The sequence below is a fragment of the Quercus lobata genome, chromosome 6 (assembly GCF_001633185.2).
Source record: "Quercus lobata isolate SW786 chromosome 6, ValleyOak3.0 Primary Assembly, whole genome shotgun sequence".
NCBI lineage: Eukaryota > Viridiplantae > Streptophyta > Magnoliopsida > Fagales > Fagaceae > Quercus > Quercus lobata.
This window is the reverse complement of record NC_044909.1, coordinates 48,818,135-48,890,223: the sequence shown is the minus strand read 5'-3', so window position 1 is coordinate 48,890,223 and position 72,089 is coordinate 48,818,135. Positions and strand designations below refer to the sequence as shown.

Sequence of the window (72,089 nt, the reverse complement as noted above, 5' to 3'; positions counted from 1 at the left end):
TCCATCATGATTGCTTTTATACCACTACTCAGCATGAGCACAAAAATGTACAGAAAAAAGTTTGTTTTATTATATATACTTTTCATATAAAATATTTCAAAAGAATTTCACAGAAAGACGTTGGTAAAAGAATTTTAAAAATAAATTTTAAAGAAGCTTTGCAAGAAAATATTTGTTCGAGACATAATCCTCTTCCCAAAACCCAATTGCAGCCTACTATGAATAAAAGATCCTCTAAAAAAGACAAGGGCAAGGCACCAGCGGTGCAACCCAAAGGTATCCGAAAGCCTTCAGTAAAAATTTCGGATATGCATGAAGGCGTCTCGATAGAGACAATATCCCTTCAGGATACGTTGCTAGCAGAGGCAATGTATTCATGTGGTGAAAATAGTGTAATTCTGCAAAAAGTGCTCCGCACTAATCTCATGTTTTAGGATGGAGAATTTACAAACCTTCCTCTTCATATTAAATTACTTCTTGATAATTTACAGGCAGCCTTCACCCTCAAATAGAAACCCTTATTCCAAATTACCCTTCAGGCTTTGGAATTACATCTTGTTAGCACCGGGGCATTTATTGAAGCACTTAGTTGTCAACTCCCTGGCAAGGAGGATGGAGATTCAAGCTCCACAAAGACAGAACTACAGTATCTAAAAAGCTATCTTATGGGAACAAGCTTTTCAAAACTCCACCCTAAGATTCAACAAAAAACGAGACTTGCTATTAGAACCTTACCCCCTGAAATCCAACATAATATATTAACTCATAAAGCTATAACAAGTTCTTATGATAGATGGATGTATCTTTTTAAAGTATTAGTCTCTACAGCATTTATCAGAATTGAAAGTTCAAAAACGTGTAAAAACACCTTTGAACGTTTAGACCCCCAAATTACAAATTAACCAATTCAAGCAATATGTCAAACAACTAGTGTGCGGAAACTTAACATATGCTATAATATGAAATTGATTAAATACTATCTAAGCCATAACAAATTAAAATCCACAGCAGATAATAAAAAGGCAAAGATAGAGAGGAAGGAAGATGCAAACACAAAGACAACACGCGATGTGTTATCGAAGAGGAAACCGAAGCCCTCGGCGTAAAACCTCTCCGCCGCCCTCCAAGCGGTAAACAATCCACTAGAAAATACAGTTGGGATACAAGGACAGCAATAGACCCTCCAAGCCTAATCTACCCAGTGCACCTAAGCCCTCCAAGCTTCTTGCTCCAACGAGGTTGCGCCGAACCTTTTTCTTTTCTAACTTCCCGGATTCCGCTACTAGACCATAGCATCAACCAATGAAGATTGGTTCCTTCCTAACTGCTTCCCAGAAATCCAAACAACTGTCTCACAGTGATGATGATGGTGAGAACCAGGTTTGGTATAATGCCTCTCAAGGATTTGACAATGGAGAGGAAGAGAGTTGAGGAATTTAAAGAGACTCTAAGGTATAGATTGTGGGTGAATCAATCTTGTTTTTCTTTAGGGTTTCTCTCTCAAAATTCTCTCTGGAAGCTCATTTTCAATCGTGGGTAAAAGGGGTATTTATACTGGAGTGGGAGAGGAATGTGAAACGTCAAGTTTTACAAAACAGGGGTGGCTCGCGGCTTGACCAAGTCGTGAGATCCAGTCGCGAGATAACCGTATGGCCAGTTGTCCTGTTTTGTCCTGTAGTGCTCCAGCTAGCATGACTGTTCATCTTCCAGCATGCTTGGCACGTGTGCTGCTTCTGGCGGCTTGCAGCCGCGAGTCACCCGCGAGTCCCAGCCGCGAGTCTCTGTTTTCTTGCACACTCTTGAGCAATCTTCACTCTATCTCACTCACTACCCTTACATCAAACCCACCTAAATACAGGGTTACTAAATGCTGAATTACAAGCAAATTTGGCACGGAATAAAGCCAATCAGATGGTTGAATAAATTCAACCTTACAATCTCCCCCTTTGGCTATTCCGTGACAAAACCCTAAAACAGACTCTAGACTTAACATGTGAGTTGGGAACAGTTGAACAAAACTCACTCACACCTAACTCTAGAAGCTGTGAAGCACTTGAATCATATGAACATAATACTCCTGAAACACAACAATACACCATGATCATTGTATGCAGAAAACCATAAAATGCATATGAAACAGGCAATATGTGATCAAGCATAGATGGGGTTTAAGAAACAAACCATGGCTTGATCAACCAAGTGAACACCACAAGGTAGTGATCACAGTGCTCATTCACACTTGGAATGAACACAAGGACATACAAGTTAACAAGCACAAGGCAAGACACTTGTATGTTCAACACTCAACCAATGCATAACACACAAGGTATATGCATCTAGGAACAATCCTACAAGGACACAAGAGTGACAGTACATAAACCAAAATGCAGAACATTTAGATTAAAGTACTGATTTCAACATAGCATAAAGGCTGCATTAAGCAAGATACATACCATAAAGCCTACAAACTATGCATAAAACATAAACCCTAAAAGCTTACAAAAGCACATGGGTACAAACACATAACATCCTGAATAACAGTTTACAAAACATAATATAACAGCTTAAAGTGAAAACTTAAACTGAAGAAGAATGTAAAGACACTCCCCCTTAGGTAATATTCTCCCCCTCTGATCATGCCTATCACTCCCCCTTTTTGTCATGGAATAGGCTAGTCATCCTCTTCCAGCTTTCTCTGAATTTGATCCAATTGAGTTTGAAGAGAAGTAAACTTCATATCCCATCGAGTGCTTTGATGGTGTAGAGAAGCTGTGAGTCCAGACATCTTTGTATTCAACTCGTGGACAGAGGATACAATGCGATCAAGTTTCTCATCTAAGGAGAGAGTGCTGAAATGAGAGCCACTGTGAGATGCAGAAGTTTCTGGTTTGGCTCTCTTCCGACTATATCCAATGCTTGCATTGAATGTACGCATGTTGATTGGACTTGGTTTTGGGATAGGAGATTCATCTGCCGTTGGATAAATACCTTTGAGCTTCAAGATCCGTGAAATGAGACTGCAAAAAGGAATGCATATCCGTGACTCAGTTTGAAGAACCATTTTGCGCAGAACATGAAAGATATGAGCACAGATGTCTATTTCCACATCAGAGATTAGATCATGAAGAAACAAAGCACGTCCGAGGTTCATATACCCAGTGCTTGATAAAGGGTACAAATTGTGAAACATCACAATTGTAAGCACTCTCAGTTTTGGAGAAAGAGAGGAAACACTGATGGATATGCCATTGGGTGAGAACTCCAAGTCTTGACCAAGACTTTCTTTGACCTCATCAAGACAGAGATCATCATAAACCGGTGAATGTCGGAAAATGGGTCTGTTGATGTGAAGAATTTCTGCTAGATATGTAGGAGAGACAGAAAAGCACTTTTTCCGAACCCAGCACTTAAGTTCATCTCCTTCCACAATTGCGTTAGCATAAAATTCTTTTACCAGCTCTTCATACGCGTCATCCGGATCAGAGTGAAGGTAATTCCAATCCTTGTGAGCAAACCATTTCGGAATGTCAGTGTCATGAAGTGAGGACTGATCCAAAGCCCTTTCTAGTAATGGTTTGGCATGTAGAAAGAAATTCTCATAAGACTGATAGGCTGTATATGATCTGAACTTGTTGGGATTGAAACTCTTTGATGAAGAGCGAGTCCCTTTTGTTTGAGGCGGGTAATCATCAACATCAATTACTGGTTCCTTCCCTTTGGAACTACCTCCTTTCACAGCAGCTTTCTTGAATGGTGACATGACTAGTCTGTATTATGAACAAGAGAAATGGCAGAACACAATCCAACAAACTTTATTAGCAGTGGGTTAGTGGAAAATTAGGGACAATGAAGAAACCCTAATAGCTGGATGAAAATGGCCCGAGAATAGCAAAGAGGGACACAAATGGCCCAAATTAAACTACACAGTAGAGGGAGACAAAATAAACCACACAAGCAACTGAAAAAGAACCCACATTCAACAACACATCAACTGGATACCACACAGGAAGATTTTGAAACACCACAACAACAGCAGATCAGACAAAAATAGCTAACCTTAGCTAAGCTCATGATGAAGAACAAAACCAACAATATAAAATAGCTCAAAACAAAGACAGAAACTATCATAAGCTAAGCATGGATAAAGAGTAATAGTTGAGTTAAAAACCCATCTCAAAAATCACAATCAAATGCGAATAATTCAGAGGGAAAACCATAACAACAAGTAGAAAAGAGTTCAAGACAGAAAAACCATACCTGTTACTTGATGATTTTGAGCTGAAAAGAGGCAAACAATGGAGATCGAAAATGGAGGCACGGTGGGAATGGGTAAGAACAAATGAGAAAGACAATGAACAGTCACAAAAAGATCGAGGGAAAAACAAAAAGTTTAAAAACTGCCCCTGTATTTCTAAAACACGCGATTTTCGCGACTGAAACGAGTCGCCAAAGAGTCGCCAGATCAAGCCGCCAAACACTCAAGGACAAAAATTTGAAAATTTTTCTATGTGTTTTTCGCGACTGGAAGGTCTACCCGCGAGTGAGTCGCGAGCTGAGCCGCGAAAATCTCTGAGTGAACCTCGCGACTGGACCTTCCACTCGCGAACAAGTCGCCAAAAATTACCTGCGAAGACGCGACTGAGGCTCGCGACTTGACATACCCGCGACTAAGCCGCCAAAACAGGGCAAAACTGGAGTTTTGAAATTGACAGATTTTTCAAACAAAATACTTTCCAAAAACACCTAAAACACTCAAAAATCTTTTTGTGCTTGATTTAACAAAGATTGAGCATGTGGAAAACACATTTTATCAAGTACAATCACACAAATGAATATGGCATTTATTGAACATAAACTTGTGTGTTGTGTGTGGATATCAACAATGAGATAGTCCTTAGTCTAATGTGAAGATTCAATGATCAATTCAACCAAGACATACACAATTAGCACTAGATCACGTGACCCATCTCAATTATAGAAGAATGTATATATGACCTCCCACAAAACTTGATAACATAATTTGGAACTTTACATTTAACTCCATTTTCAATCATAACATTTGATCTTTTTGATCTTTTGAGTCAATCACCTCTCATTGTGAGAGTGATATTTGATATTTCACTTTAATGAATAAGCCTTTGGCTTTTTGAATAAACTTTCACTTTAATATAAGGTCGCTTACCCTTTTTCCTAGTCAAATACTAGAATGTGCGACAGGCTTTTGCAGCTCAATATCTCTTTTCATTTGGAGATTTACATTTGGTGAGCTCTTTTTAGCAAAACAAAAATAAATAGTGGGAAGATATATAGACACAAGTCTATGCATGACTCAAGATCAACATAACCATTCACTAATCATTCATGACAAGTTTGAAGATCTATTTACAACAATCACAACGATTTCAAGATTTCTCCCACATAGATATGAGTGCATGAAAACAAGCAATACTCGAAAATGCACAAAGCCATTAGCACAAAGGTACAAGGCAAAACAAGTTTTGAGACAAAAACTCAACAATGTCAATCAAGCTTTTTGATTTTCTAATTTTTATGTGATTTTTGGATTTTTGACATAAAAGAAGAAAATGATTGAACAAACAAAGAAAGAACCAACAGAATTCACAGATGGACAAACAAACAATAAACATGTTACACAAAGAGCTAACAAAGAAGTGTGTGCCTCATCACAAACAAACTTATCATATTATAAGTATGTGAAGCACACAACACACAAGAGAGTCAAGGAATTGTACCAACACCAATGGTCTTACGGAGTGATTCAAACCGTGGACCATCGAGAGGCTTGGTGAAGATGTCCGCCTTTTGATTGTCGGTGTGTATGAACTCAAGACACACAACTCTTTCCTCTACCAAATCCCGAATGAAATGGTAACGTATCTCTATGTGTTTAGATTTTGAATGCTGGACAGGATTCTTGGAAAGATTGATGGCACTGGTGTTGTCACAGAAGACACACATCGTTTCTTGAGGAATTCCATAGTCATGAAGTAATTTCTTCATCCAAAGAAGCTGAGTGCAGCAACTTCCAGCAGCGATGTAGTCTGCTTCTGCAGTAGATAGAGACACTGAATTCTGCTTCTTGCTCATCCACGAGACAAAATTGTTACCAAGATAGAAACAGCCGCCTGAAGTGCTTTTCCGATCGTCTACACTGCCAGCCCAGTCAGCATCTGAATACCCAGCAAGACAAGCATTTGAGTCTTTTGAATACCACAGACCATAGTTTGCAGTACCATTCACATATCGAATGATTCGCTTAGCAGCAGTCAGATGAGATTCCTTCGGATTAGCTTGGTACCTGGCACAAACACCCACACTAAAAGCAATGTCCGGTCTACTGGCTGTAAGGTAGAGCAAACTCCCTATGATGCTCCTATACAATGTAGGACTTACTTCGACTCCAGATGAATCAACATTCAGTTTAGTGGATGAGCTCATGGGAGTGGAGGCATGTTTTTTGGAGTCTAGTCCAAACTTCTTGACAATGTTTCTGGCATACTTCTCTTGAGATACAAATATGCCCTCCTTTTGTTGTTTGACTTGAAGACCCAAGAAAAATGTGAGTTCCCCCACCATACTCATCTCAAACTCCTTCTTCATCTCCTCAGAAAATTCAGTAGCACGATCTTCGATGGTTGCCCCAAACACTATATCATCAACATAGACTTGTGCCACAAGGAGATAATCTTCATCATTTTTGACAAACAGAGTTCGATCGGCATACCCTCTCTTGAAACCTCTATCTAGAAGATAATGTGTAAGACGATAGTACCAGGCTCTAGGCGCTTGTTTTAAGCCATAAAGGGCTTTCTGCAATCTTAATACATGATCTGGAAAATGAGGATCCTCAAATCCTTTTGGTTGCTCAACAAATACTTCTTCATTTAGATATCCATTCAGAAATGCACACTTTACATCCATTTGATAAAGTTTGAAATTCAAAGTGCACGCAATGGACATAAGGATTCGAATGGATTCGAGTCTTGCCACCGGAGCAAAAGATTCATCAAAATCCACTCCTTCTACTTGAGTGTATCCTTGAGCTACTAACCGAGATTTGTTTCGAATTATCTCTCCATCTTCATCAGTTTTGTTTTTAAAAATCCATTTTGTGCCTATAACATGAACGTTCTCAGGCCGTGGAGCAAGTTCCCACACATCATTCCTCACAAACTGATTCAGCTCTTCATGCATTGACTCAACCCAATTCTCATCTTGAAGAGCCTCTTCAACCCTTTTTGGTTCAAACTGTGCAAGGTAGTAGTGATATGTTACATGATTAGCTAGCAGAATGTTTCCTTTCCTGAGGCGAAGACCGTCATCAAGAGATCCTATGATGTTACTTTCCGGATGATTCTTGATAACTCTTGAAGATGGCCTTTTTGAAGTGGAAACTTCATCACTACAAGAGATAGGAGGATGAACTTCCGGAGGAGTAAGAGGGCTTGATGTTCTAGACATCGACCTCGTTTCCATTCTTGGGTTGATGGGAGTCGATTCTACTTCTGGTATAGGTTCTTCACCTTCTATATTCAAAGCTTCTACCTCAACATCAGGCTCTTTGGTGCTCGGCCCTTCTACATCATCAATCATTTCCACCTTAGGTAAGGCATCATCAATCTTAACATTTATGGACTCCATCACAGTCTTTGTTCTCTTGTTAAACACTCTATACGCTCGACTTGTAGTAGAGTAGCCAAGAAAAATACCCTCATCACTTCTCGCATCAAACTTCCCAAGATTCTCTCGATCATTTAGGATATAGCATTTACTTCCAAACACCCGGAAATACTTCACTTTTGGCTTCTTCCTATTCCATATCTCATATGCAGTCTTTTTTGTACCAACTCGAAAGAAAATCCTATTGCCAATATGACACAAGGTGTTGACAGCTTCTCCCCAAAATTTTTGAGGTATTTGCTTGTTAAGCAACATGACTCTTGCCATCTCCTGAATCACACGATTTTTTCTCTCTACCACTCCATTTTGTTGTGGAGTTTTGGGAGCTGAAAATTCTCTTTTAATTCCATTCTTCTCACAGAAGGACTCGAATCTTGCATTCTCAAATTCTCTCCCATGATCACTTCTAACTTTGGCTATTGGAATCCCTTTTTCGTTTTGTAGTTTCTTGCACAGAATCTCCAACCTCTCACAAGCTTCTGATTTTTCTCTAAGGAATTCAACCCAAGTGTATCTTAAGTATTCGTCCACAATGACCATAATGTATCTCTTCCCCCCTAGGCTTTCAGTTCTGGTAGGCCCCATTAGATCAACATGAAGTAACTCCAAGCACCGAGAGGTGGCTATCACATTCACCTTGTGATGACTTGCCTTAGTTTGCTTCCCCATTTGACACGCACCACAAACGGTCTTCTTCACTTTTCCAAATTTAGGAAGTCCCTCGACTGCTTCAAGTTTGGAAACTTTTGCTACTTATTTGAAGTTGGCATGCCCAAATCTGTGATGCCACAGCTCCAACATATCCACACGAGCACTTCTACATGATATGGGTGCCGTGGGAACTATTCCATAACAATTATCTGTAGTCCGATTTCCTTCCAAAACCTGAATCCCCTCTTCATTGATGATCAAACATCCCTTCTTAGAGAATTGTACCAGGAAATCATCATCACAAATTTGAGTGATGCTCAGCAAATTCGCCTTCAGCCCTTTTATGTACAGTACATCTTTCAACAGCGGCAAACCAGGTATCTCAATGGTTCCTTTGCCTAGGACTTGAGCATGACTTCCATCACCAAAGGTCACATAGTCACCAACCTTTTCTTTGAGTGTCTTAAACAGTGACTTATCCCCTGTCATATGGCGAGAACACCCACTATCAAAATATCACAAACACGCATTAAACACCTTCAATGAGGTATGCACAAATAGGTTCACATGTGATAGACATTCTTGACCTTCAAACACAAACTCATCATCAGTTTTCATGCTTCTTTCAGATTGATTTTTCATTTTCAGATTCTCAATCATCTCACACAACATTCTATTCTTTCTTTTATATTTCTTAATCAATGATTTAGATTCAGATATGCTACTGTGTAAGACATGATTCTGATTTTCAAGATATTCCAGCATGTGAACAAATACTCTAGCATGTTTCTTAGTTTTTAACAACTCTACAAGATCATCAGTAAGACACCTTTCAGACATATGCATAGAGTCATTTTCACAAACACTTAAGCTACAATTCAGCATGGTATATTCCAAAACAATCAACCACAACACAGGGGTCTAGGATCACACTTAGGTAATATAACCACAACAAGTGTACCCGCTCTGATACCAAATGAAAGTTCAAAAAACGTGTACAAAACACCTTTGAACGTTTAGACCCCCAAATTACAACTTAACCAATTCAAGCAATATGTCAAACAACTAGTGTGCGGAAACTTAACATATGCTATAATATGGAATTGGTAAAAACTATCTAAGCCAAAACAAAATATAATCCACAGCAGAAAATAAAAAGGCAAAGATAGAGAGGAAGGAAGATGCAAACACAAAGACAACACGCGATGTGTTATCGAAGAGGAAACCGAAGCCCTCGGCGTAAAACCTCTCCGCCGCCCTCCAAGCGGTAAACAATCCACTAGAAAATACAGTTGGGATACAAGGACAGCAATAGACCCTCCAAGCCTAATCTACCCAGTGCACCTAAGCCCTCCAAGCTTCTTGCTCCAACGAGGTTGCGCCAAACCTTTTTCTTTTCTAGCTTCCCGGATTCCGCTACTAGACCGTAGCATCAACCAATGAAGATTGGTTCCTTCCTAACTGCTTCCCAGAAATCCAAACAGCTGTCTCACAGTGATGATGATGGTGAGAACCAGGTTTGGTATAATGCCTCTCAAGGATTTGACAATGGAGAGGAAGAGAGTTGAGGAATTTGAAGAGTCTCTAAGGTATAGATTGTGTGTGAATCAATCTTGTTTTTTTTTAGGGTTTCTCTCTCAAAATTCTCTCTGGAAGCTCTCTTACAATCGTGGGTAAAAGGGGTATTTATACTGGAGTGGGAGAGGAATGTGAAACGTCAGGTTTTACAAAACAGGGGTGGCTCGCGGCTTGACCTCGCGGCTTGACTAAGTCGCGAGATCCAGTCGCGAGTTAACCGTATGGCCAGTTGTCCTGTTTTGTCCTGTAGTGCTCCAGGTAGCATGATTGTTCATCTTCCAGCATGCTTGGCACGTGTGCTGCGTCTGGCGGCTTGCAGCCGCGAGTCACCCGCGAGTCCCAGCCGCGAGTCTCTGTTTTCTTGCACACTCTTGAGCAATCTTCACTCTATCTCACTCACTACCCTTACATCAAACCCACCTAAATACAGGGTTACTAAATGCTGAATTATAAGCAAATTTGGCACGGAATAAAGCCAATTAGATGGTTGAATAAATTCAACCTTACAATACACATCCTATCACGCCCGAAAATTGAGTGTAAACTCCCACCAGGTCCTCGACCTTTACCAATTATCAGTAACTTTCACATGTTGGGTAGCCTCCTATGCCGTGCCTGATGCCCTCCAAAGCTTAGCCCAAAAATACGGACCTATAATGCCATTGTGGCTTGGCCATGTCCCAACTACTGTGGCCTCATCTTCCCAAGCTGCTGAGCTATTTTTAAAGACCCATGACACTGTTTTTGCTAGCCAACCTATATTCAAAGCCTCCAAGGTCATTGGAATGTCCAAAGGTATTGCTTTCACCGAGTATGGTCCATATTGGGGCAACCTTGGGGAACTAATTACGTTGCAACTTGAGTGCTTCAAAAATAGAGTCATTTGCACCTATGAGGTATGAGTGTTGTAAAATAGCGGAAGCTCAAATTACCAAGATTGATTGTGAAAATATTTTAGGCTTGTGAAAGATCTCCAAATTAACAATAGGAACGAAGAAAATAAATCCAAAAGAAAATAAACACAAAACACTAAGAATTACGTGGTTCGGCAATAGCCTACATCCACGGGCGACGACAAACAAATTTCACAATAACAAATTTGGGATAATACAAATTGGTGTAGACCCGTCAAAGGTTTACTAACCCCATCAGCTTCCTTCCGTTAGCTTCTTATCATGTCTATGCATTCTAGTTGTCTTATTCAAGTGTAGTTGATCTCAAGGCACAGCCATCGGCTTTGAGGTGGAACTGTCATTTATGCCCTTATTAGCTGCCCCCTACTCTATAGCCCCGTCAGCTCTAACTGACGGATTATGGAGTTTAATTTGCAACTTTTTTATTATTTTTTATTTACTCAGGGAAAAAGAAAGGGGTATTTATTGATGGTTCCTCGAGCAGCCATTATTAAATGCTAGTACATGTGGCACAAGCTAGTTGGCCTCGTTTTTGAACAAGAGTGTCGCTTCGTCTCCCGTGCATTTTTCGTCCTATATATATCCCACCTCCTCCCCTCATTTCTCCTATTTCATCATTGCTGATCTTAACAGAGAGAGCTCGTCATTTTGTCAACTTCACTTCTGTCAACTTGCTGATATTGTCGCCTTTGTTGCCATCATCTTACTGATCCCGTCACTTTTCAAGGATCTATCTACTAATCCCGTAAGTCCTTTCCTCTTTTCATTCTATCTTTTATTTCCGTTTTCCTAGTTGGTCGTTACTTCTTTAGAGAGACCGCCAACTTAGGTTCTTAGAATACCTCTATCGCTTGTAGGTGAATAGATGTCTAGAGAAGTGACGAGTGAATAGTCGTCAGTCCATGAGGGTGCAGGCTTCGACGAAGTCTTCTAATTAGGTCATAAGCCCGAGGAGGGCTTTTCCTAGTCGTCGGAGAGGGAAACGTTCGCCCATTCTCCTGACGGTGAAGTGGAAAGTTATGATGAGGGGAAGGTGAGGAAGAAGAGAGAGACGAGGGTAATGAGGGAGGGAGAAGGGAGAGGATGACGGGGACGAGGGTGAAGTTGACGGGGGAACCTCTGAAGGAGGAAGTTCAGAAAGCCCCGGGGATGGCCACACTCATCCATTTACTTTCCCCAAAATGTGGACTGTTAATGACTTCAAGCCGAAGATGATGGCCAACATCTTTAAGAATTTAAGGGACCGTTATCAAATTCCTGACCATATCCCAATTCGTCTCCTTGGGAAGTTTGAGAAGTGCTACTCGAGGAAGACCGTGGACGTCGGCATGTACGATGCAATGTTCGCGGCAGGACTGAGATTGCCACTGACGGCATTGCACCGTCAGTTGGCCGATTTTCTTGGATTATTTGTCAGCCAGGTTGCTCCCAATGCTTGGAGGATATTAATTGGAGCTGAGATCTTATAGGGTCGTCTTAGTGGTGGGAACCATTAGCTTTTGCTGGACGAGTTTTTTTGGTGCTATAGACATCAGCACATCATCTCGTCCCAAGGGATATACCACTTTGCCGCATGAAAGAAAGAGCTTAGGCTTGTGTCGAATATGCCTGATTCCAATAGGAATTGGAAGGGCAGATATTTCTTTGTTCAGGGGATGGATTGGGTATGTCATCTAAAGGAGTGGGTTACAATGCCCCATGGCTTCGATAACACTTGAGGGCGTCAACTACTGTGCGTAAGAAGGAGGAGAAGAAGGAGAAGAGGAAGGAAGGAGTGTCCTCGTCAGCCCCTAAGGTCGTCGAGAATGGGGCACCTAAAAGGAAAATTGATGGGAAGGATGACTGTCCTTTTAAGAAAGCATCAGTCAACCCTGGGGAGAAGCACCCCAAGAAGCTGTCGCCTCCCGAGCCGAGCCAAGGAGCTAGCAAAGGCTTAATGACATCGTCGGGCCCCGTCACCCAAGGACCCCGTCATTTTCTTATGCATAAAGGATATGCCGTCGAGATGGTTGAATCAATCATCAGGGGGACGGACTTGGATCCTTGTGCCATGTAGGAGACAGATGACCTGGGAGCGTCAGGTATTTTTGACCTCTCCAGGGTATGTTCTTCTCCTGGAAAATTATACTTTAATGTTTATTCATCAACTTACGGTTTGTAATTCATTTTTAGGCATTAGTGTGCATGAAGGATCTTTAAGATAGGTGAGTCACTGAGGAGGGGGTAATCAGCCGTCTTAAGAAGCGAAATGAAACCTTGACCAACGAACGGGATCAATACAAGGACACCCTCTGTACTCTCAACAAGGAGGTGACGGAGTTGAATGAGAAGTTGAAGGAAGAGACCCGTCAGTGGGAAAAGGAGCAAGAGGCCAAGGCGACCTTGGAGAAGGAGCTGACGGCTCTTTGTGGGCAGGCAGGGACGGCCAGGGCTAACACCGTACAATATTCAAGGCTTCACAGCCTTTCATTGACGCCTGTGCCGTCTATTGTGGTGACGAGTTTGAGGATTGCCTAAAGTAGGTCAAGTCCATCTACCCACACTTGGATCTATCCAAGGTCACCATAGATGACTCCCTACCGTCAACTCTTGCTGGCAACACCATCTTTGAGGAGATCGATGACTCCACCCAGTCAAAGCGGGATCCAAAAAATGATGGTGTTGTTGTTGCTCAACCTATTGTGGAGAAGCCTGTCACTCCATTGATCCCATCCACTGAAGCTCCTCAAGATGCTGAAAACCCTTTTTCTTAGGACGCCCAGGATCCTCCTTCCAAAGACGACGAAAACCCTTCAGTTTAGGACGCCCAAGACCCCTTAGTTTAGCTTTTTTTATTTTTAAGGATAATTTGTTATGTATTTCATCCAATTTCCAGACAATATTAAGTGTCATTTAGCATGTGTATATTTTTGTAAAGATTTTACTTTATTTATGGTATATTTTTATTACTTTATATCCGTCGCTTTTAGCATGTGTGTTGATATTTATTTGTTGATATGCATATGTCCATCCATTCTTGTGCCTATATGTTAGGATGTACTTGTCCCTTAAAGGACTTGGTAAATAACTAGGATGAACCCATCTGCTTTGGTGGACTCGTCCTCCTTTAGGCATGACAATGAACTATTTCTATTTGAGGACCTAATAATAAATCTGTCCACTTGTGGACTTAATAATAAACTTGTCCACTTGTGGATTTGATCATTTTAAGACATCCTCATGGGATGAACTCTTCCACTTGTGGACTCAATAATGAACTCGTCCACTTGTGGACTTAAGTAATTTCAAAGCATCCTTATGGGATGAATCTGTTCACTTGTAGACTTTATAATAAACCTGTCCACTTGTGGACTTAATAGTTTTAAGGCATCCCAATGGGATGAACTCGTCCACTTGTGGACTTTAATAATTTTAAGGTATTCCAATGGGATGGACCCATCCACTTTTGGACTTAATAATTTTAAGGCATCCCAATGGGATGAACTCGTCCACTTGTGTACTTTGTATTGAACCCGTCCACTTGTGGACTTAATAATTTTAAGGCATCCCAATGGGATGAACTCGTCCACTTACAGACTTAATAATGAACCCATCCACTTGTGGACTTGGTTACAAAAGTAGTTTTGTAGTGACAAATATATACACAGGTCATATCTAAATAACTCCTCTTATTATGGTGGAGATGTCAATTCGCGCCATCTTTGGTACAAAGCCCATCAGCTGGACATTCTAAACCATTCTAATGTAAGTCTTACGAGCCTTTTTCGACGAGCCAAAGGCCGCTGTGCCTCCCACAATCATTCTTATGTCTCCTACGGGCAGCTTAGGATGCTCGTTCTCTTGTCAGGCAAACTACTCTTGTGGTGGGTCCATTCTTTCCTTGCTGACGAATCTATGCAACTTTCCTTGTTCGATAAGAGCTTCTATTTGTTGCTTCAAGTCGTAGCAATCAGATGTGTCATGGATGTGATCACGGTGAAAGCGGCAATACTTGTCTCTGGACCTCTTATTAGGGTTTCCCTTTAGCTTACCTGGAAATGTCAAGACTCTTTCGTCCTTGATCTGCATCAAGACTTGGTCAATCAGGGTAGTCAGCGGGGTGAAGCTTGTGAACCTCCCTATGAGGGGTTTGGAGCACCTATCCTCCCACCGGTCTCCAGTACTTATTGTCTTTCATCCCCTGTCCTATCGTGCCTCCTCCTATCTTTCTCTCTTTTTAGGCTTCTCTTCTCGGGCCAGCAGTGCTTCTTCCATGGTCATTTACTTAGTAGCCCTGTAAAGTACATCCGACATGGTTTTTGGGTCGTTCTTGTATAAAGAAAATAGAAACTTACCCTTTTGTAACCTATTCGTGAATGCAACCATGAGTATCTTGTCGTCAGCTTCATCGATCGAGAGGGCCTCTTTGTTAAAATGGGTTATGTAAGACCTCTGCGTCTCATCCTCCAGCTGCTTAATGTTCATTAGGCACACAGTGGACTTCTTATACATGTGCCCTTCGATAAAGTGTGAGGCAAACTGGGCACTTTGTTAGTCAGGGACCATGCGAGGCAACTGGACCTCTTCACTATGGTGGCATGGTTAGTTTGGTGTCGAAGGAATAAATTGAGGTGCAATAAACCAAGTTTGCCACTTGGAAAAATTCTGGAATCAACTGGCTCACTCCTGACTGAGTTTCAGAAACACAATAGGTCTAGTGCTCGAGGTACAAAGCAGAGAAGTATAAAATGGAAACCTCCAGCAGCTGCGGTGTTAAAGACTAACTTTTATGGGGCAATGTTTGTAGACTCTGATCAATCTGGAATTGGAGTTGTAATCCAAAATGAGTCGGGACAGGTCATGGCAGCGTTGTCCAAGCAAGGCAAGCGAGGAAGATCATGTGGAGCATCGGCAGCAAGACTAGCCTAGCATAAGAGTTTTATTTGAATATCAAACAATGCAAGAATGAATGAAAGAAAATGAAGAAAGAATGAACACATTCCTCGACAGCAAGGGAGGGCATGAGGCGAGTATCGTTGAACTCCTTGTAGTCCAATTCCTATGACATCCGCTCAGTGAAAGGAATGCAATGCGTCCACAAATCGTACTCAGCATTCGTCATGGAACGTAGGGCAAGCATGAACTCTGGTGGATCCATAGGGACTTGCGGATCATCTGTACCCATCAACTAACACCATACCCTCTCCGCCAGCCTCAGTCCAGCAACCTCAAGAGGCTGGGTAGTCTTAGAAGCAATCAAGGCAGACGTCTCCAAATCTGGGCCCACAACAGGAGGACGGCCAGCCCATGGACTCCATACGACCTATGACAACATAGGGTTAGAAGAAAAGCACTAAGAAACATGCAAAGAAGAGAGGTAACAATGACCATGGATTTTCAACTTACATCTTCGAAAGAGAGCCCATTAAGATGAGCCCTAATCGAAGGAAAGCTCTCTAAGTCCACATTCGCTCCCTGAGTAATAAGACTGTATTACACGGCCCAACACTGAAAATGCAGGCACTAGTACAATTTACAAGGTATAAGTATAAACAGTTTGCAAGATGCAAGCACAGGTATAGTTCACAAGAGCATGAAATACAGTTTTGGCCTAAATGACATGTGAATGGACATGATTGCAATACATAAGCTACAAAGTAGAAGAGGTAGAGGAACCAACCACGAGGAGCTTCTAAGGCCCCATAAGCTTATACAAGGTCCCTCGATTGAGCGTGTCCAAGGAAGAGTATAGATAGACAAGACACGCCTACCCTAGTTCACCTCTCGAGCTCCCCTGAAATCACGGAAGGGAGCCAACCACCTCAGAGATAAAGTCTGCCCACCATTGGCAAATAGATAAGCCCCTAAAAGGTACAGAAGGAAGGCCCTAGCCATCTTGGCGCAATCCTTAGCCATCACCTAAGGGAGAGATATGTAGTCCTTCTCGATGTCGAAATAGCGAATGGTCTCAAAAGGGGACCTCCTCCCGAGCAAATCCCTTGTCAAGCAAGTGCTTGACTCTCGCTCCAAGTTGATAATTGCCCCATCAAATCTGAGGCTAGTTATATGGTGGAAGTCGTGGGGAGTCACTATTAGCTCCCTGTCAGCTATGTGGAAGGTGTAGGTAGTGTCCCACTACCTCTTGGACAAAGTTTGCACTAGTATAGCACTAGCAGACCTCTCATGCAATAGATTGATAACGGGCTCGAAACCTGCATCACAGACATGGGCCTTGGTCTCTTCGGTCAGGAGCCAGAACCACGCCACCACACAGCTAAGGCTCATCCTACAAGAAAAAGGGTCTGGAATCTACAAAAAAAATAAAAATAAAAATAAAAATAAAATGATGTTAGATTCATAATGAGATGAAAAATGATGTTGCGATCACATTTAGATGCAAAAATGATAAAGAAAGGCATTAAATTTTCAATTGGATGAGAAACAGATGAAAAAAGGAGTTTAAATAGTCAAGTTGGGGTTTTTGCCTAGCGATGTGTGCACGCAAGCTCAAACTTGTGTACACAAGTACTATGCACACATACACAGGTTGGAACATGTGTATGCATGAACTCAAGAACAGACACGTGCTCACATGAACAAGCCCGCATACGTATGAAGCCTGGCCATGTATGCATGAACCAAGCCATGCATACAAGCCTGAGTTCACGTATGCATGAACCTAGATAGAGAGTCGTTCTTCAACATTTTCAAGCACATCTTGATCAAAACTCATCCAAAGCATGTTCCTACCCCTCCTAAGGTGTGAGGTTTTCATCTAAACCTATCCCACATCAAAACCCAAGCATTTACAAGCCTAAATATAGATTAAAACAAAAGATCAAAGGAAAAGACTTAAATGTGAAAAGAGTTTGAAAAACTTACCAATCTAGTCCAAGCACCCTCCAAGGTGTGATCCCGTGGCATGTAGGTTAGTGGAGGCGAGTCATTCAGCCTCACCGCTTGACTCCAACGTGTGAGAGTGAATGCCTCACTAGAGAGAACGTAAGAACTCTTTTTGGACTTGGGTGCCATTGATGAAGATGAGAGAGTTTGGAAGAAGAAGAAATTGCAAATTAGAAAATTTGAGAGAGGAAGATCATTTTGTGAGAAGGAGTGAGAGAGAGAAGGTTTTTGTAGAGAGAAAATGGAAGTTAGAAAGCTAGAGAGAATATGAAGATATGAGAGTGATGAAGAGAATGAAAAAGAAAAAGAAACAGTTGGTAATTGTTGAAGAAAATTTGAAGAGGTGGGAAGGCACTTGTTGGCAAAACTACATGTAGTTCCAACCTTCCCACTAAACTACGTGTAGTTTAGTAAAAAAAAAAATCAAAATATCCTCAGTGGTATCCTACATTAAGAACTTTTTTGATGGAGAGGTAGTTTTTTCTTGTTGCTTTTGCAAATACGATTAGATCTTTGGCAAAGAATAGGTGTGAGAAGGAAGGGCCTTCCCTGGAGGTTTTCACACCAGACAAGTTACCGAGAGTGACTTTTGACTGGATGAGCCAGGCTAAATACTCCATGCAAAGGATGAAAATGTACTGTGAGAAGGGGTCCCTCTGCCATATGCCTCTTGAAGGAAGGAATGGATTGAGCTTTTCTCCATTAAATAGGACAGAAAGGTTGGATGAGGAGATACAAGACATGGTAAGATCGATCTAGCCTTTTGGGAATTTAAACCAGTTGAGCATGTGGTAAATAAAACCCCATTCGTGTCTATCAAAAGCTTTTTCGAGGTTGATCTTGAGTGCCATGAAGCCTTGCTTGCTTTTGGAGATGGTCATAGTATGTATGATCTCCTGGGTTAGAATAACATTATCGTTAGCTTTCCTTCCAAGTGTGAAGCTGGCTTGGTATGGATGGATGAGGCCGGGAAGGAATGGTTTGAGTCTTTGGAAGAGAAGTTTTGTTATCATTTTGTATAGGGTGTTACACAGTCCAATCAGGCGGAGTTGGTGCATTGTTTATAATTTGTCCATTTTGGGGATGAGGCAGATGAGGGTTAAGTTGAGATTCTCAGGATTTTTCATAGACCAAAAGATGTCTTTAACATAGGAGATGATAGAGGGGCCCATGATGTTCTAGAACCTTTGGAAGAAGATTGGACGAAAGCCTTCATGGCTTGGCGCTTTGTATGGTTTAAAGGAGAAGATCGTGTTTTTAATATCGAGGTTAGTCACCGTAGCATTGAGGACGTTATGAGTATCGACCTCAAGGGATGTGAAGTTGTCAAAGGAATGTGGGAGTATAGGGATGCTAACCATGTTGAAGGTGTACAAGGTAGTGAAGTGAATGGAGATTATGGACTTGATCTCAGGTAGGGAGTGTGTCCAATTTTCGACCAAGTCCTTGAGGCACTAGATTTTATTGTGTTGTCTTCGGTAGATGGTTGTGAGGTGGAAGAAGTTTGTGTTTCTGTTGCCGAGAAGCATCCACTCGATGTGAGATTTTAAAGCCCAAAACTCTTCCTTAAGCCAAAGTATATGCTGGTATTTGGTTTCGAGGTCCTTTTCGAGGCATTCGAGGAAGGTGTTCTGGTTGTGGCAGAGAGATTTTGAATATCGTTAAACTGTGCAAGTAATCTTTTTTTCCTGTGAAAGATATTCCTGAAGTTGTTGGCATTCCAGGATTTAACACAGTGAGTGAAGTCCTCCATGGTCGAGGTTATGCTATGAGGGTGGTTGTTCCATAAAGTGTGGATGATGGTTGGGAAGGAAGAGTCGTTGAACTAGGAGGATAGGGTGGTGGTCGGAAGAGGTTATAGGGAGGTGTCGGACATTGGATTCATTGAAAAGGAGTTTCCATTGTGGATTGGAGAGAACTCTATCTAGATGCTTCATCACTAAGCTGTTATCTCTTTTGTTGGTCCATGTGAATCTAGGACCATTGAAGCCCAAGTCAAGCAAATTACAGTTATTTAGAAAATCGTTGAAAATGTACATTTATCTGCAGTTAGGCAGTGAGCTACTAAGACCTTCGTGATGGGTGAGGATCTCGTTAGAATCGCTAGCAAGCGCCCAAGGAAGTGAATGGGTGTTGGTAAAAGAGGTATGATCATCCCAGAGATTGATACGAGAGTTTAGATTGGGGCTAGCTTATATAGTAGTAAACAACTAATTAGAGGAGGGGTTTGAAGCACTTACCTGCACAAAAGCATGGATTGCTTTGTTTCGTCACCGACAAGATTTCTAAGTTAGTGTCTCTTTCTTTCTATAGGACCCATATGCCTCCCCTGAGTCCTACGACATCAAATCGACAAACATTGTCAAAGCCGAGAGAGGAGCTAATGTCCTTAGCTCTTTGATTAGAGATACAAGTTTCCATGATAACAGTAATGGCGGGGCGGTGGGAGCGAACAAGGTCAACGAAGCTTCTACAAAAGTAAGGGTTTCTCGCTTCCCTATAGTTCCAAATGAGAATCTTCATTAGGATTGAGTTGAAGGGGTTGGTCACGTGGGCTATTCCGGACCTCCAGATTAGCAGAGGTGGGATCAACAAGGTCTGAGACTGTGGGATTAGGATGGTTCTGTAGGATGCTTGTGGGGTTTGGATGAGGTCTAGAGATAACTTGAAGCAGGTGACTTGATGTTGAATCATGTAAAGAGTTCTCAATTCTTGTTCCCCCATGCATGTAAGGTGCAATGTGGTATTCACTAGAGAGATGAAAGTTGGTGGGCTTCCTAGGACTCTGGCAACGCTCTGCTTGGAAATCCTCTGCATGTTTCTCCGAAGATTGGCTCTTATGGGGGCAGTATGAGGTTCTATCCAACGAGTTGGGTTGTTGTGGGGAAGGGAATCGCTGGTGAGATGAATGCCATGTCTCTGGATATCAGAATTATCTCACGACCAAATGGAGTATCTGGAGGGAGAGTGTGAGCTTGGGCTCTTAGGGTACGTTCCATCTCTTCCTCTATGTGGCTCTAAAAGTTGTTCGGGCAGGCCTATATCCATTGGAGCAAGTGGTTCCCAAGAGGCCTTAGATGGTTTTGGGATAGGAGCGCCCAGTTGTTTAGGGTGTTTGGGTTGAAAAACGTGGATTCCTGGGGCACAGACAAGTGTGGGGGGGTTCAAGCTGACCTGTTGGTTTCTCAACGGTTCTCCTTGGTGGGATATTTGTGATTATGATGATTGCCAAGAAGAAGAAGCTTTTGAAGAAAATCATTCAAGAAGAAAGAAAAAGTTTTCCCATCAAATACTTAAAGAAAGATATGAAGTAGGAGATCCAGAAGTTGATCTTCTTGGGGAACCCTCTGGAAAATTTGATTATTATGTTCTTTATCCTAGAACTAGAAAGCAAAAATCCCCTCCTTCCCCACCATGTGCAGAAAATCATAATCAAAATCTGAAACCTCCATTGATTCCATACTACCAGAAAGTCCTTCCCCAAATATCAAAATACCAATCTTTTTCTACCAGCCAAACTCAAACACAGAACCCTTTACCTTGTTATATGTTTGACCATACTTCAACTTCCTACTCAGAGAATTTTCCTCCTCTTGAAAGTTTTGATCATCCCCAAACCAACACAAAACATGTTTAAAAAATCAAAATTCCTGTTGGAAACAATCCAAATGGAACCAAAAGACAAGTTTCTTTGGCAGAAGCAGCTTTAAACCGGCAAGCAGAGAATGTTGTGGCACAAAACCAAGTCCTTTCGAAGATTCTTGATAATCAACAAAAGATGGCTGAGGTAGTTACTCATACCTTCTCATCCTCAAATTCTCGTATTGAAGATTTGAAGATGAAAATCAGGACGATTGAACAAGAATTAGCAACAGTAGCTTCTACAGTCAAAGACTTGTCTGTCTCTTTTCCTCTTATTGGGCAAAAAGAACAAGAAAGGAAACAATTGTTGCTACAACTTCAATCCATGGAAGGATCACAGAAAGAAGTCATTTAGACTCCTTCGATACATGTTCATATGCCTTTTCAACCTCGACAATCATTATATAAAGACTTGTCTATACCTTCGACCTTTCCATTTTCACCAACTTCTCCCTATCAAAACCTCCAACCATTAGCCATAACACATCCTGACCATAACTCTTTTAAACCAAGTGGAATTTTTCCAACCATAACATATTCAATTCCACCTCAACCAGAGCCCCAAGCTAGCCCACAAAATGAACCTTCTCCTATAAAGAAAGATAAAGAACCATTATACCAACCCCCAGATCCAACTATTGGTGCTTCTTCAAGACCTCCTGATATGAATATGTTGACTGTGGATCCCGACCCTCCAAATCCAATTTCATCATTTCTTAAAACCCTCACTCTTGAAGACCCAAGAGAACCTTTTGTGCTCCCAATAATTGTTGACACAAACCTAGACTTGTCTGATCTTGGTCTAGAAGAAGTGTTTATGGCGAATAATGAACCAAAGGTAGAAGAATAAGATGATGTTTTTCGCCCTAAAAAGCCTCCACCTCCACCACCACCAATCTTTCCTCCACCACCCTTTATTCCAAAATATCAAACAAGGTTGACCTATTCACCAACCACAGACTCAAGACATTTGTTCACTCTCGATAATGTTCCTCCTTCCAGATGGCATGGTGAGTTCTTTAACATGTATTCTTGGTGCATAGTTGAACTCCAAGCTCCAAATGCCACTGTTTCCTAGATTATTGCCAAATTTGTTGCAAGGATCATGGGAAGATTACGAGAATGGTGGATCAATCTAGGAGAATATAGGCAAAGATAGGCAGCTTAATGCAACACATTAGAAGACTTCTTCACGATTGTCCATAATGAATTTCTTGGCTCGGTGACCCATCATACGGAAGTAGCACGAGAAGAATTCTTGTTGATGAAATGTTGTTCATTTGAAAGGAAAGATTTGGAGAAACATTTTGACAGAATGTCAAGGAGATACTACTCTTTTAATGGTATGGATGATGTTAATGCCAAGCATACCTTTCTTAACTCCCTCCTAGAACCATTGGGAGATGAAACACTCCGCATGATGAATCTCCAAAAAATAACTCTGCAGCAAGCTTCCTTGGGAGAAATTTATCAGCATGTGCTTATTGCCCTAGAAAAACTTTGCAACCAGAGAAAATTTCTTTCAGAGATTGACAAGATTCATAGCAAACTCAAGGACAATTGTAAAAGGAAAGATTTGCAGATAAAGTGTTATGAGAAAAATTGTGCCTGTCCAACAAAAAGAAGAGATCATTTCAAGAAATATTCCTCGAAGAAAAGACATTATGCAGGTCACAAGAAAAGATCCTTAAGGAAGAAAAAATGGAAGTTTCTTTGAAGAAAGCAGTTTAAAGGAAAAACTTCAAAAGTCTGTTTTATATGCAAAAGACCAGGACATTTTGCAAAAAATTGCCCAAAAAAGGAGAAAGCGGCAAAACTTCTTAAGCAAGCCCAAATCCATGTAGATAATATTCCTTTTTCGGATGTAGAATCACTCTTTTCACTAGACGATGATTACTCTCCTCAAGCTTTGGTAGTTATGGCCTATTCCACTTCAGAGGAAGATTCAGATCCAGACAATGATGATGATTCAGAACTAGAAATCTAAACCATCTATACATCCCAGCCTACTACAACCCCTTTAACCAACCCCACTCCTATAGCCCAAGTACATATCCTCCTTGACACCTACTCCAGACCCATCCCAATGATAGCCTTGTTTGATACAGGAGCAACAGCAATAATCCTCCATCCAAAAAATTTACCTGCAGAATTTTGTTTACCCCATAATCAGATGTTCCGAGCGGCAAATGGAGAAACATTTCTTATCACCCTGAAAAGTAAGCCTCTTTTCATTAGAATCTTTCCAACCCTTACCATTAAACACTAAGTCCTTAGATCCCCTCTTACAGGCAGAGACCTTCTCATAGGATTTGATCTCCTTCATCAAATACCTAGTCTCAAATGGTCTTCAAAAGGATTTTTGCACAAACAACACCTTCTCACCTAGACCCAAGTACCCCATTTATTTACAGTTGACCCTTTTGACTCTTTGAGACTCTAGATTATCAATGACTGTTGTGCAAATATCCATTCTGAATTGCTCCTTAAAAATCCAAATCCTTTGTGGAAAAACTCAAAAAATTTCATATACCTTCCCTTTAAGAAGAAAGAAGATGTCAATCCCACAAAAGCCAGTCACAGAGGAACGAATCCAGACCATTTAGCCTTGGCCAAGTAGGAGCTATCTACCTTCCTATCAGAAGGCCTCATTGAACCTATAACCTCTCCATGGGCATGTGAAGCTTTTTATGTCAATAAACATGCTAAGTAAGTTCAAGGAAAACTCAGATTGGTAATCAATTACTAGGACCTTAACCATTTCCTTGCAAATGATAAATTTCCCTTGCCAAACAAGAGTGCTCTCTTTCAGCATCTTTCAAATGCAAAAGTATTCTCAAAGTTTGATATCAAAGCAGGATTTTGGCAATTAGGAATCCATCTAGAAGAAAGATACAGGACAACATTTTGCATCCCAAACCACCATTACCAATGGACTGTTATGCCATTTGGTCTAAAAAATGCTCCATCTCAATTTCAAAAAGCAATAGTAATGTTGTTCCAGCCATTCTGGACCAATGCATTAATTTATGTAGATGATATCCTCTTGTTCTCAAAAGATGAAGAATCCCATGAAAAGTTGCTCATTGAATTTTATAATTTAGTGAAATCTCAAGGAATAATGCTCTCAGAGAAGAAAATGGTCATCGGACAGTCTTCTATAGATTTTTTGGGAGTAAACATCTCAGATGGAAAGTATACTTTGCAGCCTCACATAGATGTCTCTCTTGGTGAATTTCCAGATAAGCATACAAGTACCAAACAAATACAATAGTTCCTTAGAATTGTTAATTACATGTCAGATGTCATCCCAAAAATCTCTAAATACAAGAATTGTTTAGCTCAATTGCTAAAGAAATCTCCTCCAGAATGGAATTCTGTTCATACTGAAGTAGTTCAACAATTGAAAAAAATTAGCAGAAAAGTTTCCTCCTTTACAGATTCCAAGACCAGGCAAACGGATATTGCAGATAGATGCAAGTAATGAATATTGGGCGGCAGCTCTTTTTGAAGAAGTAGATGGCAAAAAACGTATTTGTGGATATAAAAGTGGTGCATTCAAGCCTTCAGAACTTCATTACCACTCCACTTTCAAGGAAATTCTTGCAGTCAAACATGGGATTGAAAATTTCCAATTTCATCTCCTTAGGCATAATTTTCTGGTTGAAATGGATATGTCCTCCTTTCCCAAGATGCTCTAGTTCAAAAGAAAAATACTCAGATGGTCAAATTGGTTTTCACAATGGTCTTTTCAAGTCAAGCATATTAAAGGGAAAGATAACCTTATCACTGATTACCTTTATAGAAAACCTTCAATTTTCAATACCGCAATGATTCCCCCACCCCTATGTGTATACCCTATTACAGATCCATCCTCATCCTCAAACCCTTCCTCTGTAGACCCTGATGACATCCTTAAAAATGATAGAAAACCTTCCCTTAGAAATAAAAGACCAAATAAAGACCTTGACCCTGGAAGTCCGATCTAAAAGAATCATTAGAGTTCTCTATAATTACCTTAAAGACCACCACAAACTCTTTCTTGCTATTTTTTCTGATATAGACCAACCATGGAAAACCCCTTTTGCCTTTTGGATAACCCAATGGACTGTTGCACATTATCTCTAAATGTGGTATTTACTCAATGAGTATTACCTATGTCTTCATTTTAAGCCAGAGTTTTACAGATATATTTTCCCACGTGGAAATAGATATTTTCACAAATTCTGGTTTGAGCTTTTGAAAAATGATGCTCATGAAGGAGAATGGATAGATTATCCCAAAGTAGAACATCCAAGATTTGGCTGTAAAATTACTTCAGCATGTCTTGTTGCTAAACTCAATTCCAAAAATGATGCCCGTATAGAAAAAATCTTTCACCCTACAGAGATACATTGGGTCACTAATCCAGATGATACTCTCCACACACATATGGACACCTCTTGGGTATCCTGTTATCATGCTCTCACAATGACAGAATCCCTTAATAAGGGAACCTTATCCGAAATAGTACCAATTGATCCAGAAGTTTGTAGACAACAGTGGCCACATGAAGATCATTGAGAAATGCCTAATCCTCTTAATCCTCTTATAGGATATGATGATCCTTATCATCACAACCATGACCCAGATGTGGATGTTGATGAAGAATGGTTTCAAGGAAGAATTGGATGGGACTAGACCTCTCTAACACTTTAAAAAAAAAATGTCCCAGAAACTTCTCCAGACGTGTCATCCTTGTCTTCAGCAGTCAGACTTCTTTAATCCTTGGCAGAAGCATAGTTGGATAAGGATAACCATGCAAACAGGCCTTCTCATCCAGATTGACATCTTACAAGGGCTTTCTTTTCTCTCTTTTGCCTAAATCAAAGTTATAAGAGTCCTATTTATAAGCAATATCTTACAGAAATAATTTACATTTAGAAGATGATAAGCTTCTCCAAAGGTCTGTAGGGGCTGGGACAATTTTGACAAATGTCTGGAGGAGTAGGGGCCATGACTGACAGTTCTTGGAACTGGTTGGCAATCACCTGTCCTTCAAATTGGGTAATTATTAGTTACTCCCGAAATACCATAAATGCGTACTCCTTCCTCTTACATAACTGTAGGTTTCATTAATTAAATTTATGGTGGGACTTACAATTTATGTGAGAGGGAGAGTATGCGTTTATGGTACTCCCGGAGTATTTCTAAAGTACCATAAATGCGTACTTCCTCCTCGTACATAATTGTAAGTCCCACTAATTAAATCTATGGTGGGACCTACAATTCGTTTGAGAGGGAGAATACACATTTATTGAAGCCTCAAATATTTGACTATTCTAATAAAAGAAAATCCCAAAAAAACACAAAAAAATGGTACCAAAAAAAACCCAAAAATAAAAACTCCATTGGCCTATTGCTCAACCCATAGCAAATCACAAAACTCACAGCCACAACCCCCAAAATCAATCACCATCTCCACCATAGCCGAAAATCCCAAAATCAACTACCACCTCCAAACCCACCAGAGATGGAGAGATAGAGAAATAGGAGAGAGAAGAGAGAAAGAAAGAAAATGGAAAAGAGAGAGAGAGGTGAGTAAACAAACCAAAGAGTGAAAGAAAAAAAGAGGAAAAGGAAAAAAGTAAGTGATAAAAATATTATTTTATTTGATATTAGAATAAACAACTAATATTTGTTTTCACTTGTGAGCTACAGGGGATTGTGAACGCTCTAAAGCTACTTAACTACAATGTGCAGTCGAAAATCAAATTACTTCTTAGAGCATTCGTAATGGACAATTGTATCCTATCCTATTTTACCATCTCAAAAAACAATTTTATCAATTATATCATACCATTTTATAACACACTCAACATCCCAATTTTTATTTTTCTATTCTACTCATTAAAATAATATATATTACCCACTAAAATAATATAATATAATTTGCAATTCTGGCATTTTACAAGTCCGTTGCCAACACCTTTTTGTGCCTTGATTGAACTTTTCCCCTACATTTCCCATTTGCAATTGCCAATGGGACTGCTCTTAGTGCTGTATCAAAGTGAATAGATATTTATGTATTTGATGATAGCTTTAATTATATATAATAATTTTATTATTATGTAATATATTATTATATATAAGAATAGTGTGGCTGAGTTTACATAAGAATAATATAGAGCGCAAATTACATATTATCTACGTGCTGTTTGATCAAAATTTAAGTTGCCTACTTGTAATTTAAAATTTGACATTAAGGGTCCATTTGGGATCTGCTTATTTTGCTGAAACTGAAAACTTTTTGCTGAAGCTAAAAGTACTATAGATAAAAGTATAAATTAGTTGAAATAGTACAGTGGGACTTATGAATAGTACTAAAAAGTGTAGTGAGACTCATGAATAGTAGCAAAAATAAGCTGAATAATAAAATAAGCTGAATTTTTAAGCTAAGAACAACGCACACTAAGTGTTTGTTTGGAATCTGGTTATTTCACTGAAATTGAAAACCTTTTAATGAAAGTACTATAGATAAAGGTAAAAAATAGCTGAAATAATACATTGGAACCCATGAATAGTACCAAAAAATGCAGTGGGGCCCATGAATAGTAGCAAAAATAAGTTGAATAGTAAAATAAGCTAGCTTTTTAAGCTGAAACTAAACGCACACTTTATCTACCTGAGATTCGACCAAAATTTAAGTTGCATACCTGTAGTTTAAAATCTCATAATGCAAGTCTTTTGGATTCTTTTTTATCTTATTTAATATTATGTTTTTATGTTTTTGTGTTTTTGGAAGAGAGAAACATAAAAGTATAGCAAAATTACATATTTAACCTTATTTTTAACAGATGTGGGTTACGGAACTCTAACGCTCTATTTGTTTTGATGGGAAACCTTCTGTAAAGATAGCTTTTTGTGTTTTCTAGTATTTAGTAGTATTAAAATAAATAAGTTAAAGGAGAACTATCTTTGGTCAACAAAAAAAGTATGGCTTATTTTTAAAGATTGGTTTCCATTAATATTTTTTGGAAAGCAACTCTATCTCACAGCAAGCTAAATAAGGGAAGTTAAAAGATTGTTTTTCAACTCATTTAAGGTAATGATCAAATATAGGAAAATGAAATAATTTTACGGAAAATACTTTTTAGAAAATGACTCATTTTCTAGAAAATATTTTTGCCTAAACAAATAGATCATAACTAAGCTAACCTTAGGTGGGTAAAGTGTTAAATTTCAAACTACAGGTATGCAACTTAAATTACAACATAACTACAGACGGGTAAGTTGTAATTTGCCCTAATATATAATAAGATATATGGGTTTAACTTGTTGCACACAAACTGTTTTACACTGTTTTACACATTTGGATAATTATGCACACATGATTTGTAATTGATGTATATTTTAAGAGAAAAAATATTCAGAATTTGGAAACTACTACTCAATATTTTGTTCTAAATGTTGAACCCCCTAAAAAGGCTCAAAGATGTGAACTTCAACAAATAAGTATTGCTTTCTTAGAATGAGATTCTAGAAAGACCACCAATACAAGAGTATTATTTTAATCAATTCAATGATATCTATCTAGTGATCTCAAAACTAGGCCATATAAAAATAAAATACAAGATTATCGAATGAGTTTTTAAGTGATTGTTGAACTATATTAAGTTTTTAATTTATAAAATAAAGTACTTGTTTTGCGTCATAATTTTTTTTTTTTTTTTATTACTTGAGAATTTGGTTATTTTTAGTTTGGGCCTTGGAAAAATTTCCAGACTCTGCCACTATTTAAAGCCAAATCTGAAATCTCTCCTCCCCCTCTAGGATAGCTATCACTTATAAAAATAAATAAATAAAAATCAAAAGATCACATTACATGTCCCAGTTTTCATGGCTTTTGAATGGACTTTTATGGTGTGTTGTATTAAAACTCAGTTTCCTCTTCCCTGTTCATGTGCATGTTTCTAAAATTAAAATTAAAAAAAAATTAAAAAAAAAAAAGACATCCCAAAAAGAAGAAACAAATAATCTAAAATATAAAAAGTCACATTTGTACATTCCAAGCTAGCCCAGCCATTAACCGAGTTTTAGGCAATGGCCTAAGGTCCAAGCTCCAGATTTCCAAATTTTAAAAAATAAAGATATATAAATTAAATTCAAAATATTAACTAATCAAAATTATATTTTTTTTATAATTTTTTTTAAAAAAAATGAAAGCTAATGCTAGAAATACTATAAATTTTGACATGTCACAAATCATAGATAATTAATTTTGACACTCATCTACATATACTATAAAATCCACATTTGTATGTTTAGAGCTGGCCCAACCATTAACTGAGTTTTAGGCAATCGCCTAAGGTCCAAGCTCCCAATTCCCAAATTTAAAAATATAAAGATATGTTGATTAAATTCAAAATATTAACTAATAAAAATTATATTTTTTATAAAATATTTAAAAAAATTAAAGCTAATGCTAGAAATACTATAAATTTTGACTTGTCACAAATCACAAAAAATTAATTTTGACACTTATCTATCATATTATAAAATCGAGGCATCTGACTTTTTGTTCTATTATATACTTAATCAATCACAACATACTACAGATCCTTTTTTTCTTTTCACATAAACTACCTAAATTTTAAAGTACAGAGAGAGAGAAGACATATTACAATCAACAAGAAGAGCAAACCAAAACTAAATAAGTAAAATTTTTCTAAAGGTTATTTCATAATTCTCTTATAGAGTTAACCACGTTGGCGATAAGTTGGCATGGTAGACAAGTGCTTGGCTTTCCGCATTGCTTGCCCAAACTTCTCACTCATGTCTAAGTCATTAGGCAATATGTCAAGGGGGAGCACCCAATGAAAGTAATGCAATAATTAAGTTAGAACATATTTGACAGTGGTAAGGCCTAATTTATTCTAGGGCACCCTCTACGACCAGACCCAAATGGGATGAGTTGGAAATCATGTCCCCTAAAGTATATATTATTATTCATAAGCCTTTCAAGGTAAAATTCTTCCACATTATTTGACCATGCACCAAGATCTTGTCCAATAGCCCAAAAATTTACTATTAGTCTAGATTTCTTGGATACGTAATATCTATTGATCTCAGTGTCCTCCATAGATTCATGTGGGACTAGTAATGGTGCAACAAGATGTAGTCTTAAGCTTTCCTTCACCACCACATCCAAGTATGTTAAAGTTTCTATATTTGTCTCCACCATTTTTTTCATTCCAACTACACCTTCTAGCTCTTCTTGTACATGTTTCATTACTTGTGGTTGCCTCAAGAGTTAGGAAAAGGTCCACTTAATTGCAGTGGCTAAAGTGTCATACGCACCCAAAATCATGTCTATTATGGTAGCCTTGATATTTGTTCGATTTATTATGTATACATGTTCACCCAAAATTTCATATATTATCAAATCCATAATTGTTCACCATATACACTATGGTTTTTTTATGTTATTTTTTTATGGGAAGATAGAAACACTGCATACACCAAGTTGGTAGCGGATCCGGATCCTCTCCATTTCTATTTGAAATGGAGAGTGTCCAGTTAAGGATTAGGATTTGCCTAAAAACAATCAAAGGCCTAGAACATTCCACCTCATTTAAAAGCTTTAACCTAACCAAATAGCAAATTCAAATTTTGTAACCAGAGTTAACTATTATCCAAAACCCAAAAAAGCCACTCCAGGTTCCCAACAAGGCAGCAACCCTATCCTCAGGTTCAAATCCTTTCAATCTAAACCCCGAGTGCCCATTAGCCACCAGCAACCGAAGTGATCAAACATTGATTTGTCTAGTTTCTTTCAGTATTGTATCAAACATTGATTTGGCGTACTCTAAATTTTTGATACAATACTGAAAGAAACTAGACAAATTAGTGTTTGATCACTTCGGTTGCTGGTGGCTGATGGGCACTCAGGGTTGAGATTGAAAGGATCTGAACCTGAGGATATGGTTGCTACCTTGTTGGGAACCTGGGGTGGCTTTTTTGGGTTTTGGATAAGAGTTAACTCAGGTTACAAAATTTGAATTTGCTATTTGGTTAGGTTAAAGCTTTTAAATGAGGTAGAATGTTCTAGGCCTTTGATTGTTTTTAGGCAGATCCTAACCCTTAATTGGATACTCTCCATTCCAAATAGAAATGGAGAGGATCTAGATCCGTTGGTAGCATAGTGTTCTAGAAAGGTTGGAAAAGTAACCAAACATGTTTTTCAAAAACAATAATAAAATATGAGTAATAATTTATTTTATATATATATATATATAGATGGGTTCAAGTTACACCTGGTGTAACTCTAAAGAGTAACACACTTGGTGTAATTCTAAAGAGTTATACATTTTTTTAGACCATTGGATTTAAGTAGATCTAACGGTCAAAAAAAGACTCTCGTTAATGCTAATATTCTGATTAGGATCTCATTAATTATCCCTTATTTATTATGCTTTATATCTATCTCTAAACCCAAAAAAATGTTATATTTGACTCTCTTTCTACGTTTCTCTCTCTATCTCTAACACTTATAACACTTTGTTAGGATGCTGGCATTTATAACTTTGTTAATCATCTTTAACACTTTAATGGGTGGGCTCTTGTTAAACTATGTCACATCTCTTCTGTATTCATTAATATAACAAAGGCAAGTCACAGTTCAAGTTAAAAATCCCCCCACAAACATGCACAAAGGATTGAAGGGATTGTAAAATCAAAATTTCAGATAAACATTGAAGAGAAATTACCTTATACAATCTCAAAAATGGTAAAGTTCCCTCAAATTAGCATTTCAATAAACTCTATATGCTATTTGCTTAAGCTGCATAAAAGTTGTCCTAGGAAGAAAAGATGCTAGACACTTAACCATTAACTAGCTAAGCAATCCCAAAATCATCTGAACAATGAAAGAGGCAAGAGAAATTGATTCAATGAATGGCACATCAAATCCAAGAAAAATTTTGTGTCCCATCTGAAATGTAGCTGCATAGTATGAAAAATGAGAACACTATAAAGGTTGGCCAAGTAAGAATGAACAAAAAAGTAAGTGTTGGTGCATTTTAATATTAATTATTAATAAATGGTTAAATTCTTATCAAGTTATGTCACATTGTGGCTTCGTCACATAAAATGAGCCCTAATACATTTTTTTCCCTCTGTTTCATTCTCAACACCACGGTCCCCTAAGCCCAAGTTTAAGTTGTTTAACCAATAACTTAGCTCTCAAGGTACCAACAGCAAAAAATAAAAATGCTAGATCTTGAGTCTTAAGACTTTAGCCTTATGCTAAAAAGTTGGCCCATGAAGGAGAATCGATAGATTATCCCAAAGCAGAACATCCCAGATTTGGTTGTAAAATTACTTCAGTATGTCTTGTTGCTAAACTCAATTCCAAAAATGATGTTCGTACAAAAAAAATCTTTCACACAGCAGAAATATATTGGGTTATTAATCCAGATGGTACTCACCACACACATATGGATACCTCTTGGGTATCCTGTTACCATGCTCTCACAATGAAAAAATCCCTTAATAAGGGAACCTTATCCGAAATAGTTCCAATTGATCTAGAAGTTTGTAGACAACAGTGACCACATGAAAATCATTGGAAAATGCCTAATCTTCTTAATCCTCTTATAGGATACGATGATCCTTATTATCACAACCATGATCCAGAGGCAAATGTTGATTAAGAATGGTTCCAAGACAGAGATGGATTGCACTAGACCTCTCTAACACTTAAAAAAAAATGTCCCAGAAACTTCTCCAGAGGTGTCATCCTTGCCTTCAGCAGTCAGACTTCTTTAATCCTGGCAGAAGCATAGTTGGATAAGGATAACCATGCAATCAGGCCCTCTCATCCGGATTGACATTTGTCAACCAGTTCCAAGAACTGTCAGTCATGACCCTTACTCCTCCGGACATTTGTCAAAATTGTCCCAGCCCCTAAAAACCTTTGGAGAAGCTTATCATCTTCTGAATGTAAATTATTTCTGTAAGATATTACCTATAAATGGGACTCTTATATCTTTGTATTGGGCAGAAGAGAGAAAATTCTGTGAGTCCCATACCTTTCCTCAACTCAATTCCCAAAATGTCTCCATTGACATTAGCTATTTTCCTTCTACTATCCATCTGGACATTCATACACATCCTATCACGGCCAAAGGACCACAAAAATCAGCCTGAACTCCCACCGGGCCCTCGTTCCTTACCAATCATAAGTAACCTTCACATGCTAGGTAGTCTCGCACACCGTGCCTTCCATAGCTTAGCCAAAAAATATGGACCCATCATGTCATTACGGCTTGGCCATGTACCAACTATTGTGGTCTCATCTCCTCAAGCTGCTGAGCTATTTTTAAAGTCCCATGACATCATTTTTGCTGGCCGACCTAAACTCCAAGTCTCTGAGTACTTGTCTTATGGTACCAAGGGCATGGCTTTCTCCGAGTATGGTTCATATTGGCGCAACATTAGGAAACTATGTACGTTGCAACTTCTTAGTGTTTCAAAAATAGATTCATTTGCACCTATGAGGAAGGAGGAGGTAGGATCACTGGTGCAGTCACTGAAAAAAGCTGCGGCGGCGCATGAGGTCGTGGACCTAAGTGGGAAAGTGTGTGAACTTAATGAGGAAACTACATGTAGAATGATATTTGGGCGAAGTAGTGATGATAGATTCGACTTGAAAACACTTATTGCGGAGGTCTTTAACTTGGCGGGGGCTTTCAATCTAGCTGATTATGTGCCTTACCTTGGGGCACTTGATCTACAGGTACGTAAGTGTCTATCGATTCAACTTTATCCGAGGCTTATTAAATCTTTATGATTAGCTGAAGTGACCATGGTATTTGGAGGAGGATTATGAAGTTTGGCTTGATTTGCTAGCTCTTAATCTTTGCCCTCCTCCATATATAGCCAAATCCAATATCCGATTGGTCTACTATTTATTTATTTATTTTGTTGGAAAAGTTAAAGGATGTGTTTAGCAAATAATTTTAGAATTTCTTTATAGGAAAAGAAAAATGCAACTGAGTCTTTTTGAAAGTGTTTTATATTTTTTTTTATAAAAGTAATATCAAAATTTTTCTAAAATAATATAATGACTATTTAAAAAAATAAAAATAAATACTTAGATGTGCTCCTCAGATCCTGCATCTTGAACCCTCCCTCAGATCCGGCATCTTGAGCCCACTTCCCCTGATGATATATTTTTCTATTTAAACTTTGTGGTTGTGGTATAAGAAAAATAAGACATGTTTAAATCTAAGATTTCAAATCTCCGTAAAATCACCAACATTCGGGTGGTTTAGTTAGTAAGAAACCAAACCGGTAAGTCTTAGGACTTAAGTTCGAGCCTCAATAATTAATTGTGTGTTGGTGTTTCTTATATCCCATCTTCATCCCAAACGGTCCAAAAGAATAATAAGTGAGTTTTTCACAGATCGGAAGTATAGGTCTCATCTGGGAGCAGGAAGGGTGCTACTATGGTTACACCCAAGTGCTACTATGGTTACACCCAAGTGGAAAAGCCACACTGGCTCCCTCTATCCATTTTTTTTTATCCAAAAAAAAAAAAAAAATCTCTGTAAAATCTTTGCATAACACGGCCACCTTGAAAATCACATGGCTATTCATTTGATATATATATATATTTTGCATTATCATTTTGTACTCTGTCATGATGAAAAATTAAATAATTAATTACTATTATAAATAATTAAGACACTAATAAAAATAATAACTAAGACAAACTATAATATTAATATTAATATTATTATTAATAAGAAGGTGAAACAATAATTATGAAAGAATTACCTAAAATATAGTTTGGATTTTTTTTTTTTTTTTAATTTACACCTCAAACTGCAATTTTGCTGAATGTATTTTTAATAATTTTTACCAAACATTCTACTTTTTAAAAAGTCTAATTTCATACTGCCCTTAAAAATCACTAATTTTTCAAAACGCACAATTTCAAAAAGTCACTTTGATGCTTCATGCTTCTGATGAAGAAATAAAAAACTCAAATCCTCTCCCTAATTATTGAATTATTAGAAAAAAAGATATAACAGACCTTAATGACTAGGATTGCATTTTGCATGAATTACGTGGATCTGGTATGCCATTTCCATGTTCATGCTCATGCTGGTTTCCCTTTGTATTGAATAATTCTTCATTTTAAAAAAATTCCAATACAAAAATTCAATTAAGGAATTGAGGTGACAATTTGGTTACGTCTAGTATTGAGTAACTGATGTAGCACCATTTACACGGATGTATAGTTACCACATCAATTCGATAGGTATATTTTTAGTAAAATTTGCGAAATGGTATCGTTAGCATAGTGATTTCCAAGCTATTTATTTCTATCAGGGATTGACACGACGCATGAAGAAATGTAGCAAGCCTTTGGACGTAGTCTTGGAGAATATCATCAAGGAGCATGAAAAAATTCCTAGTAGTGGTCAACAAGATCGTGAAACAGACTTTATAGACACGCTGCTTTCTTTGATGAACCAACCCATGAATCCTCGTGATGAGCAAGTATACATTATTGATCGAACAAATATCAAGGCTATCATACTAGACATGATTTCGGGTGCATATGACACTTCAGTTGCTGCGATTGAGTGGACATTTTCTGAACTCTTGAGGTATCCACGAGTGATGAAACATGTACAGGCCAGGAGGAGCTAGAACGTGTAGTTGGTATGAATCGGATGGTGGAGGAGACTGATTTGGCAAAATTACCATACTTGGATATGGTGGTGAAGGAAAGTTTGAGACTACATCCTGTTGGACCATTACTAGTCCCACGTGAATCCATGGAGGACATTGAGGTTAATGGATATTATGTCCCTAAGAAATCACGAATAATAATAAATTTTTCAGCTATTAGATGAGATCCTTATGTGTGGTCTGATAATGTGGAAGAATTTTACCCCGAAAGGTTCATAAATAGTAATATAGACCTTAAAGGATGTGATTTTCAGCTTATCCCATTTGGGTCTGGTCGCAGAGGGTGCCCTGGAATGAATCTAGGCCTTACAACTGTTAAATATGTTCTAGCTCAATTACTACATTGCTTTCATTGGATGCTCCCTAGTGGCATATTGCCTAATAAGTTGGACATGAGTGAGTCGTTTGGGCTATCGATACGAAGAGCCAAACATTTGTCTGCTATGCCAACTTATCGCTTACTTGGTTAAATCTATAAGGCATGTTCAATGAAATATGAGAAATAAATGACATGTTTCGTTCATGAGAAACATGGTATATTTTGTTTTTATTTTCCGTTTTTGGTGGGACCTATCAATAAAAAAACTTGTTTAATTTGTTTTTAGTTCTTATTTTCGTTTTCAATACCCAAAATATGTGTGTATGAAAAAAAAAAAAAAAAAAAAAAAAAAGCTTTTTAGCATTTTTTTTCCAGCAAAAATGAGTATGATGATGACATTCTCCTAATAAAAAACTGAAAATGGGTGCAGTCCACTGCTATGACCTGTCTCACTCAAGTCAACTTTGTAAGTGAAAAAATTAGATTTTAAAAAAAAAAAAAAATGAACCAACTGAAAAACGGGTATGTCAATGTTTTTCTTCTCAAATCCTGTATTTAAAACAGGTACCAAACAAAGGCAAAAAAGAAAATGGATTCTTTATCCTAAATTCAGATTCAGAAAATGAACTCATTTTCAAAAATGAAAACAAAATACAATATATTTTTTAGAACCAAGCAGGGCTCAAGTCTCTGTAAAAATATGCATATGGACATGGCCGAATGGAAAAACACGAGGCCATACAATCTCTTATTAAGAGATGGCCATACAATCTCTTTTTTCAACTTTCTAGTATTTTATTGTTTTGATGCTCGACACTTATTTTACTTATTTTAATTAGAGTAATGATTATTATATAATGGTTACTGCACATTACTATACATAGTTCTACTGAAATCGTGTTTTAAAAACACCATTTTACAATTTTATAATTATAATTGAAATCATGTTTTTGAGTGTGTAGGGAAGTGATTATTGGGAGGGAGGAAAATAAAGGAAAGAAAAGTGAAGAGAATACATCATTTATGCTTGTTAGTGGTTCCGGGTATTTTTCACTCGGTCCCACCAAAATATAATTTCTTCAGTTTGGAGAGAAATCATGAGAAAAAAGTAATTGTACAACCCAAATGAGAATTTCGCTCTTGCTTCTTCTCTCAGCCGTTTGCTTCTAACTCAAAAAAATAAAAAAATAAAAAATAAATAAAAAAATGCTTCAGCTACAGATTTGTCTAATTCCTTTCTTCTCTCAACAATAACTTCTTCTCACCCTTTATTCAACATAGAAAATAATTAAAAAGACAAAAATGAGTCAAGTATCATTGGCCGGTATTGAAAATAGAAATACATGAGACTTCCTGAGCATCTGAGATTAGAAAATCTAGCATTTAGTTGACATGCAACAGTTCAAGGTAAGAATTTTGAAAGTGAAGGGAAAAGAGGGAAGTGACGGAAAACAAAAAGAAGAAGAGGAAGATTCAATAGGGAGAGGGATTAGTGAGAGATGATTTAATGAGACAATATAGGATAAGGGACAGAGAGAATAATGAAAATAATATGGGTGGTAGTGAGATTGAAGAGACTTTTTTGTTTTTTTTTTTTTTTTAATTGTATATTTTCTCTTAACAAAACTTAAATATAGTACTTTATATCCTTTTACTTAGGTTCCCATTAAAAGAAAGCCATGTGTTACTTAACATCTCTTTCATTTACATGGTTGATTTGGGCTCTATTTTGCCAAAAAAAGAAAAAAAAGAAGAAGAGATTTGGGCTCTAAGTCTGATTTGGATGTTTAGCGAGTGTGTTATAGAGGTGTAGAATTTGGAAGTTCTTCATAAATTTCTGCCATTATTGAAGTGAAAGAAACTTCTTTTCTTATTGAAGTTTGAACTCACAAAGTTCTGGGCTATGCATGTCTGATTTGGATGATGGAGTTGCAAAGCCTATTTTTCATTATCTCTATGTTGTAGCAAATGAAAGAGATGAGTTTTCTTCTGGGAGATTAAAATATGATGTATCTAAGTTAATGTCATTTAGATATTTCATTAAGTAGACACATAGCATAATTTTAAGAGAGAAATCTAAGAACATGATATTAGGTATTTGGTATATTGTATCTAAAATTTTGCCAAAAATCTATATTTTTAATGAGCCCCCAATAGGTGGGTTTTTTTTTTAATTATTATTATTAATTATTTTATAATTTTTTTAAGATGCCTAACAAATTTTTTTTTTATAAAGAAAATGAGATCATGAATATAAAGTATTTTTCATTTTAAATAATTGTATTTACAAAGACATTACGTCTTTTATTTTATGTAATAAGAGCGTAATAATAAATTTGAATAAATTACATTTTTTATCGTCTCACTTTTCTCCTTAACCATATAAAGGATTTTTCTAATCTTCCACTTTTCCATCCTCCCAACTAAACATACATGAGAGAAAATTAATATTTTCTATCTTCCCATAATTTTTTATCTCCTCATTTTCCATTTTGCAACCAAACAATGTCTTAGCCTTTTAATTAATTAACGAATCTCTTCACACCCATTGAGGGTGGTATTACATGTATCCACCATCTCACAAAGAGGTGGATACATAATAGATTTACTCTGCTCATCCACTTCCATAGACTATGGTAATTGCAATTTACAACACATATATACCAACATACGGTTCAATAAATTAGGGTACATAATATATAGGGATAATTACACTTTACCCACCTGTGGTTTGCCTCTAATTCTATGTCCCTACCCGTAGTTTCAATTTTGACACTTTGCCCACCTGTGATTCTCACCGTTACTGTGCCGTAACCCACCTCTCTACTTTCCATTACTCTAACAAAGAAAATGTAAAAAACAAAACACCAAACGGATCAAAACACTCTCAAATCTTGAACATGAAGAACATACCCAAAAATCTGAAAAATTACAGGAAGTTGAACCCAAAAACAATATCCAACACAGGCCCAAACCACAACAACAAAACTCAAATCTTACATCAAAACTTAAATCCAAAAAATTAAAAAAAAAAAATCCCAGCCAAACCCACAACAAAACCCAAATCTTACAACAAAACTCAAATCCAAAAAAATCATAGCAAACCAATCACCACATCAGAAGCCACAACCACCCCTACTACAAATCGATCCATATCAAAAGTGACTCTGGTCGATTCGGTTGATTCAAACCCAGATTTAAAAGCTTTCGCACCAAGATCTTCCTAGATTTGTTTCAAGTTGGCTTAAGTTCAAACCCAGATCTAACGATTTTTAACCCAGATTTGGTTCGTGTATCTAATTGGAGCACCAACAAACCACCGCCGAAAACCAGATGAAAACCCAGATGAAAACCACCGCCGAAAACCAGTTGAAAACCCAGTTGAAAACCACCGCCGAAAACCAGTTGAAAACCTAGCTAAAAACCACCGCCGTATATACCGAAAAAACGAACTCAGGTGATCTTGCTCGATGCCAGTCAAAGGAAAATTGTCCCACAATGATTCAGTGGTACCTAACGATTTGATGAACACCCCTAAGAGAGAGTGGGTCGGGTTGTAGAGAGAAGGGAAATCTGAGAAAGAAATTATGGGACAAGAGAAAAGAGTAAAGTCTGAGGGAAAGAAAAATGACTTTGGCTTTGTCTTTGAGTCACAATGATTCAGTGGTACACACCAAATTGAAGGGAAAATGCCGCACGTTTTTTCATATCTGTTCAGACTTTTCCATTGATTTTAGGCTTAGTCAACTTTAGAAAATTAATTATCAGTTCTATTTTCATTAATTCCTTTCAAATGTAATTTACACATTCCAATTATTGTATGCCCCGCATTTCATGCAGATTTTGGATTGAACAAATGATGAAAGTTATATATATTGTTCACGTCGTGATTGGTGGGATGTATATCTTTGAAATTTGGTTTGGTACCTAACAATTCAACTGATGAGCACCAGAGAGTGGGTCGGGTTGTAGAGAGAAGGAAATCTGAAAAAGAAGTTGTGGGACAAGAGAAAAGAGTAAAGTCTGAGGGAAAGAAAATTGACTTTGTCTTTGTCTTTGAGTTTTGGGTATGTTCATGTTCAAGGTTTGAGTGAGAGTGTTTTGATCCATTTGGGGTTTTGTTTCTTACATTTTCTGTGTTAGAGTAACAGAAAGTAGAGAGGTGGGTTACGGCACAGTAACAGTGAGAATCACAGGTGGGCAAAGTGTCAAAATTGAAACCACGGGTAGGCACATAGAATTAGAGGCAAACCACAGGTGGGTAAAGTGTAATTATCCCTAATATATATATACAGAAGGTTGAGTTCAAGTTATACCTAGTGTACTTTAAAAACTACTACACCACTCAATATTTTTTAATAAGATGTCAATTTTGACAAATTCACTGTTGGATTATATTATCTTCTTATATTCTCCATGCTTGCAAAATTACAATGTGATCGAATGTCAATAGTCATGTCATTAATTAATTATTTAAATTCAAGTTTTTGTAGTTTAAAATAACGCATAAATAATGAGTTTATAGATGAAATGGTAAATAACATCCAATTAGCATAAAAATTGACACGCATGTTAAGAACATATAGAACATGTAATCCAACGATAAAATTTCCAAAATACAAATTTAATAACAAGTTATTAGATGGTGTAACAACAAATATAATTTGAACTCAACTCATATATATATATATATATATATATAAGATCTATAGCCAGGGCATTTTTTACACGTATTCTAAATTATTACCTATTTTATTATAGTTTTTGAAAAACGTATTTTGTTACTTTTCCAACCTCTCTAGAACACTATGCTACCAACTTGGTGTACGCAGTGTTTCTATCTTCCCATAAAAAAACAATAAATAAATAAATAAAACCATAGTGTATACAGTGAACAATTATGGATATGATAATATATGAAATTTTGGGTGAACATTTATACATAATAAATCAAACAAATATCAAGGCTATCATAATAGACATGATTTTGGGTGCATATGACACTTTAGCCACTGCAATTGAGTGGACCTTTTCCTAACTCTTGAGGCATCCACAAGTAATGAAACGTGTACAAGAAGAGCTAGAAGGTGTAGTTGGAATGAAAAAAATGGTGGAGGAGACAGATATAGATACTTTAACATACTTGGATGTGGTGGTGAAGGAAAGCTTAAGACTACATCTTGTTGCACCATTACTAGTCCCACATGAATCTATGGAGGACACTGAGATCAATGGATATTATGTATCCAAGAAATCAAGACTAATAGTAAATTTTTGGGCTATTAGACGAGATCTTGATTCATGGTCAAATAATGTAGAAGAATTTTACCTTGAAAGGCTTATGAATAATAATATATACTTTAGGGGACATGATTTCCAACTCATCCCATTTGGGTCTAGTCGTAGAGGGTGTCCTGGAATAAATTAGGCCTTACCATTGTCAAATATGTTCTAGCTTAATTATTGCATTACTTTCACTGGGTGCTCCCCCTTGACATATTGCCTAATGACTTAGACATGAGTGATAAGTTTGGGCTAGTAATGCGGAAAGCCAAGCACTTGTCTACCATGCCAACTTATCGCATACTTTGTTAAATCTGTAAGAGAATTACAAAATAACCTTTAGGAAAATTTTACTTATTTAGTTTTGGTTTGCTCTTCTGGTTGATTGTAATATGTCCTCTCTCTCTCTCTGTACTTTAAAATTTAGAAGTTTATGTGGAAAGAAAAAAGGATGTGTAGTATGTTGTGATTGATGAAGTATATAATAGAATGTTAAGAGTAAGCCAGAGGATTCTTCCCGCTTTTTGATTCTTATCACGATAGCGTTGCTCCAAAAAGGTATGAAGAGAACTATTAGTATTATTAGACAAATCTTTGAGTGATAATGCTGTTTCAGTGGGAAATATATGTCTTAATTCAATGACTTCCATCTTAGAGTGGAGTCGCCGGTAGTGTGGTTCACGTAGAGTTTTTGGGGTTTTAAATCAAATTTAGTTAAAAAAAAAATCAAATAAACAAACAAATAAAATAATGATGTGGAAATTGTGAAATACTCAAAACTTATGTGGCAAGCTTTCATGAAATCAAAAAAAAGTCAGATGTTTCGATTTTATAATATAATAGATAAGCGTCAAAATTAATTTTTGTGATTTGTGACAAGTCAAAATTTATAATATTTATAGCATTAGCTTTTATTTTTTAAATATTTTATAAAAAATATAATTTTTATTAGTTAATATTTTGAATTTAATTAATATATCTTTATTATTTAAAATTTGGGAATTGGGAGCTGGGACCTTAGGCAATTGCCTAAAACTCAGTTAATGGTTAACCCAGCTCTAAACATACAAATGTGGATTTTATAGTGTATATAGATGAGTGTCAAAATTAATTTTTTGTGATTTGTGACATGTCAAAATTTATAGTGTTTCTAGCATTAGCTTTCATTTAAAAAAATATATTTTATTAGTTAATATTTTGAATTTAATTAATATATCTTTATTTTTAAAAATTTAGGAATCGGGAGCTTGGACCTTAGGTGATTGCCTAAAACTTGGTTAATGGTTGGGCCAGCTTGAAATATACAAATGTGACTTTTTATATTTTAGATTATTTGTTTCTTTGTTTTGTTTTGTTTTGGTTTTGTTTTCTTTGTTTTGGGTTTTTTTTTTTTTTTTTTTTTTTTTTGTTTATTTATTTATTTTTAGAAACAAGCATATACATAGGGGAGAGGAAACTAAGTTTTAATACAACGACACACCATAAAACTCTATTCAAAAGTCATGAAAACAGGGACATGTAATGCGATCTTTTGCTTTTAATTTTTTTTTATAAGTGATAGCTATCCTAGAGGGAGAGGATAGATTTCAGATTTGGCTTAAATAGTGGTAGAGTCTGGAAGTTTTTCCCGGGGGGGGGGGGGGGGGACTAAAAATAACCAAATTCTCAAGTAATAAAAAAAAATTATGATGCAAAACAAGTACTTTATTTTGTAAATTAAAAACTTAATATAGTTCAACAATCACTTAAAAACTCATTCGTTAATCTTGTATTTTATTTTTATATAGCCTAGTTTTGAGATGACTCGATAGATTTCATTGAATTGATTAAAATAATACTCTCGTATTGGTGGTCTTTCTAGAGTCTCATTTTAAGAAAGAAATATTTATTTGTTGAAGTTCACATCTTTGAGCCATTTTAGGGGGTTCAACATTTAGAAAAAAATATTGAGTAGTAGTTTCTGAGTTGTGAACATTTTTTTTTTCCTTAAAATATACATCAATTACAAATCATGTTCACATAATTATCCAAATGTGTAAAACTGTGTAAAACATTTTTTGTGTAACAAGTTAAACCCATATATCTTATTATATGTTAGGACAAATTACAACTTACCCAGTTGTAGTTAGGCTAGAAATTAAGTTGCATACTTGTTGTTCGAAATTTGACACTTTACCCACCTAAGGTTAGCTTAGTTACGCTCTGTTTGTTTAGGCAAAAATATTTTCAAGAAAATGAGTCATTTTCTAAAAAGTATTTTTCGTAAAACTATTTCATTTTCCTATGTTTGGTGATTACCTTAAATGAGTTGTAAAACAATCTTCTAACTTTCCTTATTTAATTTGCTGTGAGATAGAGTTGTTTTAAAAATTAAAAAAAAAAATTAATGGAAAACAATCTCTAAAAATAAGCCATACTTTTTTTGTTGACTAAAAATAGTTTTCCTTTGACTTATTATTTTTTTATACTACCAAACATTGGAAAACACGAAAAATTATCTTTACAGAAGGTTTTCCATCAAAAGAAACAAAGTGTTAAAGTTTCGTAACTCATATTTGTGAAAAACAGGATTAAATATGTAATTTTGTTATATTTTTATGTCTCTTTTTTCCAAAAACACAAAAAACATAAAAATACAATATTAAAAAAGATAAAAAAAAAATCCAGTGGAACATTTGCGTTATGAGATTTCAAATCACAGGTAGACAATTTAAATTTCAATCAAATTTTAAGTGGGTAAAGTGTCAAATTTCAAATTACAATTAGACAACTTAAAGCTATCATCAAATACATAAATATCTAAGTGGTGTTTGGTACACCCATTCAGACACACATTTTTAGTTTTTAAACAACATTACACATATTTTCATATATTTTTTCACTCACACGTATTTCTACATATGTTTTTAAATAACAAAACACATGTACCAAACACCCCTTATTTACTTAGGAAGTGTTGTACAACACTAAAAAGAAACTTGATTTTTGACCGCACATTGTAGTATTTTTTTTAAGAGAATTTTAATTTATAGTATCCGCTTTTGATAATAATTCTTTTTATCAAATCAAAACACTAATCAATTTTTTGTATAGGCAAAAATCAAACCCCAAATCGATTTTACAATAATAAAAAAAATTTACCAGTTAGGCTATGCGAACTCACCCCTTAAAAGTAGCTTCTAGAGCGTTCACAGTCCACTGTAACTCACAAGTGAAAACAAATATCAGTTGTTTATTCTAATATCAAATAAAATAATATTTTTCTCATTTACTTTTCCTTTTTTCTCTTTTTTTTTCTTTCACTCTCTGGTTCGTCTGCTCACCCCTTTCTCTCTTTTTCTATTTTCTTTCTTTTTCTTTCTTCTCTCTCCTATCTCTCTATCTCTCCATCTCTGGTGGGTTTGGAGGTGGTAGTTGATTTTGGGGGTTTTGGATGTGGTGGAGATGGTGATTGATTTTGGGTTGTGGCTGTGAGTTTTGTGACTTACTATTATTAAAGACAATATAAAGTGGCACAACAACGAGATACCCAGAGCGCGAGAGAAAGAGAAAAAGAGAGATACCAGTGGTTGCCGCCAGCATGGACTAGAGCAAGAGCCGGAGCCGAGCAGACGACATATCGGACTCACCGAGTGGCAACTGGCGGTGCTATGGTCTATGGGGTGCACACATACTAATCATACGACACAGGTTTGTTTTGTTCTTTTAGTTTTTCTTTTTTCTTCTTTGATTTAGAATTTATTAAAAGGAAAAATGGGGTTTTGTTAGTGTCCGGAAAGGCATGGGCTGAGCAATGTGCCAATGGATTGATTTGGTTTGTGTATATATATGGATTGATTTTGTTTTGTACAATATTCTTTTATGATTTTTCTGTGTTTGATTTTTGGGTTTGTATGATTTTTTTGGGTTTGTGCTCGTGTTCTTGATGGGTTTGTGTGATTTTCTGGGTTTGTTTGATTTTCTGGATCTAACGTGGCATTTATTTTGAGAGTAAATAGATTATGTTTGTTATTGTGTTATTTGTCTTTGTGATCTTGTGTTAATGTTTAAATTTGAGTTTGTGTTTTTTGTGTCTGGTTTTCTGTCTGTGCTTTATCTTCCTGTGAAGATGTTTAAATCTTTAAATATGTGATGGTATTTGAGTTTGTGTTATTGTGTTCGTGTTCTTTGTCAAAATGAATTAAAGCTAAATTTAGGTATTTTATTGTTTTTAATTTGGTTTTTTTTTTTTAATTTTGTTAAAATTGATTAATAAATTTTTTTATGTTTAGAAACTGACATGATATTTTTTTAAATGTTAATTAAAATTTTTTATTATTTTTTAATTAGTCATGTTAGTGTTTAATGTGCCAGCATTGCACTTAATTTGTCATCTAAATAATGTTTGGTAGTAGGCTAACGAAAAAGACCCAAATAAAATGCGTTTTTTATTTTAGAGATTAAAAATGATAAAATAGAAACAGTAATTTGCATGATGGTATGGGTGTGTAAAAAAAAAAAATTAAAAATTATGTTGGGATTTTCTATTATTAGAATAGTAAAATATTTAAGACTTCAATTCTAAAATTTGAGGGGCAGGTGACTGCCGACTGGCGAGATTGGGTTGACAATATGGTGGGATTTTTTGTTGAATTTGGCCACACAATTATTGTACCCATGCGGAGTCAATGAAGCCGGTTTGGCCAAAAAAAAAAAAAAAAGGGTATGTTTTGGTATTGGTTACCGATATTTTATTATTAAATTAATAAATATTTTATATAATCTATTAAGAATATTAAAAATTGTAATTAAGTCCATCCCCAATTTATTTTTGATGATCAAACAAGACCATCTCAAATTAATATGTTCAGCTCCAGCCAAGCATTTTCTCAAAAAAAAAAAGCTCCAGCCAAGCATTAAAACTCAATATAAAATTATAAATATAAATATATTAGCTACTACTTCGAGAATGAAAAAATAAAATAAAATAAAATAAATAAAAAATTAGCAAAAAAGTGAACGAAAAAATAAAATTTAAAATCAAAACTTATAATTAGTAACTTATATATTTGCCACCTGGAAGGTTGACAAGCCACATAATTTCATTGATTTGTCCGCAACTTTTTGGTGGGTAGACTTTCACCTACATTTTGAAACAGGGGGTACGGGTAGGCAATAAATTAAAAGAGTAGGGGTAAAAAAGAGAAGGCAAAAGATAGAAAGAGACCCTAAAAGAAAGAAACGATGAAGACAAAGACTCATAGTCCCAAAGTTACAAAGACCTCTCCAGTCCCATACCTTTCCTCAACTCAATTCCCAAAATGTCTCCATTGACATTAGCTATTTTCCTTCTACTATCCATCTGGACATTCATACACATCCTATCACGGCCAAAGAACCACAAAAATCAGCCTAAACTCCCACCGGGCCCTCGTTCCTTACCAATCATCGGTAACCTTCACATGCTAGGTAGTCTCCCACACCGAGCCCTCCATAGCTTAGCCAAAAAATATGGACCCATCATGTCATTACGGCTTGGCAATGTACCAACTATTGTGGTCTCATCTCCTCAAGCTGCTGAGCTATTTTTAAAGACCCATGACACCATTTTTGCTAGCCGGCCAAAACTCCAAGTCTCTGAATACTTGGCTTATGGTACCAAGGGCATGGCTTTCACCGAGTATGGTTCATATTGGCGCAACATTAGGAAACTATGTACGTTGCAACTTCTTAGTGTTTCAAAAATAGATTCATTTGCACCTGTGAGGAAGGCGGAGGTAGGATCACTAGTGCAGTCACTGAAAAAAGCCGCGGCGGCGCATGAGGTCGTGGACCTTAGTGGGAAAGTGTGCGAACTTAATGAGGAAACTACATGTAGAATGATATTTGGGCGAAGTAGTGATGATAGATTCGACTTGAAAACGCTTATTGAGGAGAACTTGAGCTTGGCGGGGGCTTTCAATCTAGCTGATTATGTGCCTTACCTTGGGGCACTTGATCTACAGGTATGTAAGTTTCTATCAATTCAACTTTATCCGAGTCTTATTAAATCTTTATGATTAGCTGGACCATGGTATTTGGAGTAGGCTTATGAAGTTTGGCTTGATTTACTAGCTCTTAATCTTTGCCCTCTTCCATATATAGCCAAATCCAAAATCCGATTGCTCTATTATTTATTTATTTATTTTGTTGGAAAAGTTAAAGGATGTGTTTAGCAAATAATTTTAGAATTTCTTTATAGGAAAAGAAAAATGCAACTGTGTCTTTTTGACCGTGTTTTATATTTTTTTTTATAAAAGTAATATAAAAATTTTCTAAAATAATAGAAGGACTATTTAAAATATATATATATATATATATATATTTAGAAATACTTAGATATGCTCCCCAGATCCTACATCTTGAGCCCGCTTCCCAGATGATATATTTTTCTATTTAAACTTTATGGTTGTGGTATAAGAAAAATAAGACATGTTTAAATCTTAAGATTTCAAATCTTCGTAAAATCTTTGCATAACACGGCCACCTTGAAAATCACATGGCTAATCATTTCTAGTATTATATTGTTTTGTCTCTTTCTCAACAATTCTTTTACTCTCTTTTTTCTTCTTATTTTAATTCCTTACACTTTGATAAGTAATAAACTAATCTTATCTTCTACCACCCTATTCCAATTCCACAAGACTACAATATTTGCAATTGACAGAGCATATATGCCCATAAATGGCATAAATGGTTCAATAAATTTGGTCCCACAAATTTTGGACTTCAATGCCACGCATATTTATGGAGTAAACAATACAACACACTTCACACATGCTTTGTAACAATTGTTTTATTTGACATAATGTGTTTAGTAGTTCGTTATTATAACATAAACTCACAATATTTTCTTCATCACTCAGTTTATCATGTAGGACAGTTGTGACAAAATTTATAGTGCTGACATTATTGTGGAGTAAATGATAATTCTTAGAGAAAAAAAAGAAAAAGAAGAAGAGGAAAAGAACTGATTATTCTGATTTCAAGCTACCATATCATAAGATGAACATGACGTTTTCCTGTATATTTTATATTTGAAAAATGCTAGATCACAATTATATGTACAATTTTCTATGTGACAAGTTGTGAGTAATGGAGAAAAAATGATTGTTCCATGTCAATTCATACTTCTATCACTCACAACTAGCTAAATGACGAATTGTGGCAAAAATAATGTAGATAAATGTAGTCTTTGCATTGTTCTTTATATTTCTACTTTTATTATTGTTTTAAAATGTGGTTGTATTCTTTCTAGAACACTACGCTTTGAACGTTGCCTATGTAATGGCTAAAAGGATATAATCATCCACGTGATAATATACAAAAGTTAAATTTTGTATATTAAATTTATGAGTGATAAAGCATGAAACCTAGTTTATTTTTTTAATAAAAAATTTAGAAGCATGGAACCTAATTGGTTGGAGAAAATATGGGTGGGTGAGGTGTCACCTACCTATTGGTGGAGTGGATTTATTGTTGATAAGGTTTGTAGGTTTAATATTACTTTTGTACTTAGTGAGTATGTGGGTTTAATTTTTTTTAAAGAGTACCTTTTTTTTTTTTTTTTTTTTTTTTTCAAAATTGATTTTATTAGATTTTAGGTAAAACTTATATACTGTACATTAGATTTCCTAATTGAATTCACAGACTTAGTTGCATTAATCAATAAAAAAAAGCATATAGTTTTATCTTTACCAATAAAAATTAAATTCAACACAATAATAGAGATAGACTCCAAGATGGTTGTTTTATTAGTAGTTGCCCCTTTTTTTTAATATAATGTGGTACAATATAAACTTGATTATTGGTATACATTTTTTTTTTTTGCATTATCATTTTGTACTCTGTCATGATGAAAAATTAAAAAATTAATTACTATTATAAATAATTAAGACACTAATAAAAATAATAACTAAGACAAACTATAATATTAATATTATTATTATTATTAATAAGAAGATGAAACCATAATTATGAAAGAATTACCTAATATATAGTTTGCATTTTTTTTTTTTTAATTTACACCTCAAACTGCAATTTTGCTGAATGCATTTTTAATAACTTTTACCAAACATTCTACTTTTTAAAAAGTCCAATTTCATATCGCACTTAATAAAATCACCAAATTTTCAAAACGCACAATTTCAAAAAGTCACTTTGATGCTTCATGCTTCTAATGAAGAAATAAAAAACTCAAATCCTCTCTCTAATTATTGGATTATTAGAAAAAAAAGATATAACAGACCTTAATGACTAGGATTGCATTTTGCATGAATTAGGTGGATCTGGTATACCATTTTCATGTTCAAGCTCATGCTGGTTTCCCTTTGTATTAATTAATTCTTAATTTTTTTAAAAATTCCAATACAAAAATTCAATTAAGGAATTGAGGTGACAATTTGGTTACGTCTAGTATTAACTGATGTAGCACCATTTACATGGATGTATAGTTACCACATCAATTTCATAGGTATATTTTTAGTAAAATTTGCGAAATGGTATCCTTGGCATAGTGATTTTCAAGCTAATTATTTCTATCAGGGATTGACACGACGTATGAAGAAATGTAGCAAGGCTTTGGACATAGTCTTGGAGAATATCATCAAGGAGCATGAAAAAATTCCTAGTAGTGGTCAACAAGATCGGGAAACAGACTTTATAGACACGCTGCTTTCTTTGATGAACCAACCCATGAATCCTCATGATGAGCAAGTATACATTATTGATCGAACAAATATCAAGGCTATCATACTAGACATGATTTCGGGTGCATATGACACTTCAGCTGCTGCGATTGAGTGGACATTTTCTGAACTCTTGAGGTATCCACGAGTGATGAAACATGCACAGGAGGAGCTAGAACGTGTAGTTGGAATGAATCGGATGGTGGAGGAGACTGATTTGGCGAAATTACCGTACTTGGATATGGTGGTGAAGGAAAGCTTACGACTTCATCCTGTTGGACCATTATTAGTCCCACATGAATCCATGGAGGACATTGAGGTCAATGGATATTATGTCCCCAAGAAATCACGAATAATAATAAATTTTTGGGCTATTGGACGAGATCCTTGTGTGTGGTCTGATAATGTGGAAGAATTTTACCCTGAAAGGTTCATAAATAGTAATATAGACCTCAAAGGACGTGACTTCCAGCTTATCCCATTTGGGTCTGGTCGCAGAGGGTGCCCTGGAATGCATCTAGGCCTTACAACTGTTAAATATGTTCTAGCTCAATTACTACATTGCTTTCACTGGGAGCTCCCTAGTGGTATGTTGCCTAATGACTTGGAAATGAGTGAGAAGTTTGGGCTATCAATGCGAAGAGCTGAGCACTTGTCTGCAATGCCAACTTATCGCCTACTTGGTTAAATCTATAAGAGAACGATGATATAATCTTTAAGAAGGTTTTACTTATTCAGATTTGTTTGGTTTCGTTGTTCCATATGACGGCTGAAATAATTGTGGCACCAAATAAACTCAAGTTACCTTGAACAATATCGTAACTTTCCTAGTTTTGGATTCAAATTTCTTTTGTGCTCACAAAAATAGAATATTATAGGTTGGGAACTTTTGCACAATATTATTGGTTCAAATTTGAAATTAATACTAAGATTATTTTTTTGCCCTAACAATAACAACTAGTAATAACTTACTACTTAGGATTTATTGTAAAAATATTATAGACATATCATTTATCTTTTATTTAAAATAAAGATGGTAAATTGTTAAAATATTTGGTAACGTATGCTTTCCTAAAAGTTGTAGCTTCAAAACATTCCTTCTTTGGAATCATATCTCCAATATTGATGCTGAAATTATGTCTTCAAGAGATTTATTCAATGTAACACAGTTTCAACGTTACGGCTGAAATCGTGTCACACACCCAAAAAAAAAAAAAGACACTGACAAGTCACAATGCTCTTAAGCCTCTTATTAGCTTTAGCGGTTAGCAATGTTACACCCCCATCAAGCCCAACATGTTGGAGTGTAATTTCAATTATAATGACCTTTGTACAATTTTATTCTTTATTGATTAGGTTCACCTTAATTAGAATTAATTTTTAAAACTATGGAGATGATTATCTATTGTTGGAATGATGGATAAATAGTTTACTAAATAAAGAAATTCTACATTATCACTTAGGATTATCCCTTGTTCACTTGTCCACAATCATTTACCATTTAAAAAATGAGAACTAAACTTTATGTGATTTTTAATCAATCCTTCAAGTACCAATCAAACTTTACCAAGTTTAATCCCATGCATGCTTATTGTAGTACCATCCTTGATCAAAACCTTAATTTTAATTTAGGAAAAAACTATTATTCTAGACCTATTATGATTTGATTTTAAATTTACATAAATTTTTGGAAATTTCCAAAAAAAAAAAAAATGCAAAATGACTATTTTATTCTAGAAATTAAATTTCTCAAAAATGAAAATTTAACAATTGCCAAAGTAGCATCTCTAACTTCAGGGGCGTAGCCAGGAATAATTACTTGAGGGGGCCGGGTTGTAGTTGAGATATACTAAATATAATTCATAAGTCTATTAAATACAAAATTATCAATTTTCATATATTATCATATTTTTGTACGTTATGAACATGAAAAACTATCTAGTTTAATGTAGACATACAAAAAAGAATATTCACATCAAATCATGCTTGGCGACAATTTTTCATGGAATAAAGTTCATCCATTATCATCTCTACAGTGAAATTCCCTGCAATTTCCTTATTTATATAAACTATCATATTATTGGTGACTAATATCTTTTTTCTTAAAGAATGCATCAATTGTTTGTCGTTTGCTCATTATTTGGCACCTAATTTCAATCCAAAAAAAAAAAAAAATCAATTTAAAAAATGATAAACTAACTTATAATAAATTATCATATAAAATTCATTCTTACATGAATTATAATGTAAATACACATTTAATTATATAATGGCCTATTAGGATAAAAAAATTAAATAAACAAATCAATCAAAAGTATAAACAAACAACATAAACCAAATAAATTAACAACACCCTGCTACCTTGCATAATGTAATGGTTGAAAACAAAATACACAGACTCACGGCCCTCATCCCAATTGCCTTCCATAGATTTTTTTATTTTATTTTATTTATAATTTACTTACTTTACTACCCAACTACAAAATGCAAGCCCCGCCCTGCCCCCACTCAAGAGACAAACAACACAAAAGCCAAAAGGTGAAGTCATAGAGTCAATGGAGTTAGTGGGTCAAGAATAAAGAATACAATAACAATAAACGCAAAAAAAAAAAAAAAAAAAAAAAAAAAAAAAAAAAAAAAAGTCAAATATGTATAAATAGTTGTGCTGGCAAAGGGATATCACACATTCACTTACAAATATTTGATATTTCTATTATGCTAATCAGACTTCAATATTTAGTTTAGTTGTTGAGAAAAAGAGAGAGAAGTGAGATGAGAATGATTGAATGAGATACCTTGAGGAATTGAGGTGAGGGCTTGAGGTTGAGGTGATGAACAAGTCAACAGGCTAGTGGAGGCTGCGGTGTCATGGCGACCGGGTGAGGAGATTGTTTCCAAGGCAAAGGTGTGATACTATTAGAGGCGTGAATTGGAACTGAGAAGGAAAAAAACCAAGGTGTAGTCGTGACAGTCAAATTGTTCTCTTTTTTTTTTCAAACGGTGAGGATGGAAGATGCCTTTGTTTTGTTTGATTAGGTATTTTAGATTTGGGGTTGGGTTGGGCTGGAAGTGTGCTTAGTTTAGAGGAGAAAATTTTTGCTTTATTAAGGATTTGGGGCTGGCTGGTGGGGCTGGCTGTGGGCCAAGGTTTTTATTTTATTTGAAGTTGTGTTGGACTAGAACTCAAGAAGAATTGTTGAAATAATTTTGGGGGAGGCCGGATATCAATTTTTGGAGGGGCCCAAATCAATTTTATATATACTCTAAAGGAAATTTGAAAAATTTTGGGGCAAGGAGTGAAGTGGCTCCGCCCCTGTCTAACTTTATATAATTTATGTACCACTTTGTTTGTTTTAACATTAACGTTTACTGGAAAATGGTTTATTTTCCAAAGAGCATTTTCTAGAAAACTGTCTTATTTTCTAGTATTTGGTAACGACCTTGAAAATGAGTTTGAGAATGTTTTCTGGTGTTTGGTATGCAATTTTTTTTTTAAAATATTTCTTGTATAATCTTAAACATGTGTATTATGTAAATCAACTAATGTAATCATTATAAATAAAAAAAACCAAGAATGAATTTGGTTTTTATACTAAAATTTTGACAATAGATACTGTGGGGATCGTTCGATTAATAGGCCCATAGGATTCAGAATTAGTTCAGGATCGTTGGGCCAGTGGCCCATCCGAGGCTGTATACCCGTCCGAGGACACCATTCTCCTCGGCAGTACGCGTCCGAGGAAGATCGCGTCCGAGGACGATCAGGACGTGGTCTCGCTGCGATCAGATCTCAGAATTAGGTCATCTCAGAGGGTAGAGTAGCCGACTAAAGATGAAAGAGATAAGGCAAACAAATATCTGAAACTACAGCTGCCTCCGCATTAATGACCTCTCAACCAACTCTCTGGCCGCATTAATGTGGAGGTGATACCTGAACAGTAGGGAAGCAGCCTTACAGCTGCCCATAGGAAGTTCCAGGAGGTGCCAGATGGGACAGAAAGAAATCCTCCGGACATAACCTACACGTGTGCGGCAAGGATGGAGCGCAAAAGGGGGGTATATAAACTAAAAGAATAACATGAAGAAGGGGATCGGGGGAGAAAAAGAAAAGAGAAGAACAGACATAAACTAGAAAGGAGAAAGGAAGAGAAAAAAAAGAGATTTGCACTAATCACTAAAGAGAAACGTTCATTATACCAACTTTAAAACCGTGAACGGGCTTGAGAGTAAATCTTGGAGGTAGATATCACAGTTAACCTAGTTCTTTACACCCACGCTCTACAAATCATATTGTCTGGGCCTTTTACGTACGAACCCAATACTGTTAGGTTCGTCACAAAATCGTGTCCTTACAATTGGCGCCGTCTGTGGGGAGAGCTTGTGTTAGCTTGTACAACCTCTGATACAACGTTTCCGATGGAAGGAGTGGAACTACCTCATCCCGCAGCGGGGCTGCAACAGGATGATGTCAACTTGCATCAGGCGGAATCAAGGGGCTCTCAGCATGGTGGTCCTCGAAGGAGTCCCGAACGGAGGTTAGTCCGGGAGGGGAGTATACATACCACTCATACCACGAGGAGCCATACACGCGGGAAGAGTCACGTTTCCCACGCGAAGCATGGTGGGGATCTGCAACGTGAGATTGCGGACTTGAAGAGAGAGTTGCGCCATGCACGACGGGAACGTTCCCCACCTCGCTCCGAACTATTGTCCGGGGAGTCGGATGGAACTAGCTACAGGCGGAGGTCGAGAACTCCGCAGAGCGAGACTTTCTCCTACGAAGAGGAGCGTCGCCATAGGCGTAGGCGTAAAAGTCCAACTAGCAGGGGCTTGGGAAACGATGCCATGAACAAAGCCTTGAGTCAAATTTCCAGGTCACCCTTTACAAGAAGCATAGATGATGCTACCCATCCTCGGCGGTTCAATCAACCTACGTTCTCTCTGTATGATGGTCATTCGGATCCGGTGGAACATGTAAGCTATTACAGCCAGAAGATGGCTATTCATTCCAGGGATGATGCTCTGATGTGCAAGATTTTTCCGTCGAGTTTGGGTCCAACGGCGATGAGGTGGTTCAATGGCTTAAGGGCCAATTCTGTTGGATCTTTCAAAGCACTGACCCAGGCTTTTGGTGCTCGTTTTATTACATGCAGCAGGACTCCTTTGCCTCTGGGATCCTTGTTGACCTTGTCTATACGAGAGGACGAGACTTTCAAGAACTATTCGGATAGGTATTGGGAGATGTTTAACGAAATAGGGGGGGAAGAATAACGCTGTGGCTATAACCACTTTCAAAGCCGGTCTCCCAGCTGATCACGACTTGAGGAAATCCTTGACGGGTAAGCCTGTTACCAGTGTGCGCCAACTGATGGATAGAATAGAGAAGTACAAAAGGATAGAGGAGGATCAACTTCAGGGGAAAGGAAAGGCCAAGATGATCCCTCAGGAGAGGAGGGATTTCAGGTCGGATCGTTATAATAACAACCGACCGAGGAGGGACTTTGTTGGCCAGTCGGCCTCGGTGGACGCCCAAGTTGTTAATGCGGTATTTCGGGAGCCTGTTCAGCAGGTTTTGGAGAAGATAAAGGATGAGCCATTTTTCAAATGGCCGAACAGGATGGCGGGAGAGCCTACAAAACGCAACCCGAGTTTGTATTGCCATTACCATCAGGACCATGGGCACACGACAGACAATTGCAGGAATTTATAGGACCATTTGGAGTAGTTGGTTCGGGAAGGGAAATTAAGGCAGCTCTTGCATCACTCCAGCGGAAGGACGAGCTAAGCAGGTTCCGAGGTGCGTGGGGATGCTTCATCAAGGCTCCCTCGGGGTACGATCAACGTTATCTTTGCGGCCCTGGGGAGGACTGGATCTTGCCCCACCAGAGTGTTGTCGGTGTCCCGATCCCCGGCCGAGGATCATTCTCAAGCATGGAAGAGAGCCAAGAGGCGTGTCCCCTTGATTTTGGGTTTTTCAAACGAAGATTTGGTTGGAACCATACAACCCCATGAGGATGCCTTGGTGGTAACGCTGAGGATTAGTGGGTACGATGTTCGAAGAGTGATGGTTGATCAGGGAAGCGCAGCGGATGTGATGTATCCGGATTTGTACAAGGGGCTAGGTTTGAAACAGCAGGACTTGACAACCTATAACTCCCCTCTAATCAGTTTTGAGGGAAGGTTAGTCATTCCCATGGGGCTAATCAGGCTGCCCGTGCAGTCAGGCACAGAGGTGGTGGAGGTGGATTTTATTGTCGTAGATGTTTATTCTCCGTATACGGCTATCTTGGGCAGACCTTGGCTTCACACACTTAAGGCGGTTTCATCCACCCTACATCAGAAGGTGAAGTTCCCATCCGGAAACCAAGTGCTGGAGATAGTAGGGAACCAAGCGGCTGCTCGGCAGTGCCAAGTAGCGGCTATTCGGCATCGGCCGGAGGCAGAATCCTCGGCTACAGCCGATAATGAGTCATAGCAATTAAAGTCCCCAGCATCAGGTTTAGACGCACCAACCAATGGGGTAGAGTGTGAAGATCTGGAGAAGGTGACTGTTACTGATGATCCAGAGAAATTCTTCCGGGTTGGGGCCAAGTTGCCTCTGCAAGAGAAAGCGAGTTTGCTGGAGTTCCTCCGAGCTAATGTGGACGTCTTTGCATGGGACTCGTATGAAGCCCCAGGAGTAGACCCAAGTTTCATTTGTCACCGACTCAATGTAAACCCTGCCGTTCCCCCCAAGAGGCAAATTCCTCGGCGACCATCGAAAGAGCATGCCGAGGCAGTCCGAAGTGAAGTTGCCAAGCTAAAACAGGCTGGGGCTATCAAAAAAGTATTTTACCCCCAATGGCTGGCCAATACGGTGGTAGTGAAGAAGAAGACGGGGAAATGGCGAGTGTGCGTGGATTTCACGGATCTTAATAAGGCATGCCCTAAGGACCCATTTCCTATGCCGAAGATTGACCAGCTGGTGGATGCGACCGTGGGCCACCTTAGGATGAGTTTCTTGGATGCCTTTCAAGGGTATCACCAAATACCGTTAGCCGCCGATGATCAAGAATAGACCACTTTCGTGACCCCAGTTGGGAACTACCATTACAAGATGATGCCCTTCGGTCTGAAAAACGCTGGATCCACCTACCAACGCATGATGACGAAAATGTTTGAGCCACAGCTGGGCAGAAGTATTGAAGTTTATATTGATGACATGGTGGTGAAAAGCAAGGTAGTGACTGAACATGTGGAGGACCTCACTAGCATCTTCGGGATATTGAGAGAACATAAGTTGCGCATGAATGCTTCGAAGTGCTCCTTTGGTGTAGGTTCCGGGATATTCTTGGGGTACATGGTGACCCATAGGGGAATTGAGGTGAATCCAGATCAGATTAGGGCCATTAACGATTTGCAAGCGCCTCGAAATCCAAAGGAAGTGCAGAGGTTGACGGGGATGACTGCTGCGTTGAACCGATTCATCTCTAGGTCGGCTGAAAGGTGTCGTCCTTTTTTCCGTCTGTTACATAAGTGGCAGGGATTCGAATGGACCGAGGAGTGCGCTGAGGCGTTCCAGCAGTTGAAAGACTATTTATCCAAACCGCCGATCATGTCTAGCCCTGAAGTGGATGAGGTGTTGTATGCCTATCTGGCAGTAGCTCCTCACGCAGTCAGTTTCGTCTTGATGCGAGAAGACAATGGCGTCCAGAGGCCAGTTTATTATGTAAGTAAATCCCTCCATGAAGCCGAGGTGAGATATCTGTCCTTAGAGAAGGCCATACTGGCAGTCGTCCATGCAACACGTAAACTTCTGCACTATTTTCAAGCTCACACTGTAGTTGTTTTGACCCAATTGCCTCTCAAATCCATACTTAGAAGTGCTAACTATACCGGCAGAATTGCCAAGTGGGGAACGATTCTGGGTGCTTTTGACATCAAATACATGCCTCGCACCTCTGTGAAGGGTCAAGTTCTCGCCGATTTGGTAGCTGGATTCGCTGAGTGCCCTGAGGAAGTTAGTAGGAATCAAGATCACATGGATGAAAAATCGGTTTGCGCGATATCCGCGCCAGGAGGGTCGGTATGGAAGGTATACGTGGATGGGGCCGCAAACCAACGGGGAGCTGGATTGGGATTGGTTCTGATATCTCCCGAAGAGGTCATCATCGAGAAGTCGCTAAGACTAGGGTTCTCGGCTACTAACAATGAATCAAAGTACGAAGCTCTGATAATGGGAATGAGCATGGTCCATAAGATGGGTGGAAAGGAGGTGAAACTGTTCTCGGACTCGAAGCTGGTCGTTGGCCAGGTGACTGGAGAGTTGGAGGCCAGAGACCCAAGGATGCAAGGGTATCTGAACCGGGTTAGGCATATGCGAACAGAGTTCGAATCTTTTGACGTATTACATATTCCACGAGGGGAAAATACCCACGCTGACTCCTTAGCGACCCTTGCCACCTCCTCAGTACGAAATTTCCTTCGGGTAATTATCGTCGAAGACTTGCGTACTCCCACTTCACCAGAAAAGGAAGTTTGCCAAATTCGTCAAGCTAGTTTGACGCCATGCTGGATTGACCCTATATTAAAATTTCTCGACAGTGACGTGTTGCCCGAAGATAAGGTGGAAGCTGAGAAAATACGAAGGAGAGCACCTTGGTACTGGTTATCCGAGGATAAAAAGCTATATAGACGGTCCTTCTCTGGGCCATACTTGCTCTGCGTGCCTCTTGAGACAGCAGAATTAATCCTGGAAGAGTTGCATGAGGGCATTTGTGGAAGCCATACAGGAGGAAGGTCCCTGTCATGCCGAGCACTAACGCAAGGTTATTGGTGGCCGAATATGCAGAAAGAAGCGCAAGAGTACGTTAAAAAATGCGATCAGTGTCAAAGATATGCCCCGAATATCCACCAACCCGGAGGAGTTCTTAACCCTCTCTCAAGCCCTTGGCCCTTTGCACAATAGGGGCTGGACATTGTCGGCCCTTTTCCTAAAGCTATAGGAAACAAGAAGTACCTGCTGGTCGGCACAGACTACTTTACTAAATGGGTTGAAGCTGAACCCTTGGCGAACATCCGGGTCGTAGATGTGAAGAAGTTTGTCTGGAAGAACATTATTACGCGATTTGGAATCCCACGAGCTCTTGTTTCGGACAATGGGCTCCAGTTCGATAGCAATGCCTTTAGGAAATACTGTTCAGAACTGGGAATAAGAAACATATATTCCACTCCAGCTTATCCACAAGGCAATGGACAGGCTGAAGCTGTTAACAAAATCATTGTCAATGGGCTTAAAAAGAGACTAGACGACGCGAAAGGAAAATGGGTGGAAGAACTACCACATATGCTTTGGACGTATCGGACAACACCCCGACGTTCGACAGGAGAAACTCCCTTCTCCATGACCTATGGGGCCGAGGCCGTTATTCCCCTGGAAACTGAATTCCCAACGTTGAAGACCAGTGCATTCTCTTCTAGTAATAATGATGCGATGTTGGAAAAAAGTTTAGACCTGATTGAAGAACGAAGGGAGAGCGCGATGGTTCGGCTAGCTTACTACCAGCACAAACTCAAGCAGTGCTACGATAGCAATGTGAGGATGAGGCCGTTAGCTATAGGAGATCTGGTGCTGAGAAAAGTCCTGGGGGCCACTAAGAATCCAAATTGGGGAAAACTGGGACTCAATTGGGAGGGACCATATCGGATTACCTTTGTAGCAGGAATAGGAGTTTACTATCTAGAGGACCTAGATGAAAAACCTGTACTCCATCCTTGGAATGTAAATAATCTCAGAAGGTATTATTACTAGTAAAGAAGTTTTAATTCAAATATTCTCTTTTAACTTACGTCAAATATGCATCCTGTAAATTTCGCATCCTGTCATATCATACTGAATTGTTAAACAGAAACTGAGTTATGCCAGGTCCTCAGATCGCAAACTTAGTGGAAATTAACATCCTATCATACTGAATTGTTAAACAGAAACTGAGTTATACCGGGTCCTCAGATCGCAAACTTAGTGGAAATTAACATCCTATCATACTGAATTGTTAAACAGAAACTAAGTTATGCCAGGTCCTTGGATCGCAAACTTAGAGGAAATTAACATCCTATCATTTATACTGAATTGTTAAACAGAAACTAAGTTATGCCAGGTCCTCGGATCGCAAACTTAGTGGAAATTAACATCCTATCATTCATACTGAATTGTTAAACAGAAACTGAGTTATGCCAGGTCCTCGGATCGCAAACTTAGTGGAAATTAACATCCTATCATTCATGTTGTATTGTTAAACAGAAACTAAGTTATGCTAGGTCCTCGGATCGCAAACTTAGTGGAAATTAACATCCTATCATTCATACTGAATTGTTAAACAGAAACTAAGTTATGCCAGGTCCTCGGATCGCAAACTTAGTGGAAATTAACATCCTATCATTCATACTGAATTGTTAAACAGAAACTAAGTTATGCCAGGTCCTCGGATCGCAAACTTAGTGGAAATTAACATCCTATCATTCATATTGAATTGTTAAACAGAAACTGAGTTATGCCAGGTCCTCGAATCGCAAACTTAGTGGAAATTAACATCCTATCATTCATACTTAATTGTTAAACAGAAACTGAGTTATGCTAGGTCCTCGGATCGCAAACTTAGTGGAAATTAACATCCTATCATTCATGTTGTATTGTTAAACAGAAACTAAGTTATGCCAGGTCCTCGGATCGCAAACTTAGTGGAAATTAACATCCTATCATTCGTACTGAATTGTTAAAACAGAAACTAGGTTATGCCAAATCCTCAGACCACAAACTCGGTAGAAATTGACCTGCTAAGTGGTGTATCGAATTATTAAATGGTAAATAGAGTGGTGATGAGTTTTCCAAATCATAAACTTGGTGAAAATAATGCCCTATGAGCATTCATTAAGGAGTCAGAAAGAGAGAGCTTCGAATGCAAGATTGACGTACAATGAAAAAGGTGGGTGAAATGAACCCATACAAAGTTACGACGACAAAGTAAGTAAGTGTGAAGATGACTTAGAGCCATCAGAATGATAAGAAAATAAGCGAGAAAGTCCTCTATTAAGTGTCTATTTAAAATTACAAAACAGTTTCTACTTTTTTAATTTTAATTGGTAATGCCCCCAGTTGATTGAACTGTGGAGTCCAATTCTTGTTGAAAACCCTGTGAGACCGTCTCCGCCTTCGAAGCAGTGGTGGATTTGTTTGGGGAAGCTCCTGTAGGGGAATTGCGAGGCAAAACCTCCTCGTTAGGGTTAATAGCTGGGGAAGGAGTATCAACCTGGTATGGTTGAGGGGCTGAGGGGCGTATCGCTTTGGGGTAATATACGTTCTCTGGCTTACGTAGTTCAGATGAGGCTTCAACCCTGGCACGGTTAAGAGCCTCGTTCTAGGTTCTCGCGCAGAAGATATGGCACACCTCCGGAACTTCGGCTCTTAAAGCTTTCTCAGTTTCAGCTATCCCAATTTCGTAGCCCCTCTGCTCGGCTTCATTCATTGCCTGTTCGAACTTGATTTTCGCTTCCTCGGCTTGTTCTTTGAGCTTTTCAGCTTTCTCCCTTAGCCTCTGAGTTTCTTCTAGGTGCTTCTTAAGAACGAGAACTTGCTCCTGAGTCTTCTTCAGCTCGGCATTCGCCTCGCGCAGAAGCTTGGCTTGTTCCTCGGCCTGCTTCTAGTAGCCTTCTGATGTCGATTCAGCACTCTTGCGAGCTTCTTCTTCGACCTGTAGCTTTTTCCTTGCGTCGGTTAGATCCTGTTCAGATTTGGACAGGTTTGTACAGCCATTACCCTTCTTTTCCTTTCACCATCTAGCTGGTTGGAGCAAGCATTGAGCATTTCATCTAGCTTGAAGGTATTTTGGATGATCTGTAAAAAATAAGGGGGGGTGAGTTAGCGTTATAGTTAATGAAAAGTGCGCATTAGTAACAGTCACAGAATGGAACAGTGTAAAAGACAGCTTCTCACCATGCCCAAATATCGTTTATTGTTAAGGATGAGTTGATTCTTCCTCACATTCTTTAGCTCAGCCATATCCTTTGGGAGCAATAAGGCCTCCTCTATGGCCGAGGCCACATGATACCCAATGCTGCCGTTAAAATCTCTTATAGAGGCATCGTCTCGCAGGGGCTCCCCACCGAGTATAGGAACTGGCAGCCACGCTTGTGAATCGGGATGTGGGGAATCGGATTTCTCTTGGCCCCGCGTAGCGGGGTGCCTAGTTTTCTGCTGCTTTGTAGCTCGTTGGACATCCTCCTCTCGAGTGGGACGAGATTTGCTCGCATCTGCCACCCCTTTACCCTTCTGTTCTCTGCGCTTCTCTTGCTTCGTAGCGTTGGGCAGCGCTGGTTGCGGAGATGATCGAGGAGGGTGGCGAGGAACTGGAGGAGGAGAACTGGTTGGAAGAGGTGAAACCTGGGATGGTATTGTTTGGGCAGGTGCAGACTTTCCCTGTTGACCTCCTATCAGCTCCATCAAGCTTTTCTAGGGTTTCCTTTGTACCCCCATCTCGTCAGAACTTTCCTTGGGGCTTGTGGGCTGATCGAAAATCTCGAAACCGTCCGTGGATTCAGATACTGTTACAACGGTTTCCTTGTTTTTTCCCCTTTTCCTTCTCCTATTGGTTCCCTTTTTCTTGAGGGAAGGTGAGGGTGAAGAAGGCCCCGCCTAGACGCTGGCCACGAAAAGAGGCTCTGTGAGAGGTGTGTGTTTGGGAAGTGGAATACCCTCTGGAACAATGAACCCTTCGTAGGCAACACTGATACGGCGAAGCCGAGGATCGCGTGCCCTAATCACGCACTTCGGCGCCTGAAAGCCAAAAGAAAGGGGGGTATAGCCAAGAATTAAATGTGCTGCCCATAGGAAGTTCCAGGAGGTGCCAGATGGGACAGAAAGAAATCCTCCGGACATAACCTACACGTGTGCGGCAAGGATGGAGCGCAAAGAGGGGTATATAAACTAAAAGAATAACATGAAGAAAGGGATCGGGGGAGAAAAAGAAAAGAGAAGAACAGACAAAAACTAGAAAGGAGAAAGGAAGAGGAAAAAGAGAGAATTGCACTAATCACTAAAGAAAAACGTTCATTATACCAACTTTAAAATCTTGAACGGGCTTGAGAGTAAATCTTGGAGGTAGATATCACAGTTAACCTAGTTCTTTACACCCACGCTCTACAAATCATATTGTCTGGGCCTTTTACGTACGAACACAATACTGTTTAGGTTCGTCACAAAATCGTGTCCTTACAGATACAATCAAAATTAATTAGTTGTCAAATTTTCTTGATCTCTACCTAATGTACGCACATATGTATGCATACACACACACACATATCAACCATCTCTCTCTCTCTCTCTCTCTCTCTCTCTCTCTCTCTCTCTCTCTCTATATATATATATATATATATATAAATTTGACAGGGGAATACATTTTCAATGGGTATAAATATCAATAACTTTTAATTGTCTACTCTTTTTGTTGGTATACTAATTGCCTACTATGGTCAACCACAAGTCTTCAATATTACTCCAAATTATGTATTTACATAATGTATTGCATAATATATCACCACTGCATAATATTAGCATAAAGTATCTGCCAACAAATACAATTCCCCTAAACAATTATCATTCGTTATATAACAATATTATTAGTCCATGGTAAAGATTGTCCCATGTAATAGCAATTTAGAGCAATATAGGTACTATGTTTAAAATTTTCATCTTTTACTTCATTCTTTCTTTCTTCTTCTTCTTTTTTCATTTTTTATTTTTATTTTTTTGCACTTTATGTATGAAAAAGAAGTAACTTTTGCTTGGAATCCATCAAACCGAAAATTTCTTAGAGAAAAAAGAAAATCAAGCTTGAAATTCAAAGTAAAGAATTGGGATTTTAGTAGAGAGGAATGAAAAATTACTGTTGCAAATTTGTTCTCCTTTGCAAGTCAGAGCTATTGACCAATCAGTGAAGGAAAAAAAAATCTAATCAAAGAATTGTGTTACGAAGGAGAAGATAAACATGGAGAAAGAGAGAAGAGAGATAGTTGGAGAGAGAGAGAGAGATCTATGAGAAGAGGAGAAATCAGAGTTAGTGAAAGTAAGGGTGTGACCAGTGAAAAAGTAAAGGGAAGAGAGAAAAAGTGAGAAAACTTACCATGAGAGAGAGAAGACGCCAAAAATTTATGTTTCCCACAGTTACAAACAAAGATAATATTTATAGAAGATGCAACACGTGAGAGATAGATTGTAAAACAACCTATAATAAATAAGCCTTATTTTTATTAGGATTTTCCATTGACCAAAGATAGTTTTTCATTGACTAGTTTTTTTTTTTTTTTTTTTTTTTTTGGTGCTACCAAATACTGGAAAATATAGAAAACTATTTTTACAGAAAGTTTTCCAGCGAAACAAAAAGAATGGTAATATGGCTAAAAGAGTTCTCAACAATGCTGATTGACACAAAATGATTGTGATTGAATACTATAAGAAAACTATCAATGCAAGTATCTTTAAATTACACACGAAATCATATATTTATTATCTTTGTTTCATAGTTGTTTTACTATCATATTAACAAATTAAAATAGTAAAAAATATTTAGGGATGACAAAATAATCAATGCATCCCTGCTAGCTCATGTATTTGTAAAAAAGATTCACATGTAGGAAACAAAATACATCTTATGTAATGCTTTTTTTTTTTTTTTTTTTTTTTGAGAAGACTTCGGAGCATTTGTTTATAGATTGTCCAATAAGAAGAATCATGTGGGAAAATGAACATCTCTTCCGTATATGAGTAGGTTAAGCTTATAATCAATTCAGATCATAAGCTGAGAATACCAAGTTTGAGTGGGTAAAGCTTATAATCAATTCAAGCTGAGAATACCAAGACAAGAGGCCGAAAACCTCATTCTTTTTGTAGCAATTAGTAGTGACTAGATAGAGATGACCATAAACAAAATTTTGAAACAAGAACAAAAAGAAGTACTAGATGATTTCCGATTTATAGATCCTTTAAAAAAAAAAAAAAAAAAAAAAAAAAAAAAAAAAGCCCAACCAAAACAAAAACTAAAATTAAAATAGGACTTATAGTGTTCATGAATGCCATTATAAGTTCTGGGTTTACATGGGCCTATAGTGGCGTTCATGAATGTCACTATAGATCCATTAAAAAAAAAACCAACTGAAAAAAAATTAAAAATTAAAAAAGGACCTATAATGGCATTTATGAACGTCACTATAGATCCATTAAAAAAAAAAAGCAACTGAAAAAAAAAAAAAAAAAAAAAGGACCTACCACTATAGGCCCTTGTAAGACCCATGACCTATAGTAGCATTCATGAATGCTATTATGGGTCCTTTTAAAAAAAATAGCCCCCCCCCCCCCCCCCCAAAAAAAAACCCCACAAAAAAAAAAAAAATTTAAGAAGTATTTATGGTGGCCCATTTTAAATGTTTTTGTAAAAAACATTTTCCTGGTTGGGTTTTATTTTTTTATTCTTTTTAAATAAGGGATTTTGTGTTCCAACTTTCAAATTTCAATCCATTATATAGGTTGCCAGTTTCTCCAAAAAAAAGAAAAAAAAAAAAAAGAAGAAAAATCCATTAAATTAATTTCTCAAATATTTAATTAAGGGTTTCAATTAAAGGTTGTTCTTCCCAATTTGGTTAAATTTTAATTGAAGTGAGGAGATAAAACAAAACATGGGTTTTTAGGTATTAGATTCTTATACCTTTTGAGCAAATTACAGTGAAACTTATTTGATCATGTTTCTATATAACATTAACTGAATTATTTCCATGAAATAATTTTAGTTACCCTGCCATAACAAAAATTCATGGGTCATGATCCGTATTACGTAATTGGTGATGTGGAGGTAGATGTTACAATTGTGGTCCCTAATAATTATTTACTTTTCCGGTGCTATTGAATACATAGGTCATGGCATCTTTAAAAAACATCTATTTGTGACATTTTTCTTACTACAAGATATTCTTATATGGTTTAAGTAATCATTTTCATATATTCAAATACCACATTTTCTATTAATTTGTTTCATTTTAATTTTTTACATCGAGATCCATCGAATTTATTGAGTTGTTGTTAGCCACCCTTGTTGATGTATTCTATTTGTTTCTCATTAAGTACGTGATTTTGAAACTTTTTTTGGTATTTAGCTCATTACTTGTTGTTCCAATATTCTGTTCACATTAACTGCATAGATTTATAGGGGTAGGTGGACAACTATTGTCATTGTGAGCAATCAGTTGTTATTGAAGAATTTTCTTATGCATAATTTTAAATTTTGAATTAAAAAATGGTTTTGTATATATACAATATAATTTTTTTGACTTTTAGTGGAATCTACAAATTCGATAGTTGTTTCTTGTAGTGCCAGCTCATCGGCTCACAAGAACTCTCCCCCATTTGTCTGATGTGTTTAAGTTTCATAGCCAAGTGATATTTGACATTTATCATGAAGACTCCCTTGGGTGACCCTAGTTATCCTTATAAGGGAGACCAGAAAATGCCACTAAACTAAATAATCTTCACTATGTCGACATTATTATACAATAGAAAATTATTTCAATTAAAAAAAAAAAGACGCATGTGAACAATGAAAATACTAGAACCTAACAGTTCAATGATTTGATTATATGTATCATATATAAAAATTTTCTCTAACATTCATATATATGCATTGCACAAGTTAACAACTAATTTATAATGTAAAATAAAATGTTTTTGATTTTTTGTTAACTTTTAAGGCTTTCAAAATATTCTTTTGAAACCCCACATTTTTGTAGGTTATCATTCTAGGAAAATCCAATTAATAACTATGACAATTTCCAAATTTCATATTTAGAAACAAAACAAAACAAAAAAATGCAAAGAATAAGTTGTTTGTTTTTAGACCCCTTAAAACACAACCAGATTAATCTAATTAATTAGTCAAGTGATTACTTAGTCAAATTATCAAATCTAGGTTAACGCACATATATCATATTATTGTAAAGTGCAGAAAATAAAGAACACAACAACATGATAACCTAGGAAAACCAAACCAGTAAAAAACCTGAGAAGGATTTAACCAAGCTATCCTTAAGGTAAAACGAATCCACTATGAAAGAATTGAAGTTTACACAATAGCGACTTAGACCACTAACATTCTATTGCTACCTCGAGTAGGAAACTTATTACCATGACCACGTGACAGCTCCGAGTCCACGGACTACTTCTTTCTTGGATTCTTAGCAAGTACAAGTACTCCCAGTTGTGTATCTTTAAGGTCTTGAATAAGCAATTGAATTGATCAAGTTTTTGACATAATCTTGATTCTTGATAACTCTAAGTGTATGTGAAGGCAAACACCTTTAGATCTCACAAAAGATTCATACACCCAGCATAAAGAGCAACGAAATCCTTAGAGAGCTTTTGGGTACAAAACCCTAGATCTACAAAAAAGGCACACTCTTCTCTTTCTAAAAAACTTATAAAAACGTTTTAGGGTTTCCTTTATATATAGGAGTGTTTTACTTGAAACCCAAAACGTTTAAGTAGAGTTTGGCCTGAATTGGAACTCTGTAGAAAAATAAATCTGCACGTGGTTCGATCGATCGAGCCTTGCAGATTTAGTCCAATAAATTTTACAATCACTTGATTCTAATTTTACAAATAAACATACTTTGAACAAGCCTAAACCTAGACTCTATGTTTTGATCATGATTTGCCAACATAATATAAATTGAAGTTCTAATACATTAGTTCCTAAAGTCTTAGAACCTAACAAACTCCCCATTTGGCAATCCGTGACAAAACACATCACAAACATGAAATGCTCAAAGTTACAAATAGCCCAAATACAATTTAACCTAACTACTATTTATCAGTTGCTAGTGTAGACAACAGCCACTACTGAATTAACCTGTATATTCCTGAAACACTCAACAAAAACATAAACGCATGTGTGGAAAATACAAGTAAAACAAAATAAACTAAAACAAATAACAAATATGCAAACTAACTCTCCCCCTATTAGATACATAAAAAATTTATTGTCTTCCCCTTTTAAAAACAGTTTTAACTCCCCCTAAACAAAACAAACTGGATTCCCACATTTCATCTAAATCTCCCCCTTTTTGTCACGTATTGACAACTCCAACAAGGAGTAAATAGAAAACATATACAACAAAAGTCAAGAGAAAATAGAGAAGCAAGGAAACAAATGAATCTAGCTTTATAGAGAATAGAGGCAACTCCCCTATGAAGAGCAACAACTCCCTATAAGAACAACAAAGGTTAAAAAAAAACTTTTCTACCCCTATAAAAATAGGAAAAACAAAATAAGTTTTGGGGAAAATTTAGGAGGTGGGGATAAATAAAAACACGCAAACCTAACTTTAAAAAAAAAATTAAGTTGATGATATACATGAAGAAAAATATTCTCTCTTTCAATAAATGCAAACATGACACTATATGACCCATAAACAGTTGCATGAGTAGAGAAAATATTTGCACATTGATTATCCATCATATCTCTTAAGAAAAATATTTTTTGCAGTTCACACATAAAAATAGCATATACTAAAAAATACATAACTTAAAAATTAATCAATCAATTTTTAAATCAAGTTGAGTACCTAATTTAGTAAGGTGTATGCATGTTATGTGTGAAATAATGAGAGATATGAATACAAAACTGCAAGATGGATATAGAAAACAATGCAATGCATATGAATCCTAAACATAAATGATGCATGAAAAAATAGATTGGTCAAATACTTAAAAACTGAAAAATTTTCAGTTTCGATTGGTCGAGAAACGATTAATTACCAATTGAGCTAGGCAGATTCAAACAAAAATTTTTATTGCAATTTCGATCAATCGAGAAGCAACTTCAATCGATTGAAAATTTGGAATTTCAAATTTTTTGAAAAACAGAGCACTTTTATGCAGAAACTTCTCAAAATATAATATTTCATGAATGAAATGCATGAGTATGAGATTAAAAGTTTTTCAAAAACACTTGAATTCAACCCAGATCTTCCAAAAACACATTTTTAAATCAATTTGTCCTCAAATCTCAAACTTTAAACACATTTTGCATTAAAATCAAGGAACATGTAATCTTGGATGGCCGCAACAAATTTACACATACTGTCATGTACTAAGTTTAGTAAAGAATAACTTGTCTAGTGTGTGCAACTAGCAATAGCAAAAGATACATGTGAGGTAATAAGTAGATAGTAATCAATCACATTTTCTATAAAATTCATCACATATGTTTGAAAGAGACTATCACCTAAAGAGTTACATCATATAATTCCCACATCTCCTAAAAAATAAGCTTGCAATCATGTAAGTTTCTTGATTTGCCTCATATTGTACACACCAATTTTATTTGATTAGAAACTTATTAAAATAGCCAGGATAATGTACACAACAATTTTATTTGATTGATTTAATTAAAGTCCAATAATGTACACTCCAGTTTTAGCATTTAAACCGAGGCTGCACCTTATGTTCTTTTTGTGCATATGCTATACTTTCTTGAGCATAAAATCTTACGATAGGCATTAAGGTGTTCATGATTGGCTAGTAAACAATGCTGAGATTGTTATTTATGCATTTTTTAATAAGTTCAAGTCCAACAATTAAAGGCATGTGACTTCAAGATCAAGATCAAGTGATCAAAAACTATAAACATCTTCCCACACAACATGCACTACAAAGCTCAAACTAGTAAAGTGCAATAAAATAAGCTCATCCAAGTTAAACAAGGTACATAAACTTGTTATGTAAAGATAATATGGCCAATTCTTGATTATAAATCTAAGATGTGAAATACAAAACACAAAAATCTTTTTGGTTTTTAAAAAATTTATGACCAAAAACAAAAAGCACACATTATGCTAAATGAACAATGCAAATGCAATGCATGACAGTGCTTAACTAAGCTATAGAGGGTATACAAATAAGAAATATCAATTTCTTAATTAATCCTTGAGTATATGTACAAACTAGTACATACTCACACAAAATCAGAAATAGCTTAGCACTTATATAACACATACTATTCAAGTTTCTCCACAATGTCAAGCATGTTCTAAATCAAGAAAGAGATATCACAATTCAGGTAATCCTCAAGAAAAATAAAACTAGACACAAAATAAGATACTTTTGTCTTTTTGAAAATTTTCAATGTTTTTCAATGTTTTTGGATTTTTTTTTTAACCTAAAAAACAAAACAAAACATGTCCAAAAACAATTGAAAGAATTAAATCAGGGACAAGTAAACAACACTCACCTTAGAGAATCTTTTCTCACCTATCTAGCATGAGTTTTTGGCTTTGTAGGTGAAAATCCATGAGAGGCAGAGTGAATTTGAGGGATTACACTAATCTTCTGAGAAAGACTGAAATCCTACAAATTCATTTCACAAGTTAACAAGCTTAAATTTTTCAAAAGAACATGGAACAACCTAAAAAACAAAAACAAAACATGTCCACAAACAATTAAAAGAATTAAATCAGGGACAAGTAAACAACACTCACCTTAGAGAATCTTTTTTCACCCATATAGCACGAGTCTTCGGCTTTGTAGGTGAAAGTCCATGAGAGGCAGAGTGAATTTGAGGGATTACACCAATCTTCTGAGAAAGACTGAAATCCTACAAATTCATTTCACAAGTCAACAAGTTTAAATTTTTCAAAAGAATATGAAACAATTTGTATGGACTTATGGCAGGAGAAATATCATCATATATCCTAGATTGAAACATAGAATTTTTAAATTTCAATTAATGACAATTAGGATGAATATGATTGGAGACACCACGAAAGTGAAAAACATGAACAAATTTAGGAACATCAGTATTCCTAACAACAAATCTAATCTCAGATTTTGGTTTTTATCTCAACAAAGAACAATTTGGTCTAATATGACCAACAACACCACAAAGGTGACAAGTAGGCACAAAAACAGATTTATTATGCTCTCTAATAGTAGGTTTAGACATAGATTTAGAAACTTCAGTTATGTAAAACATCAGAACTTTTACCTTTGTCTAACTTAACAAAATAAGCATTTTCTTTATTATTCCTCTTGAAAGGAGGGATATAAACTTTCTTAGTTTTAGGCTTAAGAGAAACAGAAACACTTTTGTTATCAACAGCAGGCTTGGTATTAGTCAAATTTTCAATTTTAGCTTTTGGATTCAACTAACTCTTGTTCTAAGCTTTTCATCCTCTCATCTTGAGAGGAAATTTGATTTCTCAAAAATTCATTCTTTTTATTAGATTCATCTAATCTAACAACCAATTCCTCTTTTTCAAGATTAGCCAATTTTAACTTTTCCTTAAATTTCTTAAAAATTTTCATAGATTTTAATAATTCCTTACAAAGAATTTCACAAGCATTAATAAGATCAACAGAAACAACAGTGTCATTTTTATTCAAATCATCACAATCAAAAACAGTAAAACACTTAAAATTATCCATGATAACAGGGATCAAGGATCAACTCTTAGATCAAAAGATCTAACACAAAAGAGCTACCTGCTCTGATACCACTTGTTTGTTTTTAGACTCCTTAAAACACAATTAGATTAACCTAGTTAATTAGCTAAGTGATTACTTAGTCAAATTATCAAATCTAAGTTAACACACAT

General features: G+C 36.9%; 1 protein-coding gene and 2 pseudogenes across 2 annotated transcripts; all 3 read left to right on the top strand.

The window, feature by feature from the left end:
• The first annotated feature begins 33,436 nt into the window (after positions 1–33,436).
• Positions 33,437–36,583, top strand: LOC115950414 (annotated as a pseudogene).
• Positions 36,584–41,377: 4,794 nt separating this feature from the next.
• LOC115950413 lies at positions 41,378–42,027 on the top strand (annotated as a pseudogene).
• Positions 42,028–45,033: 3,006 nt separating this feature from the next.
• LOC115994909 (cytochrome P450 CYP736A12-like) lies at positions 45,034–51,354 on the top strand. 2 transcript variants are annotated; one of them, XM_031119250.1, is made up of 3 exons: positions 45,034–45,405; positions 46,854–47,699; positions 50,278–51,222. In XM_031119250.1, the coding sequence occupies exons 2-3, from the start codon at positions 47,016–47,018 to the stop codon at positions 51,106–51,108; spliced, it is 1,515 nt and encodes a 504-aa protein (XP_030975110.1). In that variant the 5' UTR covers positions 45,034–45,405; positions 46,854–47,015; the 3' UTR covers positions 51,109–51,222. The 2 variants fall into 2 exon arrangements, with proteins under 2 accessions (XP_030975110.1, XP_030975109.1); XM_031119249.1 differs by lacking the exon at positions 45,034–45,405 and having other exon boundaries at positions 46,693–47,699; positions 50,278–51,354.
• The last annotated feature ends 20,735 nt before the right edge of the window (positions 51,355–72,089 follow it).

What these genes read in the sequence shown, in the direction of transcription:
- LOC115994909 (XM_031119249.1), top strand. Translation starts at nt 47,016, where the DNA reads ATGTCTCCATTGACATTAGCTATTTTCCTTCTACTATCCATCTGGACA. An exon ending in TTGGGGCACTTGATCTACAG is followed by an intron (nt 47,700 to 50,277) that starts GTATGTAAGTTT and finishes TATTTCTATCAG; the next exon opens with GGATTGACACGACGTATGAA.